This window comes from Ovis canadensis, chromosome 3 (genome assembly GCF_042477335.2).
Source record: "Ovis canadensis isolate MfBH-ARS-UI-01 breed Bighorn chromosome 3, ARS-UI_OviCan_v2, whole genome shotgun sequence".
Classification (NCBI taxonomy): Eukaryota; Metazoa; Chordata; class Mammalia; order Artiodactyla; family Bovidae; genus Ovis; species Ovis canadensis.
In genome coordinates this window covers 142,096,006-142,166,869 of record NC_091247.1, presented here as the reverse complement: position 1 = coordinate 142,166,869, position 70,864 = coordinate 142,096,006, and the positions used below count along the sequence as shown (strand labels likewise).

The 70,864-nt window shown below is 48.3% G+C and overlaps 2 protein-coding genes and 1 long non-coding RNA gene across 3 annotated transcripts; 1 reads left to right on the top strand and 2 right to left on the bottom strand.

Moving 5' to 3' along the window:
• Positions 1-6,646: 6,646 nt before the first annotated feature.
• BCDIN3D (BCDIN3 domain containing RNA methyltransferase) lies at positions 6,647-13,665 on the bottom strand. The gene is made up of 2 exons (XM_069584449.1): positions 13,379-13,665; positions 6,647-9,528 (listed from the first exon to the last, which is right to left on the bottom strand). Exons 1-2 carry the CDS (start codon positions 13,610-13,612, stop codon positions 8,884-8,886), a joined length of 879 nt encoding a protein of 292 aa, XP_069440550.1. The 5' UTR covers positions 13,613-13,665; the 3' UTR covers positions 6,647-8,883.
• LOC138437335 (uncharacterized) lies at positions 13,111-18,935 on the top strand. The gene is made up of 3 exons (XR_011255878.1): positions 13,111-13,796; positions 14,208-14,320; positions 15,467-18,935. It is a non-coding gene; the product is annotated as an uncharacterized lncRNA (long non-coding RNA).
• A 19,801-nt stretch (positions 18,936-38,736) lies between these two features.
• On the bottom strand, positions 38,737-69,537 carry FAIM2 (Fas apoptotic inhibitory molecule 2). Its single transcript, XM_069580795.1, has 12 exons — positions 69,119-69,537; positions 65,638-65,833; positions 62,451-62,554; positions 61,981-62,045; positions 61,495-61,548; positions 55,443-55,493; positions 55,110-55,149; positions 54,595-54,632; positions 53,978-54,065; positions 53,600-53,695; positions 51,903-51,956; positions 38,737-38,991 (listed from the first exon to the last, which is right to left on the bottom strand). The coding sequence occupies exons 1-12, from the start codon at positions 69,131-69,133 to the stop codon at positions 38,842-38,844; spliced, it is 951 nt and encodes a 316-aa protein (XP_069436896.1). The 5' UTR covers positions 69,134-69,537; the 3' UTR covers positions 38,737-38,841.
• Between the last annotated feature and the right edge of the window lie 1,327 nt (positions 69,538-70,864).

Genomic DNA, 70,864 nt, shown 5'->3' with positions numbered 1-70,864 from the left:
ACAAATTGCCTTTCAGATTGGTTATGCTAATTTATATTCCCACTAATAAGGTATGAAAATACTTTTCCAAATCCTCACCATCACTGTTTAAAAATTTTGTGAATATTGCTATAAGTGATGAAAATATTCTTTCAGTTTTTATTTGCAGTAGTTAACAAGGAGTGAGGTTAAACAAATTTTCAGGTGTTTATCTGCTGTTACCTTCTTCTGTGCATGTCTTTTTCTAATAGATGTATAAGAGTTGGTTGTATTATAATGAAATTTGCCCTTTGTCACATGTATTGCGAAGTTTTCCTAGTTGGGAGTTTGTCTTGTGACTTTATTGGATTTTTTTTCCCCCTTTGCCTTAGGTAGTCAAATTTATCAATCTTTTTCTCTATGACTTTTGGAGTCTTGTGTTTAGAAAGTACTCCAATTTTTTAAAATTACCTTTTTTCTCTAGTATGCTTATGGTTTCTTTTTACTTTAAATATTTCATCCAGAATCTACTTAAATGGCAAAGAGCATTGTTATTTCTCACTACTGCTCAGAATGACATCTCCATTCCAGACCAGCCAGTCTGTTCTCAGTGAATAAAACATCCATTTCTGTGTACCCTTTCAGAGAGATTAATTTACTTAGCTTATAGTGCATGCTCTTTGTCCTCTTGTTACCATTGCAAAAGCTACACAGTTCTGTCCCTTAGTAGCCCTGGGGGATTGGTTCCGAGACTCCAACTGATACCAAAATCCATGGATGCTCAAGTCCCTCATGTAAAATGTTGTAGTGTTTGCATGTAACCTATGTATATCCTCCATTATACTTTAAATCATCCCTAGATTACATGTCATACCTAATATGGTATAAATGCTAAAAAACAATTGTAAATATAATGTATATTCAAATTTCGCTTTTTGAAAATTTCTGTAGTTTTCCCCCCAGATACATTTAATCCGTGTTTGGTTAACTCTGTGGATGCAAAACTTACTGTTATGATGATTTTTCCTTTTCTGAAGCTCACCTGATCACATGCTACTGTGTATGAGCCTCTCTTTTATCTCCCTCAACTTTAACATAGTTGCTAAAAGAAATCTAATCTTTAGGAGCCTGGGTTTGTTTAACTCAGGAGTCTACAACCCCTGGGCCACAGACAAGGAACCTGTCAGAGATCTGTTAGGAACTGGGCTGCAGAGCAGGAAGTGAGCAGCAGGTGAGCAAGCCAAGCTTCATCTGTATTTACAGCTGCTCCTCATCACTCACATTACCATCTGAGCGCCACCTCCTGTCAGATCGCTGGCAATATTAGATTCTCATAGGAGCCTGAACCCTAAGCCTAGAGTCAAGGTGGAATATCCTGAGATTGCCACAAAATAGAAATAAAGTGCACAATGAATGTAATGCACTTAAATCATCCTGAAGCCATCACCCCACCCCCACCCTCATCCATGGAAAAATTGTCTTCCACAAAATCAGTTCCTGGTACCAAAAAAGTTGGGGACTGCTGGTTTAACTGATTTCCACCCCCCGCCCACCCTGCCATAGCAGCTAAAAGCATGCTGGGTATATGGAAGGAACTTGATAAATTACTTTTTGATTTGCCATAAATGTGTAGTATTAGCCACATGTGGCTAATAAGCATCTGAAATGTGGCTAGTCCAGACTGAGATGAGCTATAAGTATAAAATACACACTAGAGTTTGAAGGCAGTATTGAAAATAACACATATCATTAATAATGTTTATTTATATTGACTGCATGTTGAAATGCTAATTTTTGAATATACTGGATTACAGACACATATTTTTAAAGTCTGTCCAGGACCACTCTTCATTCTTATTCCTCAATTAGTCTCTTGTCATGTTTGGTCTTGGTTCCTAAATTAGGCTATTTTGAGGATAAATAAAGATGATCTTTTCTTGAAGCCAAAGATAATCTTACCATCTCCAAAGGCTCTCCTAGGCCATTACACAATCATTACCCTCTTGGTACTGGGACCTCATTATTATAAGCACTATTTACACATCTCTTTTGAAACTAACTGCTACAGATTTCAAACACATCAGTTCCTCCCCAGAGGTCAGGTAACTGCTGACCTATAGCCTATAGAAATGTTAGGAGGTCAGGTTCAGATGCTGAAGCATCTTCCAAAGCTTTCAGTGACTGGAGATTCCTCAGTTACCCATGTTGATGGAACCCCAGGCTGTTCCTTTGGTCACTGGGCCATTTCCTGCCATCAGGAATTATTTGGGACAGGTGCCGCTTGGCTTGTAGCCTAGTCTCACTAGTCAGAATCCCTGTATTAGTTTCCTGAAGTGAAGGGAAGTTGCTCAGTCGTGTCTGACTCTTTGTGACCCGTGGACTGTAGCCCACCAAGCTCCTCCGTCCATGGGATTCTCCAGGCAAGAATACTGGAGTGGGTTGCCATTTCCTTCTCCAGGGGATCTTCCCGATCCAGGGATTGAACCCAGGCCTCCCGCATTGCAGGCAGACGCTTTAACAAGTCATTGCAAACTCAGTGGTTTAGAACAACACAAATTTATTCTCTTACAGTTCTGGAGATCAGAAGTCTAAAATCAAGGTATTGGCAGGGCAGCATTCCTTCTGGAGGCTTCTGGGGAGAATCCACTTCCTTGCCTTTTCTAACTTCTTTTCTTGGCTCCCAGCCCTTCCTTATATCACCTGGACTTCTTGCTTCTGTCATTCCACCTACTGTGGTCAAATCTCCCTTTGCTTCCCTTGTATAAGGACACTTGTGATTACATTGAGGGCCAACTCTGATAATCAGGATTAATCTCTTGATCTCAAAATCCTTCATCAAGATTCTTACTCAGCACATCTGTACACATCTACAAAGTTCCTTTTGCTATGGAAGGTAGCATCCACAGGTCCCAGGGATTATGGGACATAATGTGGACATTTCAGAGGACCAACATGCAGCCTGCCACAGCCCCATATATATTTCTTCACCTTGCTTTGGTGAAGGGAGAGAGCATCAGCAGGGTCACAAGGTTGCAAAGTGTTCTTAAATTAAGATCAGCAGAGAAGTAGGTAAACTCACATCTGTAATCACTGCTATCACTCTGTGACCATCATAACAATCACTCCCTCCCAGCATTGCTTCCTATAAAATATTCTGTAAGCTGAAGCTATACTCCTATTATTCCTCATCTTAAAAAAAATATTATTCAAAGTAGTAAGATGCATGTTTTCTAGAGATGAGATGTTTTTCTCATAAGCCTTTGATCTAATAGGCATGGTTGTGATCCGTAGCATGCTTAGAAGGTAACAGCACTTTGGTTTAACCATAACCATATTCTGCCAATTACTTTCATATTGTTTAGCTCATCTGAGTATAGGAAAAAGGTCTTGTTATTTCAGTTGTACAGATGAGTAAACTGAGGCTCAGAGAGGTTAAATGAATTGAATAGGGTGGCCATACCATGAGTTACTGGCAGAGCCTCATTCCAAACCTGATGTTCTTTCTACTGCACTATTTCTAGGCCACACTCGATGCCAGATTGCTGAGAAGGATCTTACCTCGGGATTTTAATACATCCTGGAGTAAGCCTTGGAATCCTTACTTCCTGAGCATGAAGTCCACTTTTTGGAGGTCCTATCCAGAAGTCAAAGCTAGAGGGAAGATTGGGAGTTTCAGAAATTCAGGGAAAGGTTTTAGATGCTGGCAAGTCAAGAGTACAGTGAGGGTAGTTAGCACTTACGGAGACCTATCAGGGTGTCTATGTTTGCAAAATGCACTTATTTAACTGGAAGGCGGCAGCAGCAGGGCTGCTACTAGGTATTAAACATAGAATTAGGCCTGATTGATTTCTCTAAGGGAAATTCTAAGAACATCAGGCATAGCTAAGAGTGGCCTGGCTGGGTCTCTTATTCCCAGGTCTGAACACGTAATTTGAAGCAGCATAGTAATTCCAAAGCATATGCTTTTTTACACTGTTTTTTTTTAAATCTCTTTTCAGTCTTTTCTCTGACATTTCAAGGCATAGTAGCCAAGGCCCAGTCTCCACAACTACACTGCTGCTGCTGCTGCTAAGTCGCTTCAGTCATGTCCGACTCTGTGCGACCCCATAGACGGCAGCCCACCAGGCTCCCCCATCCCTGGGATTCTCCAGGCAAGAACACTGGAGTGGGTTGCCATTGCCTTCTCCACCGAAACTACACTGCCTAGGTTCAAAGTCCAGCTCTGCTGCTTACAAGGTGTGTGACCTTGGGAGTCACCTGTGTGACTTCAGTCAACCTGTGTGTGCTTCAGTTCCCACATCTGCAAAATGAGGATAATAATAGTATTTCTCCCATAGGGTTCAGGATTTTAAAAATTGTGTTGTCTGGCATATGGTGCTTATTATCTTTTCCTGTTTTCTCTTTTTTCCTGTTTCTAACCAGACCTCTTTTGGTTGTTCCTATTTTCCTCACTCAAAAACTATTAGCAGCCCTCAAACCTAGGATCTTATCCCCTATTACATCCACCTATTTTGGGAATTTACTACTCAAAATTAAAAGACGCTTACTCCTTGGAAGAAAAGTTATGACCAACCTAGATAGCATATTGAAAAGCAGAGACATGACTTTGCCAACAAAGGTCCATCTAATCAAGGCTATGGTTTTTCCAGTGGTCATGCATGGATGTGAGAGTTGGACTGTGAAGAAAGCTGAGCACCGAAGAATTGATGCTTTTGAACTGTGATGTTGGAGAAGACTCTTGAGAGTCCCTTGGACTGCAAGGAGATCCAACCAGTCCATTCTAAAGGAGATCAGTCCTGGGTTTTCTTTGGAAGGAATGATGCTAAAGCTGAAACTCCAGTACTTTGGCCACCTCATGCGAAGAATTGACTCACTGGAAAAGACTCTGATGCTGGGAGGGATTGGGGGCAGGAGGAGAAGGGGATGACAGAGGATGAGATGGCTGGATGGCATCACTGACTCAATGGTCATGAGTTTGAGTGAACTCTGGGAGTTGGTGATGGACAGGGAGGCCTGGTGTGCTGCAATTCATGGGGTCGCAAAGAGTCAGACACAACTGAGTGACTGAACTGAAATGAACTGAAATCTCAATAATTCTATGTGATTCTATGCTCCTCTCCTCCAAACTATCAATAAAGGCGTTGGAATGAACATCTTATCTCAAATATATATTTGGGAAACATTACCTAAAAATCCATGCCAAAGGCTAAGCATATTTTCCTCTCAACTTTCTAGTTTCCCCATTTTTACAGTATCCTGGATAGTCTTTTGCTCATTCATAGGTCTCCCTTTTCTTCTCAGTACTTGAATTCTGGTGTATTTCTCTTTTGTCCACTCATATCTTCATTCAACAAGTAATTCCTGGGTGCCTCCCATGTGTCAGACATTGAGTTAGGCCTAGATATACAAAAATAAGTTGAGCTTGAGGAGCTCAGTCTCCTGGTGGTGAGGAAGAGGCATCAAAACAATTATAGTATGATGAGGTAAACACTGTAATAGAGGCTTCCATGCAAAGTCCTCACTAGAATATAGTAACAAATGTAAGTACTATAGTAGTTGGGGAAGATTTGAGAAAATGTAACATCTGAGCCATCTTTTAAGACAAACTGTTGAACCACATTGCAAAGTGGAAGAGTGGGGACAGCAAAGGCAAGCAGGAGTTTGTGCTATGAAGTTCAGTTCAGTATGGCTGATGCGTGGAGGAAAGGCATGAAGACTAGCACTGTCCTATACAACTTCCTGCAACAATGGGAATGTTCTACATCTGTGCTGTCCAATAATCTAGTCACGAGTCACAGATGGCCACTGAACACCTGAAATGTGGCTAGCAGAACTCAGGAGCTGAACTTTAAATTTTATTTCATTTTATTTAATTTAAATAGCAAGCAGCTACCTTACTGAACAGTAGTCATTAGGCACTGGATAATGGACAAGACTCTAAGTACCTGGAAACCACTGAAGATGTACCTGGAAACCTTTGGTAGGCACCAGCCACATGGATGGAATTAGTGGGACTTACACATTATTGGTAGAATTTACTGGGCTGTATTTCAGTGTGGGAAGTATAAATGAGGAGAATTAACTGAAATTTGTAGCTTGAACAACGAGTGGATGCCAACAACTGAGATAGGATTAGGTTTGGAATAAGGGTATGAGTTTGCTTTGGGGATATGTTGGATTTGAGGTGCCAGGTAACTGTCTAGGGAAAAGTGTTAGTTACTCAGACATGTCCGACTCTTTGTTACCCCATGGACTGTAGCCTACCAGGCTCCTCTGTGGAATTCTCCAGGCAAGAATACTGAAGTGAGTTGCCATTCCCTTCTCCAGGGGATCTTCCTGACCCAGAGACTGAACCCAGGTCTCCTGCATTGCAGGCAGATTCTTTACTGTCAGAGCCATCAGGGGAATGTGACTACAAAACAGGGAAATATTAATCTGGAACTGTGGAGGTGGGGCTTATAACTATTGGGGGTTGTCAGCATGTAGGCAGTTGTTAAAGGTATTGGAACAGAGGAAATCACCCCAGGAAAAATGTGTAGAAGAGGCCTGGATGGACACTAAGGAACCCCAAGCATCACAGTATGGTCTGTGTCAACTTGCCTCAGAATCATATGGGGTACTTGTTAAAGTTTCCTCATTGTGGATGTATCTAATGCCACAGAATGCACACAGAATGTATAGCTAAAACTACATTTTATGTTACATTTATTTTACCACAGTAAAAAAATGCAGAAATAAAAAAAGTGCCCAAACCTCAAATCAAACCAAAATCTTAAGCCCCATTTCTGACCCAAATCACTGTTTCTGGAGATGAATCCAGGACTTTCTGGGTAATTTTTATACAAATTAAAATGTGAACCAATTGCTTAAGGGACAGAGAAAATTACCTAAGAGATTGGAAGAGAATAAAGGGGGAGAGGTATGACAGAAACCAGGGTGAGTGGTTCAACAAGGAAGGAGTCGATAGTGTTGAATGATTCCATGGCTCCGGAGGAAGACTGAAAAGAGGCCTCAGAATATGGTGTTCAGGTGGTCACTGATGAATGGGATGGAGCAGAGGCTGTGGCATCCTTTCTTTCAAGGGCTTTGCGTATGTTTGGTGGTGAGGAGATGGAGGGAAAGACTGCATAAGGTTGAGAGGGAGACAGGACAAAGGACATTTGGTGGTTTTGAAGATGAGAGAGAACTGAACATGTTGGTAGGTGGACAGGAAGGAGTCAATAAGGCCAAAGGACACCAAGAGGATCCTTAATAAAACACAATTTGGGAAGGGTAGTATAGGCTGGGATCAGGAACTTAGGCAGAGGTTATTTGGGTAAAAGATTATTGGGTAAGTTAGAAGTGAAAACAAGGGAAGAAGAAGGGTTCAAGACTGAGGGCAAGAAAAGACTTCCTGACACCGCAAACAAGAACGGCACTAGGTTATGGTTAGGGCACCTGCGTAGATTAATGGAGCACGAAGAGTCAAGAGCCTGCAGAGGGGAAAAGTCTGGAAGAGTCACGAGGGTAAAAGTGATCAGAAGAAGCAATATAAAAAGACTGAGAAGTAGTATTGGAGTCTAATTGAGATTGGAAATGGCACCAACCATACAATTATCCTGCACAAAATAGAAAAATTGGTTTTCCTAAATGAAGGTTTTGGTTCCATCCTCCTATTATTTAGGGACTGCTCTGGCTTCTGCTCCCTCATGCATAAAGTTCAAATTCCTTAGTAGGAACTTTTCCTAACTTCTCCTTCAAGAGGTCCAACCTCTAATTGGTGGTTCAGACTCTCTTGTTCCCTGCTCCTCCCTCTTATAACATCAACTCTGAAAACAGGATCTTAGGGATTCTTAAACTCATCAATCTAGTTTCCCTTCTTAGCTAGGTGTTTTGTTTTTCCATCTTCTCTCCACCAAATCTGTTTCTACCTTCCACTTTCCCTTGGAATAGACTCATGGGTGTTTTAAAAACGGACACCTGTCAGATATCAGTGACACCTGTTCCACAGCATAGATACTACAGCCATCCAACTGCAGGCTGCATTTTGTATGCGCTTCCCTGCGTATATTCCCATCCCCATGGTGGTATGTACCTCCATGCTGGTGTGCTTTGGCAGAGGTCCCTGACAAAAAAGACCCAAATTAACTTACTCACTGGCATGTTTTCTGCTTTGAGCTTGGGTGAGGTTCTTTTTCTTGAGCTGAAACCTCAAGGGGAAGAGTGGTTAAAAGCAGAAGTTTCTTTTCCACTCCAGATTCACAGGGTATTCTCAATCATACTTGTCACTTTTATTATATATAATTGTATATACTGTATACAATCCCACTTCACTCATTTCATTTGTACCAGTTGAATTTTGAGTTCATGATTTAAATCTTTTAAACACTTTGTAAATGCTAGTCAATGTATCTTGGCTAATACTGTATCTGTGACTGCCGTGCTCAGCCTGGACGTGCTGGAAACTTGATCTGCTCTGGAAAGTTATTTTTCCTACCAAAGCTCTCCTTTAGACAGGCCAGTGACTTTTTATTCCAGGCTGTATTGTGAGGTTTTGCCTCATAGAACAGGATAAGTCTAGAAGAAAGCCTGAAGAAGGCAGATCAGATTCAAGTAGCCCAGGGAACAGACATATTCTAAGGCTAACCTTGTCTAAGTTTTCCTAAATAATCACCAAAACTAGCCCCTTCTATATCCCAGAAACACTTTCTCCAGGTCACCTCCTGCCAGACAGCCCAGGTCATTGCCCCTCAGATATAGTCTCCTCAGGGATCATCCCCCCAAATGGGGAAAAGATAATGATTTGTTTAGTTCCATGTCCTGGACACTTACAAAACTTCTGCCAGGTTTGGAGGCTGCCTAACTACCAGGAGTTAAGGAGAATGAACTTAATTTTTATATAAAACTCTTTCAATATCTCCATCCTGGTCTTACTGTCCTCCCATCTCACTCTCTCTGGAATCTTATTTTGTTCCTTTCTTTTCCTTCTTCTATCAGTGACTCGGGGATCGGATGAGTCTCTGTGGCTTGTTTTGTCCTGAAGAGCAGAAGGCTTCGGTCCCAGTTGGTGTTGCCAAAGCAGCATACTAATTCCATGCCATGGTCCTGGGTCAAGATCTGCACAATCTGACTGGCCATATCACCTCGGATGGCCAGGGAGCGGAAGTGGTCAAAATCATGGAGGCCCAGCTTCCGGAGACGCCTTGCAGCTGCCCGGTAACACTTCCAGGGCTGCGGCTCCACAAGGAGGTAGCGGCATAGGGAAGAAAGGTGGGCCAGGAACTCCCACAGGCCTTGGTCCCCATGGTTCAGGTGAATCCACATGGTTACTGACATGCAGAAGCCAATATCAAAAACTGAGCGTCCAAACTGGCTCAAGAAAGAGCTCAGGAGAACTTTCCGGGTCCTTTGATTCATGAAGTCCAGGGTAATAAAAGTCAAACCATCAGGAAAAGGGCATTCTTTTTCAGCTCGTTCCACCAGGACTGGATCTATGTCGCAGCAGAGGAGATGGAGTTCTCTTGAGGCATCTAAGCAGGTCTCCCCATCATGTAGGGAAAGGAAATGTTTGTATAGAGCCACACTCAGATCCTAGAGGAATCCAAAAGAGCTTTGTCATTGCGGCTCTCAACCAGTGAATGGAAGAGAAACCTGTATCTCTTGGCTTCTCATTGAATCACCTACTCCTGGCTTTATGGGATGTAAGGTTCTTAAACTATAGCCTAAGGAGGTTGCCCCCTAAAGTTTTCCACAGAGCCCTCCAGGGGTCTCAGGCTGTAATGCATCATCTCTATACCTTCCTGACACTGATGGGTTGCATGGTTGAAAGTTATAGCCCAATGGATGCAGCAAAGGAGTCCAGAGCTGTATTTTCCAACTTAAGTAACATGCTATCTTTTTTTTTTTTTTTTGAGTATCTCATACCCCAGGGAAGAGCAAAATATTTAAGGGACATAATAACCATGCTCCCTGCCAGGAAGGTGAGGAAGAGAGCAAGCACCATCTCATAAAAATCTACTTCTCAGACTTGTGGTTGGGAAAGTCTGGATTCCAAAAAGTCCTCATTCAGCCTTCACTCTGCATCTTCAGTTTTACTACATGTCTTATACTGCACCGCCCTCTTTTGAGACTTACTCTGCTTTTGTATCCATTATCCCCAAAAGTCACTGTGGACCTCCTTCTAGCTAAATCCAATGATTTGTGATTTTTACCACCTTAGCACCTTTTTGACTCTTAAGTCACTATCTCCTTTCTCTAACTTTGACTTCTATAACCATTATAACTAACTCAAATTTGTGTTCTAATCTGTTTTTTCCAAGGCATTTTTCTATTCACTACCTCATTTGCTCTGTGCAACAATCCTGTGAGGATAATATATAAGCCCTTTGTACAGGTGAAGAAAGTGTATCTGGAAACAACCCAGATGTCCAATAATAGTAGCAGGGATTAAGATGGTATACCAGATAGCATTCAAAAATGAAGGAATTCAGCTCAGTGCAGCAACATGGATGACTCATGCAAACACATAATGCCGAATAAAAAAGCAGGACACAAAAAGAAACTACACGGCAAGCTTCCATTTATATGAAGTTTGAAAATGTATAAAATTAAACTACATTGTTTAGGGATACAAAAATAGTAAGCTATAAAAAAAGCAAGGAAACAATAATAATAAAAGTTGAGCTCTCTGGGTAGAGAGGGGGGTTTATGAGCAGGGAAAGGCATATGGGAGACTTCTTGGGTTGCTGACATTTTATTCTTGATACAGACATCAGTCATCAAAGTTTCTGCTTTATAATAATTCATAAAGTGTGAATTTATGTTTTGTGCACTGTTCTCTATGTGGCGTAGTTCACACACACACACAAAACCCCTGTATTTTAAAAATTATGGTTCAAAGGACAGTCCAATGTCACATGGTTAATACATGGCAAGATTTAGGCAACATTAAGGTCTTTACTCCATAACAGACATCTCATACTTTAATAGGCATTCACATCACCTAGGGATCTTACTAAAATAAAAATGTTGAATTAGTAGATCTGGGTTGGGAACTGAGATTCTGTATTTCTAATAAGCTTCCAAGTCATGCTGATGCTATAGTTCAAGGACCACATTTTAAGTAGGAAGACTCTCTAGTATTCTGCTTAAAAATTTCTTCCTCTCTCTATTTATTTGTTTCCCTCCTCCTAGCTGATCTTGGGTGTACCACATTAAAAAAAAATCTTTTGACCATGCATGCATGGCATGTCGGACCTTAGTTCCTTGACCAGGGATCAAACCTGTGCCCCCTGCATTGGTGACTCTTAAACCACTGGACCACCAGGGAAGTCCTGCGTGTATCCATGTTTGATCAGTCATTTTCATCACATCAGTCCCTCCTCTACCACATCTCTTAATACTCTCCATCCTTAATTCTTGAATCTTAGAGTCCCCAGGAAGCTTAGAAAAAACAAAAATAGACTCAAGGTCTCAATCCCCAAGTGTCTGATTCAGTAGGTCTAGAGTAAGGCCTAGTTATTAAGATTTAAACAAAGTACCCCCCAAATTATGGCACATCTATACAAAAAAATATTATGAAGCTACTAAAACAGAATGTAGTGACATGAAAGTGAAAAGTGAAGCCGCTCAGTCATGTCCGACTCTTCGCGACCCCAGGGACTGTAGCCTATCAGGCTCTTCTGTCCATGAATTTTCCAACCAAGAGTTCTGGAGTGGACTGCCATTTCCTTCTCCCGGGGATCTTCCCGACCCAGGAATTGAACCCGGGTCTCCCGCATTGCAGGCGACGCTTTACCATGGGAGCCATCAGGGAAGCCCGTAGTGACATGAGTGATCTCCAAATTACTAAATGAAGACCAAGGTGCAAAACAGTGTGCTATTATCTGTAAAACTAGAACTGGTGAGATATTTATACATACACAGATGTCTGTGCACACATAGGCCACATACTGGAGAAATTATAAATAGCAGTTGCCATTGTGTACAGGAAGAGGCTTTCCTGGTGCTCAGACATAAAGAATCTGCCTGCAGTGCAGGAGACCTGAGTTCAATCCCTGGGTCAGGAAGATCCCCTGCAGAAGGAAATGGCCACCCACTCCAGTAGTCCTGCCGGAAGAATTCCATGGACAGAGGATCCTGGCAGGCTACAGTCCACGGGTTGCTGAGTTGGACACAACTGAGTGACTATCATCATAGGAAGAGGAGGATTTAGGGTTAGGAGTAGAGACTTGCTATGTATCCCTTTGTATTTTGAATTGGGGGGGGGGTCTTAACAAGTATTAATACAAGAATCTTTTTTTAAGGGCAAAATAATAAACTCCCTAAATATATAGCCAAGTTTAGGAGCCACTGCCCTAGTTAACTGCAACTGTGTCTTGGCTCCTAAGGTGCACATATAGCACGTTCAACTTTAAAATCTATTGTGGTTTCCTAATGCCTTTCATGAAACCCCAAATCTTATATCCAGTTTCTCTTTTCCATTGCTTTTCCCCCTCTGATTTCATATATCATCACAGTAGAGAAATGTCTGCAAAGGATAGCCAGACACCCATCTCTACTCATTCCAGCCTTTAGCCTGTGTTCAAATGCAACCCTCCCTCCCATTTACCAGCTGTGTCCCTACAGCCCTCAACCTTCTACTAAGGTCTCTTCTGCCTAAGTCCAGAAACAGGGTAAAATTTTCCTTACCCCCTTCCCCTCCTGGTCTGGAAAGGAGTGACGGTACTAACTTTGTGAAGCATCTGTAATCATAGGGTCAGAATGCCTGCTCCTCTAGGATATCCTAGTTACTACAAATAGGTGTTAGAGAGACACTCCGCTGTTTTGCTTGTGGTCTGACTATAATCATTCTTATGCCTAAAAATACTTTGTGGTAAGAAAATGTGGCAAAGCCTTCCTCTAACAGGATGCTTTATTTTCTTTCTCGATCCTCTGCACTGCACTCAGCCAACTGATTGCTTTTAAACTATCCACTTGGCTCTGCACTGTTTCACACTTATCTTAATTTCACGCATGATTCTGTCACCCCGGCTCATCTCATCCAGTAAACCAATCCCAACTCCACGCTTCCAAACGTGGGTGTCAGGCAGCCCCCTCTCCTCCAGCAAGTCGCCAGCCACGCTGGACAGGAGGCAACAGCCGGAAGCCCAGACACTTTGGCCCTGCCCACCCGGGTTCAGCAGTGATGCTGCAAGTGCGGAGGCGGGGCGCAGGATTCCGAACGTATTTGAAAATGATTCCTCCCCCAGATTCCTAAAAGAGATGGTGTTAGGACCCCGGAGGTCCTGTAGCAGCAGCGAGGGGTAGAACGCTAAACCTTTAAACTCATTTTGGGAACGCTGTGAGGGTGTAATACCACGCCCAGGCCGAAAGCCCAGAAGACTTGAAGGCTGCCAACCTCTCGGCTCAACCGACGTCCGATCCCTCCCCCGGCACTCACCCCGGAGTTACACCCCACGTCGAGCCCCAGGATCGGCCTTGTCTCGGGACTCTGAGGAAAGAGCCGGCGAAGCAGCTCCGGGGGTAGGAGGCGGAGCCGTTGCTCTGGAGGGTGGAAGCGGGAATAATGAGGGAAATTTCCGAATGGGGCTGCCCCGGGTTCCAGAACGCGCGGTTTCTCTTCCGCCGCGGTCTTCTCAACGTCCCCCGTGGCCTGCTCCGTGGACGCCGCCATTAGTCTCAGTCTGGCCTCTGAGTCCCCTCGGAACCGGAAGTCTGGAACCTGCAGGCCGCTCGGGCTCCAGCGCGCCTGCGCTGAACGGCAAAGGGACTGAGTGTGAAAGCAGCCTCCCTGGAGCGAGCGCGGGAATAGGGAGGTTGCGTTGCCACGTGGCATCGTCGCCATAACCTAGAAGGTGGTTAGTAATATTATTCTGTTTTTTTGTGTGTGTGAGAAACAAGCGCAGAGAGGTTGAATGATTTGCTCAAGCCAACGGTCTACCCAGAACAAGGCATTTATTGGGATTTGGAAATCTATTTTGGTCCAACTTCCTTCCTTTACAAATGCATAAAGTTTCATCATTAGACAACTGGAGTTTTTGTTGGTTTTGTAACCTTCTAAAATGGATAGGCTATTGAACATTCCACATTCAAAGTTTTGTAGGGTGGTGGGGAAGGGGGGAATCTTCAATGTTTATTTTAAAATAAAAGTTCTTGACTTAAAAAAAAAAAATGCATAAAGTGAGACCCAGAGATTAGAAATTACTTGCTCAAGGTCGCAGGGGAATATGTGACCCAAGAACTTGCACCCGTTCATCCTGTGATTCCAGGACAGGATAGCTAGAAACTGTGGATCACTTGAGGTGCCAGAAGACCCAGATAGCCCAGCCTGCCACGTGGGCCAGGTGGACAGGGACAACTGGAGACTGTGAGCTCTTGAGAGGTAAGGACTGTGCCTTAAGAGCCAGTACATAAGAGTGCTTAACAAATGCCATTTTTCTGTAAACCTTTTACAGGTATTTGTTTAATCCTCACACCAACCCTGTGAAAAAAGAACCATAACTAATATCCTTTTTATATAAATGAGAATATTGAGGGACCACAAAGTTAGTAATTTGTAGAAATGATAGCACCAGGATTTGAACCCAGGTACTTTGGTTCTAGAGGTTGTATTTGCAACCATTATGTTGTTCTCAACCTGAATCCCCTTGTTGTTCAGTTGCTCACTCGTGTTGGACTCTTTGCAACCCTATGGACTGCAACATTCCAGGCTTCCCTGTCTTTCACTATCTCCCTGAGTTTGCTCAAACTCATGCCCATTGAGTGGATGATGCCATCCAACCATCTCATCCCCTGTTGCCTTCTTCTCCTGCTGCCTTCAATCTTCCCCAGCATCAAGGTCTTTTCCAGTGAGTTGGCTCTTTGCATCAGGTGGCCAAAATATTGGGGCTTCAGCTTCAGCCTCAGTCCTTCCAATGAATATTCAGGACTGATTTCCGTTAGGATTGACTGGTTTGATCTTGCTGTCCAAGGGACTCTCAAGAGTCTTCCCCAACACCACAGTTCAAAAGCATCAATTCTTCAGTGCTCAGCGTTCTTTATGGTCCAACTCTCACATCTGTGCATGACTACTGGAAAAACCATAGTTTTGAGTATATGGAACTTCATCAGCCAAATGATGTCTTTTTAATGTATTTAATGTCATTTTAATGTCTCTGCTTTTTAATGTATTGTCTACATTTGTCATAGCTTTTCTTTCAAGGAGCAAGCGTCTTTTAATTTCATAGCTGCAGTCACCATCTGCAGTGATTTTGGAGCCCAAGAAAATAGTCTGTCACTATTTCCATTGTTTCCCCACCTATTTGCCATGAAGTGATGGAACTAGATCCATGACCTTAGTGTTTTGTATGTTGAGTTTTAAGCCAGCTTTTTCACCTTTCATCAAAAGGCTCTTTAGTTCCTCTTTGTTTTCTGCCATTAGGGTGGTGTCATCTGCATATCTGAGGTTTTTGTTATTTCTCCAAGCAATCTTGATTCCAGCTTGTGATTCATCTAGCCTGGCATTTCATATGATGTACTCTCACTGCAGATGGTGATTGCAGCCGTGAAATTAAAAGACGCCTACTCCTTGGAAGAAAAGTTATGCCCAACCTAGAGAACATATTGAAAAGCAGAGACATTACTTTGCCAACAAAGGTCCGTCTAGTCAAGGCTATGGTTTTTCCAGTGGTCATGTATGGATGTGAGAGTTGGACTGTGAAGAAAGCTGAGCACCGAAGAATTGATGCTTTTGAACTGTGATGTTGGAGAAGACTCTTGAGAGTCCCTTGGACGGCAAGAGATCCAACCAGTCCATTCTAAAGGAGATCAGTCCTGGGTGTTCTTTGGAAGGACTGATGCTAAAGCTGAAACTCCAGTACTTTGGCCACCTCATGCGAAGAGCTGACTCATTGGAAAAGACTTTGATGCTGGGAGGGATTGGGGGCAGGAGGAGAAGGGGATGACAGAGGATGAGATGGCTGGATGGCATCACTGACTCAATGGTCGTGAGTTTGAGTGAACTCTGGGAGTTGGTAATGGACAGGGAGGCCTGGCATACTGCAGTTCATGGGGTTGCAGAGTTGGACATGACTGAGTGACTGAACCGAACTGAACTCTGCATATAAGTTAAATAATCAGGGTGGCAATATACAGCCTTGATGTACTCCTTTCCCAGTTTTGAAACAGTCTGTTTTTCCATGTCTGGTTCTAACTGTTGCCTCTTGACCTGCATACAGGTTTCTCAGGAGGCAGGTAAGGTGGTCTGGTATCCCCAACTCTTTAAGAATTTTTCACAGTTTGTCGTGATCCACACAGTCAAAGGCTTTAGTGTAGTCAATGAAGCAGAAGTAGATGTTTTTCTGGAATTCTCTTGCTTTTTCTGTGATCCAGTGGATGTTGGCAATTTGATCTCTGGTCCTTCTGCCTTTTCTAAATCCAGCTTGTGTATCTGTAAGTTCTTGGTTCATATATTGCTGAATCCTAGCTTGGAGGATTTTGAGCATAATCTTGCTAGCACATGAAATGAGTGCTATATGATGTTTTGAACATTCTTTGGCATTCCGCTTCTTTGGGATTAGAATAAAAACTGACCTTTTCCAGTCCTGTGGCCACTGCTTAGTTTTCCAAGTTTGCTGGCATACTGAGTGCAGCACTTTAACATGATTAAATCTTTTAGGATTTGAAATAGCTCAGCTGGGATTCCATCACCTCCACTAGCTTTGTTTGTAGTAATGCTTCTTAAGGCCCACTTGACTTCACACTTCAAGATGTCTGGCTCTAGGTGAGTGACTGCACCATTGTGCTTATCCAAGTCATTAAGACCTTTTTTTGGTACAGTTCTTCTGTGTATTCTTCCCACCACTTCTTAATCTCTTCTGCTTCTGTTAGGTCCTTACCATTTCTGTCCTTTATTGTGCCGATATTTGCATGAAATGTTCCCTTGTTATCTCTAATTTTCTTGAAGAGATCTCTAGTCTTTCCCATTCTGTTGTTTTCCTCTATATCTTTACATTGCTTACTTAAGAAGGCTTTCTTATCTGTCCTTGCTATTCTTTGGAACGGTGCATTCAGGTGGGTATATCTTTCCCTTTCTCCTATGCCTACCATAATGCCTGGCCCAAGATGCTTAATAAGTGTTGAATAAAAACTCAGTATCAATAAATGATAGTGGGAAAACTGGATATTCATATGCAAAAAGATGAAAGTGGATCCTTACACAAAAATCAACTCAAAATGGGTTAAGGACTTAAATGTAAAACCTGAAACTACAACAGCAAGAAAAAAAATCACAGGAGAAAGACTTCAAGACTGATTTTGGTAATGATTTCATAGATATGATGTCAAGAGCACAGACAACAAAAGCAAAAATAGACAAATGGAGCTATATCAAATTTAAAACTTCTACACAGCAACAGAATCCATTAACAGTGAAAAGGTAACCTATGGAGTGGGGGAAAATATTTCCCAAGCTATTTATCTGATAAGGGATTAACTTAAGGAACTCCTACAAATCAAACAAAGCTAGTGGAGGTGATGGAATTCCAGTTGACCTGTTTCAAATCCTGAAAGATGATGCTGTGAAAGTGCTACATTCAATATGCCAAAAATTTGGAAAACGCAGCAGTGGCCACAGGACTGGAAAAGGTCAGTTTTCATTCTAATCCCAAAGAAAGGCAATGCCAAAGAATGCTCAAACTACTGCACAGTTGCACTCATCTCACACGCTAGTAAAGTAATGCTCAAAATTCTCCAAGCCAGGCTTCAACTGTACGTGAACCAAGAACTTCCAGATGTTCAAGCTGGTTTTGGAGAAGACAGAGGAACCAGAGATCAAATTGCAACATCCCCTGGACCATCGAAAAAGCAAGAGAGTTCCAGAAAAACATCTATTTCTGCTTTATTGACTATGCCAAAGCCTTTGACTGTGTGGATCACCACAAACTCTAGAAAATTCCTAAAGAGATGGGAATACCAGTCCATCTGACCTGCCTCTTGAGAAATCTGTGTGCAGGTCAGGAAGCAACAGTTAGAACTGGACAAGGAACAACAGACTGGTTCCAAATCAGGAAAGGAGTACGTCAAGGCTGTATATTTTCATCATGCTTATTTAACTGATATGCAGAGTACATCATGAGAAATGCTGGACTGGATGACACACAGGCTGGAATCAAGATTGCCGGGAGAAATATCAATAACCTCAGATATGCAGATGATGTCACCCTTAGGGCAGAAAGCTAAGAAGAACTAAAGAGCCTTTTGATGAAAGTGAAAGAGGAGAGTGAAAATGTTGGCTTAAAGTTCAACATTCAGAAAACTAAGATTATGGCATCCAGTCCCATCACTCCATGGCAAACAGATGGAGAACAAATAGATGTTTCTAGTGGAAACATCTTTCTTTTGGAGGGCTCCAAAATCACTGCACATGATGACTGCAGCCATAAAATTAAAAGACGCTTACTCCTTGTAAGAAAAGTTATGAGACACCGAGACAACATATTAAAAAGCAGAGACATTGCTTTGCCAACAAAGGTCCATCTAGTCAAGGCTATGGTTTTTCCAGTAGTCATGTATGGATGTGAGAGTTGGACTATAAAGAAAGCTGAGCACCAGAGAATTGATGCTTTTGAACTGTAGTGTTGGAGAAGACTCTTGAGAGTCCCTTGGACAGCAAGGAGATCCAACAGGTCCATCCTAAAGGAAATCAGTCCTGAATGTTCATTGGAAGGACTGGTTGAAGCTGAAGCTCCAATACTTTGGCCACCTGATGTGAAGAACTGACTCATTTGAAAAGACCCTGATGCTGGGAAAGACTGAAGGCAGGAGGAGAAGGGGATGACAGAATATGAGATTGTTGGATGCCATCACCGACTCAATGAACATGAGTTTGAGTAAACTCTGGGAGTTGGTGATGGACAGGGAGGCCTGGCGTGCTGCAGTCCATGGGGTTGCAAAGAGTCGGACACGACTGAGCGATTGAACTGAACTGAACTGAATAAATCAAAACCAAAAAAAAAAAAGAAGAGTAACTTGATTCTTTAAGTGGGCAAAGGACTTGAACAGATATTTTTTCCAAAGGAGGACATACAAATGGCCAACAGACATATGAAAAGATGCTCAACTAGTCATTGGGGAAATGCATATCAAAACCACAATGAGATATCACCTCACAGCTATTTAGGGTGGCTATTATGAAAACAAAACCAAAAGACAGGGGCTATTGGCAAAGATGTGGAAAAAGTGGAATGCTTGTGCATCGTTGGTGGAAATGTAAAATGGTGCAGCCTCCATGAGAAACAGTATGGATGTTCCTCGAAAAATTAAAAATAAAACTACCACATGATGCCCACAATCCCATTTTTGGGTATTTATCCGAAAGAATTGAAATTAGGATCTTGGAGAGATATTAGTGCTCACATTCTCTCTGGACCACTTCCACTGTAGTGACACTATTCACAATAGCCAAGATGTGGAAATGACTTAAATGTCCATCTACAGATTAATAGATAAAAGAAATGTTAACATACATACAATAGAATATTATTGATCTTAAGGAAGCTCTACCATATGCGACAAAAGGGATGAACCTTGAGGACATTCTGTTGTTGAGTCGCTAAGTCGTGTCTGACTCTTTGAGACCCCCATGAACTGCAGCACACTGGGCTCCTCTGTCCTTCACTATCTCCTGGAGTTTGCTCAAATCATGTTTGCTGAGTCAGTAATGCTATATAACCATCTCATCCTTTGCCTCCCCCTTCTTCTTTTGCCTTCAATCTTTCCCAGCATCAGGGTCTTTTCTAATGAGTCAGTTCTTCACATGAGGCGACCAAACAATTGGCACTTCAGCTTCAGTCCTTCAAATGAATATTCAGGGTTGACTGCCTTTAGGATTGACTGGTTTGATCTCCTTGCAGTTCAAGGGACTCTCAAGAGGACATTATGCTAAGTGAAATAAGCCAGTCACAGAAGGACAATTACTGCATGATTCCATTTACATAAGGTATCCAAAATCAAACCCATAGAAAGAGAGAATAGTATGATAGTTGCCAGGGGCTGGGGTGAGGGAAAGAGGGAGTGGCTAGTCACTGGTATAAAGTTGGAGGTATGCAAAATGAATAAGTTCTAGAGATCTGTTGTACACCATTGTGCCTATAGATAACAGTACTGTACTGTACACTTAAACACCGGTTTCAGGAACCTCCCTGGTGGGTCCAGTGGTTAAGGCTCCATGCTTCCAGTACAGGGGGTGAGGTTTCAATCCCTGGTCAGAGAACTAAGATCCTACATGCCACGTGGTGTGGCCAAAAAATTAAAATAAAATTGAGTCTTAAAACCAAAAATGAAACAAAATATTTTAAAAAATCTGGTCTAATGGGGTGTGATGTGGGTTAGTCTCTCAGTCGTATTCCACTCTTTGCAACCTCATGGACTATAGTCTGCTAGGTTCTGCTTATGTTAAGTATTCTTTCTGCAATGAAATAAAATAGACCCAAGCTCCATAGAGGATGCAAGTAGGGAACAAGAGCCAGGTCTGTTTGGGGAAAACTGAAAAGGAAGAAAGAAAGGAACTGAACTGAAACAGACCTGTTGGAATGGAGCTAGGCAAAATGTGGGCTGAACCAAAGATAAGAAAAAAACAGAGCTGGTGAGAAACTGGGTGGGAGTGGGGCAAGATGAGGTGTTTGCCTAGGTAGCGGGTTCAAGTCAGCAGCCAGGATGGCCCAGAATGTACAACAGCTTCAGCCAGGGGTCTGCAAAGGTGGTGTGACTTCTGCCCATCTGGCCAGTCATCTGAAAGGGGTCTCCAGCTTCATGAAGCCGGTGATATGCTGAAATTCTTCCAAGGACTGAAGCATGACTTCTGCAGACAGTCCTGGAAAGTGCTATCAGAGATTAAAAATAGGCCCTGTCCCTTTTCCTCTCAATTTTTACTTCGCATTTTCATCTCTGTCTGATGTATCAGATAGAGAGGACATAAGTTAATGACCAAAAGTCATGGTGGAATTGCGTTAACCACAGTATTCTTCTAGAAAAAAGATGGCGTTGGAGGACAGCAGCACCGCCCTTTCTCTCCCCAGTGTTCCACAGATTTTGTTAAGCTGAGATTACCCCTTTTTGTCACTAGATGACGCTAGCACAAACTCTTGACAGTCCTTAATTTTCAAAGTGCAGGAATCACCTTTCTTCTGTAAGCACTTTTTCTGTTGTTTGCCTGTTTAAACACAGTGTATACATATTTGCCAGTAAAGAGCTTAATTTCATTAAGGACATGGGCATGGCTTTTGAGTCTTCAAAACATTGTTCACCTGAAAAGAAATAGGCAACAGTCCTAGGTGGTGAATGGGAGGCTCCCGGTAATCCCGGGAGCCTCAAGCAGCGAAGACAGAAGTGGCCTGGTAATGTTACTGGGGACCTGAAATGCCTCAGAAGTGAGCCCATGGACATTTGGATTGGACTCACTGTGGGCACTTTTTGAACCTATCCTCGCTTTTCAGAGCCCAGTCAGCCTAAGTGACCTGACAATACTTAACCCGCGCCTTAGTAATCAGCCCTCAAATAGCTGCTGTTGTTCAGTCACTAAGTTGTGTCCTACCCCATGGACTGCAGCACGCCAGGCTCCTCTGTCCTCCGCTATCTCCTGGAGTTTGCTCAGAATCACGTCCGTTGAGTCAGTGGTGCTATCTAACCATCTCATCCTCTGTCACTCCCTTCTCCTTCTGCCTTCAGTCTTTCCCAGCATCAGGGAAATAGCTGTGATAGCACCTAAGAGCCTGCTCTGTGCTGTAGTTGGCTAGATTTTGATGTTTACACAATTGTAGGGGTGGGTTTGGTGACATAATTCCCTGATGGCTCAGTGGTAAAGAATCTGCCACTGATTCTTTAGAATTCACAGATTCAAAGAATCTGCTGCAATGAGGAGATGAGGCTTTGCTTTCTGGGTCGGGAAGATTGCATGGAGGAGGAAATGGCAACCCACTCCAGTATTCTTGCCTGGAGAATCCCATAGATAGAAGACCCTCACAGTCTGTAGTCCATAGGGTCACAAAAAGTTGGACGCGACTGAGCTTGCACATGCACGCAAGCATGTAGTTTTTAAAGAAAAATTACAAACAGAAAGATAGATGTGAATGTGAATATTTATTTGCAATGAGAAAATAAGTCACAATAAATTATAACTTTTTTTATAAATGTAAGATAGCATATTTTATTTTTTTATTTTTTTTTCATTTTCTGAATGCTGAGATTTTTTTTTTTAGTTTTTTATTTTTTAAATTTTAAAATCTTTAATTCTTACATGCGTTCCCAAACATTTATAATTTTTAAAAATCTGAAAAGTGCTACAAACATCACAAAAATCCCCATAATAGTTGGATGAATCAAATGCTAGTCACACTTGAATATTACTTTTTTTTCTTACACTTTTTGGCTGTATATGCTTTGATTGCTTCTTCATATGATAATTTGAAAAGGAAATGGTAACCCACTCCAGAATTCTTGCCTGGGAAATACCATGGAGAGAGGAATCCGGTGGTCTACAGTCCATGGGGTCGCAAAGAGTTGGACACGACTGAGCGACCAACACTTTCATATGGTAATGATTTGATAATAGCATTTTACTAAGAGGAATAGAAAGATAATTTAGTCTTTTCTTAGCTTGGCAGATAAAAAATGTCTTTTTGATCATTTAGAAAAATTTCTTTCAAGCTTATGATTCATGATCGGCAATGTCATGTAAATGTTTAGGTTTGTTATCAAATTGGGAAAAAAAACTTGATCAAGTTTCTTTCATCTAGGAGCTATATGATTTCAGAGCTTTTCAAATTTTCTTGTGCAGGGATTAATTATAGATATATTCTTCAAATTGACTACGCTTACAGGCCAGTTCACCTTTGAAAACCTCGTTACAAATGGTGTATTAGAGTTCTTTTATTATCTGTATTGGTATTAGTAATTTGTGTCATCAAAAACTGTAAAGATAGGAGTTTTGATAAATCATATTTTGAACAGTTCCTATGAAAGAGAGAAAAGAATCCGTGGTACATTTATAATACTATGTGCTGTGTTATTGCGTATACTGATGACATAACAAAACTTGTTTTGACTGAAATCAATAAGGACAGAGTCTTCTGCTTGTATTTTTATATAGATGAGAAATAGAGTTTTCTTCAGACTAGCTTCTGGCTTCATACATTTTCTTTTTTTTCTTTTTTTTTAATGTGTTTATTTTTCCAGTATATAGTCTTTTAAATTAATTTTTATTGGAGTATAGTTGATTTATAATGTGCTAGTTTCTGCTGAACAGTGAATTAAATCAGTTATACATATATCCACTATTTTTTAGATTATTTTTCCATATAAGTCATTACAAAGTATTGAGTAAGTTCCCTGCGCTATATAGTAGTTCTTATTAGTTATATATTTTATATGTACTGGTGTGTATATGTCAACCCCAGTCTCCCAATTTATCCCTCCCTCCCTCTCCCTTGGTAACCACAAATTTGTTTTCTGTATCTGTGACTCACTGGGTCGGGAAGATCCTCTGGAGAAGGAAATGGCACTCCATTCCAGTACTCTTGCCTGGAAAATCCCATGGTCGGAGGAGCCTGGTGGGCTACAGTCCATGGGGTCGCAAAGAGTTGGAGACAGCTGAGCAACTTCACCTTCACCTTCTGTGACTCTATTTCTGTTTTGTAAATAGGTTCATTTGTAACATTTTTTTTAAATTCCAGATGTAAGCAATATCATAAGATATTTGTCTTTCTCTGTCTGACTTTGACGTCATACATTGTCAAAACTTGATTTTCTTCTACTCCCACACACTTCCGGTACCAAGTGCAGTAGGTCACGTTTAGATCTTGATTTGACCTCTCGTCTTGCACCCTCAGGTCACAACTTCAGGTGAGTCAGAGTTATGGGTGGATAAGAGATTCCTGGAACTACTCCTTCATCTGGGCAGCAGGAAATAGCAATAATAGGTCAACTATAAATAGAAGTGACTGTAAATTATGTGAATAGATCCCAAATGGAGTGTATCCCTAGCTAAACTTCTCTTAGCTGGATTCCAGGAAAGTCTGTGGCCATTCCGGTGTTGTCTAACACAAGAAGAAGTGTGAAGGAGGGGAAGTCAAAGTGGAGATAGCTGTCGTAATCAACTGAAATTAATAAACTACAATAGTAACTGTTTCAAATTTTGTAAAATCAAATGATCTTGTGAATGTACAAGGGCCTTGGAAGGGTCCTGGGTATGAGTGAGGACCCTGAAGGTTGGGTTTCATTAGTTCCATAGTAAATCCATCTTTGCCCTGCACAGAATATGTACCCAAGCACATATTAACATCCAAGTTAAAATGAAGCAGTATATGTAGAACTGGAAATATCCAAGTTAAGAATCATTCACATGTATAACGGCATCTATGGCCTCCCAAAGAAGCTTGTGCTCCTGACATCCTGGCCCATGGTCCAGCCCATCCTACCCACCCATCCTGTCCCTCTCTAATCATGCCCCAGAGCCTCTGCTCAGTCCCTGCTCTCCCACCTCACTCACTGCCTCAGAAGTGAGGGTTAAGCAGGAATCTACACATATTTTAAAATATTGAATCTGTTTTACGACAGAAACCACGTTCCAAAAAGGGACTCATACCTGAACTTCTGGAACACAATCTATAAATGGAGAATTTGCTTTTTATTTTAGTTAAGAAATTCTGCAATTAATCCTTGTGGAGTTTTAAACCCCTTGGGAATAATGGCCATACAATTTATAAATGGATTTATAAATCATACTCCTGGGCATTTATCCTAGAGAAATGAAAGCTTATATCCACGCAAAACCTCTACATGAATGTTCATAGTGGCTTTATTTGTCATAGCTAAAAATGGAAAAGAACCAAACGCCCTTCAGTGAGTGAATGGTTAAACAATCGGTGGTACATCTACAGCATGGACTATTACTCATCAATGAAAAGGAGCGAACGGCTGATATGTGCAACAATTTGGGTGGACGTTAAAGCTTTATGTTGAGTGGGGAAAAAAAAATCTCAAAAAAGTAAAAACTGTACAATTCCATTTATATAACATTTTAAAATGGAAAAATTATAGAAAATGCAAGTAGGGGTTTGCTAGGGTTAGGGATGATAGCCGCGCGGATGTGAGTATCACATGGTAGCTTAATGGAGGTGTTTATGATGGTGGAAGGGTTCTGTATCTTGATTATCGTGGTGGCTACACGAAGCTATGTGATAACATGCTACAGAACTGTATACACACTTCGCACCCATGTTGATTTCCCAGTTTGGGTAGTGTCGTGTCATTATATAAGATGTCATGGAGGGAAACAATGAAGAGTAGGAGGGAACCTCCTTTTTGTGACTTTGGTACATCTATAAATGTTTCAAATAAAAAGTTTTTAAAATATGAGGAATTATTACGGAATCAATATAATTTCCTGAAAGTCTTGTTGGGAGTATAATAGATACAAATAGTTCCACAATGAGACATAACATGGTACATTTTCAAAACATTGAGGACAAAGAGGAAATCCTACATGTTTCCAGAAAGATTAAAAATAAAAGAAGCAGGCAAAGGGTCAAGGATCATAATAGCACTGGATTTCTCAACAGCCATACTGGCAGCCTAGAAGACAGTGAAACAATGCCTTGAATATTCTGAAGGAAAGGTTATTTCCAATCTTTATACTCAGTCTAGTGATTGATGAAGTGTGAAGACAGAATGAAGACATTTCCAGACTTGCAGGAAGCCAAAACTGTTACCCTCAATGAACTGCTTCTCAGGACACTACTGGAAAATGTTTTCCACCGAAATGAGATAGGAAACCAAGAGAGAGAAATTCATGGAATCTAGATGGCAAGTTTCTAACAGAGGAGAGTGATGAAGGCAATCCTCAGAATGGGGATGAAGGAAGATTCCTGGATAATAGTTGTACAGTGGGTCTTTAGAGTAACCAATGCAAGTTAGAGGATTCAGGATATTACAGGAGAGAAGAGGGGCTCAACAAGATGAAACTGATATTATATCTAGTGGATTTGGACATACTGAGAGAATGTTTACCCACTTAGGAGAGAGTTAAGAAATAAGTTGTTAATGGGGATATAAAAACTAAGCACGTGGAAACTTCCCTGGTAATCTAGTGGTTATGAATCTGCCTTGCAGTGTAGGGGAGCTGGGTTGGATCCCTGGTTGTGAAACTAAGACTCTACATGCTGTGGAGCAACTAATCACTTGAAATACAACAAAAGATCCCGCTTGATGAAATGGAGATCCTGAATGGCATAACTGAGACATGTTGCAGAAAAAAAAAAAAAAAACCCTGTTAAAAAAATTAAGCAAATGAAGAACAACTAACAACTGTGATTAACCTCCAGAAAAACAAAATATGCAAGAAAGGAAAATAATCATTGTATACTACGTAGCTCAGTGGTCACCAGGGGTTTTGAGTCTTAAAAGTGGAAACATTAAATATTGATCAATCCATAATTATCCAAATCAGAAGAACCTGGGGTGGGGTGGGGAGGAGGAAGACTGTGTCACGAGTACAGGCACACAGGCACTTGATTTCCTTCTTTAATTCTTTCTGTTTCTTGCTCTGACTGCCCTTTTCTCTTTTCAAACTAATGTATTTCCCAAGCTTTCTATAATGAATATGTATTAATTTTGTAGTCATAAAAAAATAAAGATTATTACAAATAAAAAATTAGGAACTGTGTCTATAAGCAGCCTCAGATCCTCTTCTAATTCACCTGGACTTAGCATCTGTGACTTTTTCTAAATGCTGTTTGAGCCTACTTACATTTTTAGCGTGTCCCACTGCTTGAATATAATGAGTTCCACAAGGGCACCCTGCTGTGCAAAGTGTTCTTTCATAAAATCTTGCATTTTCCTTTATCATCTTTCAAATCCAAGGGACTCCTTGCATTCAAGAATTTCCTAAGGTGTATTCAGAATAATGTGACTGAGGCAAGATCTGTGAAGGGAAGCAGTGGGAAAAGATATTTGCCAATGATATATCCAGTAGGGGTTGATATCCAAAATACATAAAGAACTCATACAACTCAGCAACAAAAAACCAAATGACCTGATTAAAGAATGGCCAGAGGAGCTAAATAGACATTTTTCCAAAGAAGACATACAGATGACTAATTGACACATGAAGAGATGTTCATTATCACTAACTGTTAGGGACATGCAAATCAAAACCACAATGAGATATTACCTCATGCTTGTTAGAATAAATAACAAGGGAAGACCTAAGTGTTGGCAAGGATGAGAAAAGGAAGCCCTTGTGCAGTGTTGGTGGGAATGTAAATTGGTGCAGCCAAATATACTGAACTCAGTATATTTTCAAAATACTAAAACTAGAAATGATCCAGAAATCCCAGTTCTGGGTATTCATCCAAAGAATATGAAAATGCTAACTTGAAAAGATATAAGCACTCTTATGTTGATCACAGCATTATCTACAGTAGCCAAGATATTGAACCTAAGCACCCATCAGTGGATGAATGGATAAAGAAGATAACACAATGGAATAGTACTCAGCCATAAAAGGGTAAAATCTTGCCGATTGTGACAACATGGGTGAACCTGGAGTGTGTTATGCTGAGTGAAACAAATCAAAGAAAAAAAAGTGAACTACCACATGATTTCATTCATATGTGTAACATAAAAACCAAATAAAAGCAAAATAAATGAGCAAACCAAACAAAAATAAACTTGTAGAGAAAAAAATAGTAGTTACTAGAGGGGAGGGGGTAGTTCAATTCAGTTCAATCGCTCAGTCGTGTCCGAGTCTTTGCGACCCCATGAATTGCAGCACACCAGGCCTCCCTGTCCATCACCAACTCCTGGAGTTCACCCAAACCCACATCCATCGAGTCCATGATGCCATCCAGCCATCTCATCTTCTGTCATCCCCTTCTCCCCCGGCCCCCAATCCCTCCCAGCATCAGAGTCTTTTCCAATGAGTCAACTCTTCGCATGAGGTGGCCAAAGTACTGGAGTTTTAGCTTTAGCATCATTCCTTCCAAAGAACACCCAGGACTGATCTCCTGTAGAATGGACTGGTTGGATCTCCTTACAGTCCATGGGACTCTCAAGAGTCTTCTCCAACACCACAGTTCAAAAGCATTAATTCTTCGGTGCTCAGCCTTCTTCACAGTCCACCTCTCACATCCATACACAACCACTGGAAAAACCATAGCCTTGACTAGACGGACCTTTGTTGGGGTGGTAGTGGGGGCCAATTGGGTAAAGAGGATCAATTGTATGGTGATGCATGGAAACAAATTTTGGTAGTGAGCATGCTGTATGGTATACAGAAGCAAAAATGTGGGGATGTACATATGAAACTTATAGTACACGTGAAGCTTATAGTTTATAATGTTATAAACTGTTACCTCAAAAAATCTTTAAAAAAATAAAAGAGGGAAGTAATTTGTGTGGAGATCAGGTGAAACTATGTAAATATTCTGTCCTAGTGAAACTTTCACCTAAAAGTTTAGCATTTTCATTTGATGATTCTTTCCTGAATCAATTATTCAGTTCAGTTCAGTTGCTCAGTCATGTCTGACTCTTTGTGACCCCATGGACTGCAGCACGCCAGGCTTCCCTGTCCATCACCAACTCCCAGAGCTTGCTCAAACTCATGTCCATTGAGTCAGTGATGCCATCCAACCATCTCATCCTCTGCCATCCCCTTCTCCTCCTGCCTTCAATCTTTCCCAGCATCAGGGTCTTTTCCAGTGAGTCAGTTCTTCGCATCAGATGACCAAAGTATTGGAGTTTCAGCATCAGTCCTTCTAATGGATATTCGGGATTGATTTCCTTTAGGATTGTCTGGTTGGATCTCCTTGCAGTCCAAGAGACTCTCAAGAGTCTTTTCCAACACCACAGTTCAAAAGCATCCATTCTTTAGCGTTCAGCCTTCTTTATGGTACAACTCTCACATCCATACATGACTACTGAAAAAACCATAGCTTTGACTAGATGGACATTTGTTGGCAAAGTAATGTCTCTGCTTTTTAATATACTGTCTAGATTGGTCATAGCTTTTCTTCCAAGGAGCAAGCATCTTTTAATTTCATGACTGCAGTCACCATCTGCAGTGATTTTGGAGCCCAAGTATGTCAGTGAATCAATTATTACTTTATTACAAAATGTAAATTTTCTGATTATCTCATTCCATCTGTATTTATTTGTGGGCAGTTTACCATAAGGAAAAGCCACAAAATATATTTTAAAAAATAAAAATGGGGATTATACTCAATATTTTTCAATATTATTTTTCATTTAATGTTATGCAATATTGTGATTCTGTGTAAATATTTACCCAGATTATCATTCTTAATGACTGCTTAGTAGTTCATAGAACAAGTGTATCACAATTTGTCAGTCTCTTATTATTTAATATTTATGTTTCCAAATTTTCACTGGCATTTGTCCAGTTGTTTTCTTAGGATAAACATCTAAAAATATGATTCCTGGGACACAAGGCATACACTTCTAAAAGTCACTTGATAAAGATGGCTAAATTCTCATCCAGACTTGTTTCCCAAACACAGATCTAATCTTGTCAGTTAATCTTGTCTAATCTTGTTAATTAATCTACTTAACTGTCTACAGTATTCTCACTGTCTACAGAATCTAGGTCCATCTCCTTAGCAGAGTGTCACTGTGTCCCTCATATCCCAATTCCTCTCCAAGTTTTAGCATCTCTTCTTTCTATGCTCTTCTGATCTCCTGTGTTCTAGTTATACCCGACAATTGCAATCCTCTACATATTGTAACATTCCATGCCACCAGGCTTTTCAGTCATTCCCTTAGTCTGAAATACCCTCTTCTCCCTTTCTTCTTGACCAAAGTGTGATCATTCTCTAAGTTTAAAGTCCTCTGAGAAGCCTTTTCTAGCTCCCTATATAACTATATATATAACTTTCAAATTGTGGAGCTGGAGAAGACCCTTGAGATTCCCTTGGACAGCAAGGAAATCAAACCAGTTGATCTTAAAGGAAATCAACTCTGAATATTCACTGGAAGGACTGATGCTGAAGCTGAAGCTCCAATACTTCAGCCACCGGATACAAAGAGGTGACTCACTAGAAAAGACCCTGATGCTGGGAAAGATTGAAGGCAGGAAGAGAAGAGGGCGACAGAGGATGGGATGGTTGGATAGCATCACCGACTCAATGGACATGAACTTGGGCAAGCTCCAGGAGATCGTGAGGGACAGGGAGGTCTGGCATGCTGTAGTCCATGGGGTTGCAAAGACAGCAACTAAACAACAACATATAACTATAATAGAAGGGCACGTAATACATTAGTTACCTCCCTAACATTGCCACACCACTCTGCTGAGTCCCTTGAGGACAAGGTCTCTTTCCTCTGCTGGTGGACACTTGTTCTTTCTGCCTGCTTAGCATTCGACTTTCTCCTGGGAACCATATTCTGATTTTCCTTTGGGGTAGATATCCCTTATCTCCCTGATTCCCATCAATGAATGTGGCTCCAAGGATAAAGATATGACCTAGGTCCATTCTGTCAGAGCATTCCACCCTAGTGCCACAATGATTGGTCCAGCAGAGAACTTCTGAACCAAGGACGACTAATTAGAATCATTTAGGACTTCTGCTTGAATTCCTGGGCTAGAGAGCTCTTGGAGCTCCCTCGGAAATATTTTTATCAATTCTGTTGGCCAAAAAACTTGTGGTCTTTGTTTTAAACTGCTCCATTCTATCCTCAAGCCTCATGCAAAATATACCCAACATTTCCCAAGACCCTGACGTCTCATCCCATTACAGCATCAGGCTGAAGCCTGAGGTCCAGAATCACATCTAAGCCAAGTCTATGTGCACTTGAGGCTCTTCAGGTTTGGTCCCCAGGTAGGGCTGCTGTCAATCTGAAGACTTCAGAAGAAGAGAGACATCTCCCACCCCTCACTCCCCACCCACCACCATAGCATACTATAGGGGAACAGGGATGGGACAACCATAATAGTTGCTCTGGTTCAAAAGTGAGGCAATGAAAGGTATACAGAAGACGTTGTTTATGAACTCCATCTGGGCACATATTGCCCATTCCGTAACTAGGGCCCAGTATATCCCTCTGGTCATGATTCTCTGCGGCTCTTCGCTGCACCTTCAGTCTGGCTTCTTGGTTTTGCCTCTGAGTCACTTTCTTTTCCATAGAAAGTAGTCCATATTACCTCTGAATTGTTTTCTCAGCCTGCTTCCTGTCCATAGATGTTCGGGAGTTCAAAGTTTTCTTCATTTTGCACTGTTTCTGTCCCTTGGCAATTGAACTGGTGGTGCTACTACAAATACAGCTGTCTCAAAAACTGTGTTTTTTCTATGACTTATTGAGGATCTGACCAATAGGTGACAAGAATCACACTCATAAGTCTCTTTAAGACAAGGCTGTCTCTCTCTGTCTTGGGCCCCCAGTGAGGCTGCTGAGGGATAATATTTTTAAGATCCTTCCATGCTCAATCACTCTGTCATGTCCAAATTTTTGCAGTCCCATGGACTGCAACCAGCCAGGCTCTTCTGCCCAAGGGATTTTCCAGGCACGAATAGTGCAAGTGGATTGCTACTTCCTTCTCCAGGTGATCCTCCCAACCCAGGGGTCTAACCGGTATCTCTTCATCTCTTTTGTCTCCTGCATTGACAGGCAGATGGGAAGCCCATTTAAGATCCTTAGAGGCCCTGTTGTTTAGCAGAGTGGGTCCTCCCCCGACCCTGCTCCCTGGCTGCCAGGCAGCATGTGGGATCTTAGTTCCCTGACCAGGTATTGAAAAATATGCCCCAAGCGTAGGAAGCATGAAATTTTAACCACTGGACCTCCAGGGAAGTCCCAACAGAGTGGGTTTGCAACAAATGCCTTTGAGATTCTTAGGAGTGCTTTTGTCTTTTGGAAAGATTCTATGAGGCACCAGCTTAGAATGTCCTAAGGTCTTTAATAAAGTATTCTTTGCTGGCTCGATAGACTGTCCCAAGCTTTTTATATCTACTCCAAGTTTTGTTTAACAGAATAATTCCTTCTTTAGCTCTTCTCTCACTATCTGTTTCTTATGAAAACAACAAAACAAGCCAACTGACATTTCAACATTCTGCCTGGAAATAGTCTTAGCAAGATCCATCAGTTCATCAGGTATTTTTTCTAGTTTTCACATTAAAAAGTTTTGACATAAAAAGGGTCTGTGTTCCTCTGGGTTTCAATTATATTTTCCTCAATTTTCCTTTGAACCTTTATATGCAGTCTCCTGGTCGTCCTTCAAGTTTCCTTAACAGTCTCATTGAGACTTGTCAGGAATCTTCTACCGCCTCGTCCCCAAACCAATGCTGTACTTTTGAAGTTTTTTTACAGCAGTGTCTCACTTCCAAGGACCAGATTCTGTTCCAGTTACCTGTTGTTGTTCAGTCACTAAGTCGTGCCCTACTCTTTGCTACCCAAAGGACTGTGGCATGCCAGGCTTCCCTGTCCTTTGCTATCTCCTGGAGTCTGCTCAAACTCACCTCCATTGAGTCGATGAGTCATCCAACCATCTCATCCTCTGTCATCCCCTTTTCCTCCTGCCCTCAGTTTTTCCCTGGTGGCTCAGATGGTAAAGCGTCTGCCTACAGTGGGGGAGACCCAGGTTCAATCCCTGGATCGGGAAGATTCCCCTGGAGAAAGCAATAGCAACCCACTCCAGTATTCTTGCCTGGAAAATCCCATGGACGGAGGAGCCTGGTAGGCTACAGTCAGTCCCTGGGGTCGCAAAGAGTCGGACACGACTGAGCGACTTACTTTCACTTCAATTTTTCCCAGCATCAGGGTCTTATCCAATGAGTCAGCTCTTTGCATCAGGTGGCCAAAGTATTGAAGCTTCTTCAGCTTCAGCATCAGTCCTTCCAATGAATATTCAGGGTTGATATACTTTAGGATTGACTGGTTTGATTTCCTTGCTGTCCAAGGGACTCTCAAAAGTTTTCTCCAGCACCACAGTTCAAAAGCATTAATTCTTTGGCACTCAGCCTTCTTTATGGTCCAACCCTCATATCTGTACATGACTACTGGAAAAAAAAAACAAAAAACATAGCTTTGACTCAACAGATTTTGCAGTGGTCACAGGACTGGAAAAGACCAGTTTTCATTCCAGTTCCAAGAAGGACAATGCCAACGAATGTTTAAACTACCGTACAATTATGCTCATTTCACATGGAAGCAAGGGACTGCTCAAAATCCTTCAATCTAGGCTTCAACAGTGCGTGAACTGAGAATTTCCTAGATTTAAGGTAGGCCCTAAATCTGATGACAAGTATCTTTATAAGTGAAAAGAGAGAGAAATTCAAGACTCAGAGACACAGAGGAAGAGGCCAGGGAAAGACAGAGGCAAAGACTGGAGCGCAGCCACCAGCCAAGAAACACCAAGGATTGTCTGCAACCACCAGACGCTGGGAGAGAGACACAGAGTAAATTCTCCCTCAGAGTGTCCACAAGGAACCAACCCTCCCGACACCTGGATTTCAGGCTTCAAGCCTCCGCAACTGTGGGAGAATAACTTAGTTCTGTTGTTTTGAGCCACCCAGTTTGCAGTAGTTTGTTATGGCAGCCCTAGCAACATGTACAGATGTGAGAGTTGGACCATAAAGAAGGCTGAGTGCTGAAGAATTGATGCTTTTGAACTGTGGTGTGGAGAAGACTCTTGAGAGTCCCTTGGACTGCAAGAAGATCAAACCAGTCAATTGTAAAGGAAATTAGTCCTGAATATTCATTGGAAGGACTGATGCTGAAACTGAAGCTCCAGTACTTTGGCCACCTGATGTGAAGAACTGACTCACTGGAGAAGACCCTGATGCTGGGAAAGATTGAAAGGAAGAAGAGAAGGGGGCAACAGAGGATGAGATGGTTGGATGGCATCACTGACTTGATGGTATGAGTTTGAGCAAGCTCTGGGAGTTGGTGATGGACAGGGAAGCCTGGCGTGCTGCAGTCCATGGGGTCACAGTCAGACATGACTGAGTGACTGAACAACATTGGCAACTAATGAAGACAGAATGGGTAAATAGAGACAGTGAGACTGAAGGGCTGGTTGGAGGCAGGAGGTGGTAAGGGAGCCCAGTGTTGCCAACTTGGGCTGCCATCCTTCTGGTTTTTAAAAATATTTATTATTTATTTGGCTGCCACGGGTCTTAGTTGCAGCACGCAGGATCTTTGATCTTCCTTGAGGCATGCAAACTCTTGGTTGCAGCATGTGGGATCTCGTTCTCCAACCAGGGATTGAACCCAGGCTCCTTGCATCGGGAGCACAGAGTCTTAGCCACTTGGACACTGGATGGCAGCCATCTGTCTGTTTTTGCCAGTCCAGGCCTCTCAGCCTTCATTCACTTCCAGCCCCAATTCAGGCCTCCTTTTGCCCCTGCTCCGCATCTCCTCAGCGCTTGCTTTCCTGCCGCGGTTGCTGTAAGGCACACTTATTTGGGACTCTCAGCTAAATGGTCTGGAGCTGTTGGGTATGTTTTCTCTCCTGCAGCACCAGTGGAGATTTCTCCTCCTATCTCCTGCCAGCTGTGGAAGTGCTTTGTATGCAGTAGGTGCTTAATAAATGTTATTCTTTCTTCAGAGTCCTCTAAGTATTGCCCTGTTCCTTTCCCTGCTCCAATTGAATCGATGCCAAAACCTTGTCAGAGGTGAGATAAGGTCTCCCTTTGCTCCAGTGTGACGTGTCCCTCCCATGTGCCAGTAGCCCCAAGTTCCACAAAGGAATCTGGTAACGTCATCATCACCCCACGTGTCCTGTAAAACCATCGCCACTCACTCACTCGTGTGTAAACTGGACAAGTCACTACAACCTCTGCTCTGCAGTGTCTTGTTAGGTAAAATAGAAGGGTTGGAAGGGCTTCGTGCATTCCCTCCTCCATTTATTCGAAAGCTATTTATCGACACCATTTGCCGCAAGACCTATGAATTCAGGGGTGAACAAGACCTGGTTCACGCCTTCATGCATCTCAGATTTTATAGGAGGAGACAGAAGGAGTGGTTAAAATGCATCTAGAGTGGTACAGGGCAGAGGGGTTCCGAGGAAGGAGCAGCCAGGGCACCTGGAGGGAGGAGGGGGAAAGGTTTCATAGGAGAGAGGACTCTTACCACATGGGCTTCTAGGGAAACAGATTTGGGGTCAAAATAAGGCAGATTCTTCTAACAGAATTGCGCACAACAGAACAGGCTTTCATGGAAGGGCCCCTGTCGGGAGGAGGCCCTCGCAGAGCTGTGACAGGTGCGAGGATCAAAGAGCCTCCACCGAGGGTCTATTATGTATCGACACAGGGGCCAACGTGGGCCGTGGAGATTTCACTCTCACTTAGCTACGCTGGGGGCATCAGCTCTGGTGTGAATCGCTCCCACTGAATCTGAGTTAACCCTTACATGCACACACACACACACACACACTCCCCAAGCCAGAGCCATCTGAGGCGACAAGCAAAAGGTAAGAAAGGAGACGTTTCTGTATCATTATTACTTTTATTCTTATCTCCTGTCACACACGGACCAGGAAGGTGAGGCCAGGGAAGGAAACAGTGCGGACCCCGGGAAACTTGAAGGAGCTGAGGCCTGAAAGACTTGTCTGGGAGTGTTCTCTGCCCTCAGGCATCCGAGAGAAAGCTCTGGGGCTGGGGGCCACAGGGGTGGTTTCCAGCAGACAGGTAAACAGTGTCTGAGACGTGACAGTGATTGGACTAAAGGGGACAGCAGGAGAGTGGTCTGGGGTGATCTGAGAAGAGCCGGGCATGAGGGCCAACGGCCAGATCCCGCCTGCAAACCCCAGGCTCCGCCTGCTTCTCCTCAGCACAATCAGGCCCTGCTTTTCCTCAGGCAGCCACAGGGGGACAGCAAAGTGCTTGTGTGCAATCCCAGATGGGTCAGGGAGGGAGAGGTGGAGCCTTTTGGAACGAGAGTCTGGGTCATCCTGACTCCCCTGGGAGGTAAAGCTGAGGCTGGGAGAACCACGATTCCTCGGGCTTCCCCATGTGATACAGGAGCCACACCTGAGCCTGGCGATTGGTGCTGGAGGCCAGGGATTTGTGTGTGCCTCCCTAGCCCCCGCTCATCTACCATCCCCAGGAGAGGCTCCTTTGATTTGTCTTCCCCTTAGTGAGAGATCTCCCACCCGCATCACAGATGGTCAGGTTCCTGGCTACCTCCAGCTTTATCAAATCAACCTGTCCCTTCCCAGGCCCAGCCCCACCCCTGCCAAAAATGTGAGGGGCCAACAGGTTCCCCTCCTCCTTGGCAGCTTGTGGCACCTGCCCAGCTTCGGTTTCTCTGTTTCTCGTAATCCTGCATTCCTGGTCCCCGCCCTTCCTCCTTCCAAGATCCATTCAGGTGTCCCCAGGCTCCTCGTGCTTCAGTGCAGGTGGAACGGAGGGGCCTCAGCCCTGGCTCTGCTGCCGGCCCAGCAGGTCACCCTCTCAGGACCCAGAACAGGGGCCTCTGCAGCATACTCTGCTTTGAGGGGCCCTGAATGGCCCCCTCACCATCGTTTAAGGCTGAGTGGAGTGCTTGCCTCCCGCTCCCCGTGCTTTCAGAGCTCAGCCTCAGAAAAGCTTCTCAATCCCCAGTGTCGTGAACTGTCCTATGAAGAGGAGGGCTTGGATCAGTGGATTCTGAGAAGTATGACCAAGGGCCAAGCTGAAAATTACAGGGCAAGGTGTGGAGGAGATAACCCCTCTAGAGCTCAAACTAGAAATCAGAAGAGGAATCAAGGGGACCTCAGAGGAGAGGTGATTAAAAAAAGTCAGTGCAAATATGTGTCCGGTGTCTCCCTGTGGCACTCTGGCCACGGTCTTCCCTTTTGCTGATAGAAAAACTGAATCAGAGTTAGCAAGAATCACTTGCTTAATACCATGAGCCCCTTGGCAATGAGGCACCAGAATCCTTCCCAGCTTGTGTCTAGAAGTTGGAAACTACAGAGTGCAAATCCGGTGGTGGTAGTGGGGGAGGGGGGAGATGGAAGGCCAGGGGTGGTACTCAGGACCACAGACTCCCCCGAGCTGTCTGGGCCTGACCACTCAGTCTCATTCCGGCCGGCATCCAGTCTGTTAGCTGTAGGATCTTGGATCAGGTCTCTCCATCACCTCAGCTCTCCTCTGTGCCACTTCCTTTGCAGGATTGCTGTAACGGGTTAATTTAGACAGCACACAGGGAGCACCCCACCCATGCTCTGTTATCTCTGTTTCACATACCAGCACCACCACCATCCATTCTTGATTCCCTCTCTCCTCAAATCCAAGATGGAACAAAGCTTCAAATGCTTCTACAACATTTCTTACAAGTTGGAGATAGGAAGGATGGAGAGGGAGGGGTTGGGAACACGTAGATAACATACCTAGTTACCCTCCCCGGGGCAAAGAGAGCCACTGGCATGTGGGGAGAGAGGCAACCCTGGAGGGGGCAGTCAAGGAAGGGTTCAGGTATCCACTCTGAACCTCCTTGACTCCACCCAGTAACTTTCCACTGGCTGAGTTAGCCACCAGCCAAGGCAGCTTGCACACTTCCCCCAAGCGTGGCCCCCTGGTCCACTCTCCAGCAGACCTGCAGGGGGCTGGTGGCTGACGCACACAGTCTGCCTGAGATCTCAGCTGCCTGGAGGCTGATAAGGAGACCCGATCCCATCACATGAGACCAGCCGGAGGGACTTGCCCTGGTTGTTAACATCAGCTGGACGGTTTCCAAATTGGAGAGATGAGGAGATAGGAGTGGAATGGCCTGGACCTCTGAACTGAGTGGTCAGAGAAGCTAGGAGTAGACACACGGGCACTGCCAGTGGAGGCCTCAGGAGGCCTGGCTGAGGATAAGTCAGAACTGGCAGTGGATGAGGGAGGTTTTGGAGGTAAGATGGGCAGAAAGGCCTTGGGGAAGGGCTGGAGGCAGGGCCCAATTTCCTTCTGGGTCAGGTGGGGTTGGGGGGCCGCTGCCGCAGGCTCAAGCAGCCAGAATAAATCTCCTTTTCCCAGAACACCCAGTCTTCCAGAGCCCAAGCCCTTACTCAGCCTCAGGGTGTGTGAGCAGGCTGGGGATTTAAGAGAAGACAGTGAGAGGACGTCAGTCTCAGTCCTGCCACATCTCCCAGGAGGACGCAAGTCTGGGAGAGTCAGCGATGCTGAGAGCCCAGTTGGGTGGCTTGGAATCTCAGGACAGGTCTCCACTTAGGAGCAGGGCCCCCCTACACCCACCTCCTGCCCTAGCAGTGCTGTGTTGTGACCCATAAGTGTAGAACAAGGCAAACACAGATGTTACTGGCTTCCTGCCCCTCTCTTCTGCCCCAGGGCCCAAGTGCCCAAAACAAGCCCCTGGTCCCAGAGCTGAGGGAAGCTGGGCAGCCTGGGACAGCCATACTGTTTACCCAGTACCCTTGCCTCTCTGTGGAGCAGGCACATCTTGTCTCCCAGTTGTCCTCCCCACCACTTCCTTATGAATGTCAAAGCCTAAACTGGAAGGAGGGAGAGGAGGCAGGGGTTGGGCACAGGACAGTGTGCCCCGGGGTCTCACACTGTGGGTGGCCCTAGGAGGAATCATGGTAGGGTTGCAGGCTTCAGCTGGGCTTCCTGGGGCCTCTTTCCCACATCTGAAATCCTGCTGGGCTTCTCCCATGCATCTTGGGTCTTCAAACCCAGAGGGGCCTCCAGCCTCGATGGTCCCAGTTTGGGAGAGGTAACCGGGGGGAAGGGGCGGCACAGGGGACAGTATGACTGGGTTCCGCAGGGCCCCTGGCGGCATGGGTACAAGCTGCAGAGGGCGGGGTTGAGGACAGTGAGCGGGTTGGCCGAAGGCTGGGCTGGCAGCTAGCTTTATATCTCGGCTTGCAGGAGCACAGGGAGGGTCAGGGGACCAGCAAGGGGGCATTCTCTGAAGGAAGGAGGGGGTGGGAAGGGCTCCTCATTCCCGGTTGGTGCCAAAAAGCTGCAGGAAGAAGGTGAAGATATAGATGATGTCTAGATAAATGTTGAGGGCTCCAAAAATATACTCTTCAGGGCTCAGCGAGTGGCGTCGGCTACCCATCAGCAACTGGGTGTCAAATGCCAGGAACTGAGGGAAAGAGGAGGAGAGACAGAGAGGTCAGAAAGTCTGGTCGCTGACACTGACCACTGAGAAACCAGGCCCACCCCCGATACTGTGATTACCTGCGGCCTGGCTGCCCAGTGATCCTCCTGAGAACTTTCCCAACACCTTCCATCCCTAATTCGACACCTATTTACTGAGCACCTACTGTGTGCCAGGCACCGATGTGGCACAGAACAAGACAGACAAGATCCCTGACCTCACAGAGCTCAGAGTCTAGTGGGTAAAGTAATTGTTAGTATGATGAGTAACCAAAGAGAAACCCAAAGTGCCACCAGGGGCTGATAACAGGAAGCTGACCCCTGTGAGTGTGTCAGGTGTCAAGGAAGGCTTCCTGGAGGAGGGGGCCTTCAAGCTGAAGCACAGTCTTCTTGCCATTCCCCTCAGGGCCCTACGCTTGGAGGACCAATAAATCCTCCGTGTAACAGCGAGCAGGGAACAGGCACTTGTTCTGTGCTTTACAGACATTACCTACTTCATCCTAATAACATCAGCATCCAGTAATGATTCTCCCTTTCCTAGAGGAAACCAAGGCCCAGAGATGTTCAGTACATACCCAAGGTTACATAGCTGGCAAGTAGCAAAGCCAGGATCAGAACCCAAGCAGGCTGACTCCAGAGCCCCCTCCTTGAACTGTTCTGCTCTGTGGTTTACGGGCCCTACCCAGGGTTACTGTGTCTTCTGCCAGGAATCAGTCTCCCCCGAGAGCCCCAGCAACCTGCTCAGAACTGCAGAGGCCACGAGGAACACCATGCCATGTCTGCTTTCAGGGTCTCACCACTTAGTGGTGGGCACTTACGGATGATTACCATATAACCTCGGAAATGCCATAATTAGGGCTGATTGGGCAGGAGGAAGGTGGCCCAGGAGAGGTGACTCTACCTGGGGCTTGCAGGATGAGGAGGGGTTTGCTAGGTGAAGCGGGCCTGGGGAAGCCCTGGAGGTGAGGGTGGTGGTGTGAAGAATGAGGAATTCACCATGGGGATAAGTGGGGCAAAGGGAGACGGAGAGAGGCCGGAGCCCAGGGGCCAGAGGCTCCAACAGGGAGCAGCTCCAGCCTGTGGGACATCAAAGCATGTCACCCTTGAGGGCAGGGAGGTGGGAGTGACTGCAAGTATGGGCTTGAGAGTCAGGCCGGCTTGAATTCCAGTCTCAGTTTCGCCACTCACTCACTCTGGGACTCTGGGCTAGGCTATTCAGTCGCTCTGAGCCATTGAGTCCAACTCGGCAGAAGGGAGATGAGTGTGCTCACCTCCTGAGGTGGTTGTGAGAGTGAGATAATGCTTGCAAGGCACCTGGCGAGGTGTCTAACACCTGGTAAGCACTTAATGAATGTGGCTGTTAGTGTGGATTTACTGTTATTGTCTGCAGAAGGAGAGGTGCCCTCTTGAGGACATGTGTGCGGGGTGCTGAGATGCAGGTGTCTCCTGCCACTCATCAAAGAGGCAGAACTGTCGCCAGGGGAAGCTGGGTGGCCTTCGCAGCAGGCAAACAGAACCACAGCCAGGGCTGAGGGGGCCGTGTTCAAGGCACAAGAACACAGGACTGACTGGAGTCGGAACACCTAGGTTTGGGCTTTAATACCTCGGAGCCATCCCCCACTTGACCTCAGTGTTCTCATCTGCAAAATGGGACGGTAATGATGACCACACCATGGTGTGGTTTTGAGGGTTGATGTCTGACAGTGAATGTGGCATCAACTTATTATTCTTTAGTGTCATTTCACTCCATTCTGCTCTGCTCCTTCTCTTTTCGATTTGGACTCCCAGGTAAAGAAAGCTTCCTTGCGTAGGGAGAACAAGCAAGGAGAGTGGCTGACCCAAATGCTCCTGGCTGCTCAGTGGTCACGACTGCCAGCACAAGTTAATAAACTGCCGATCTGGCTTACCAATCATTGCTTGCTTGGTTGATTTCCCAGAGCCTGGTCACCCCTGGGTGAGCTAATGAAATCAAATCTCTCAACCTAGAAGGCTTGAACCTGACCCTGTTGGAGGGGTGGTGGGGGGCTGCTCTCCAAGGAGCCTCCTAGAACAGCCAGCTGGCTTTTCTCTTGGAGAAAAGTGTTAGTCACTCAGTCGTGTCCTACTCTTTGTGACCCCATAGACTGTAGCCCACCAGTCTCCTCTATCTCATGGAGTCGGTTGCCACTCCCTGCTCTAGGGATCTTCCTGACCCAAGGATCGAATCCAGGTCTCCTGCACTGTGGGCAGACTCTTTACTGTCTGAGCCACCGGGAAGCCCTTCTCTTCAAGAAAAGAGGGATGAAATGGATGCTGTCCCTGCCTTTGGCGCAAGGCCATGGATGCTGATCTCCATGGGCTATGTGGGAGAGTTTGCTCCAAATTTCCACTCCACAGCCCAGTACCACCCACCACTGCAACTTCATGCCTGTTGAGCCAGCTGAAGGGTTTCCATTCATTTATTCCCAACAATATTTAAACTGAGCATCTACTATGCTACAGGGAATTGCCTTCAGAGCACTGTCTAATGAGAGCAAAAAACATGATCAGAGATTATACTATGAGCATGGACGCACACAGGGGAAAGTAACTTGATAATTTCCCTGGGTGATGAGCACTGTTAACTAACATCTTGGCTGAGAGCAGGTATCTTGGTTATAGTTAGCACCTTAGTTGGCAGCCAAGATCTCAGTTGAGAGCTAACAACTCAGTTGCCCGCTAACACCTAAAATGACAGCAGGTGCTTAAGTTGCGAGCCAGCTGGATATAAGACCCTTCAAGAGGGGCATGGTGGTCAGGGGTAGGAGCAGGATGGGGGTGCTATTAACTTACATCTGAGCAGTCTTCACATACTAGTCCTTTATCTCACTTGCCCAGTTCACCCTAGGGGGTGGATAGTATCATCACTATTTTACACAGGAGGAAGGGAGGCTCAGAGCAGGTGAGTGACTTGCTGATGGCCACTTATCCAGCTGGAACCAGATTACCTGTCTCCTACATCCTGAAAGAGACAGTGGGGCTGGGGTGGGCTTGCAGGGAGGGAGAAGGCATGTGCAGATGGCACAGAAGACAAAGGCAGACTCTCCTGGGTCACCCTACTGGTCAGGGCTGGACCTGGCCAGGACCCCCCAGGCCACGCAGTTGGCCTGATCCTGTGGTGCCCAGGCTTGTGTCTGCTGCCCTCCCAGGGGTGAGCTGGAGAGGCTCTGAGGGAGCCATGCCATGGAAAGGGCAGCTCAGAGCCACCAATGAACAGGCACCGGATACAAAAAGGTGGGGTTATAATGGGTTGAATCGGCATAAAAAATAATACATGGACCATGTCTATCCCACAGAAATGCCAGCAGCACACCCAAAGCTGTTCAAGGCAGCGTTGCTTCTAACAGAGAAACCCTGGAAACAACCCCAAACTTGATCAATTGTGCTGAGGCAGAAATATCTCTCATAACATCTATTATGAGAAATGAACAACTGACAGAAAAATCCATATCACATTAGCCCCCTTACTTAACAAAAAACCTATGACATAGAAGCTACCTAGCATATATCCATAAAATGCATATAGAAAGGTCTGGAAGGAAAGACAATTAACCACAGCAATTACCACTGGGAAGGCAGGGAAGGATATGGCCTGATGACATTTGCTTTATATATATTATTTAAGGTTCAAAAAATGAAATATATGAATAAATGTATTCAATCCCCGGGTTTGAAAAATCCCCTGGAGAAGGGCATGGCAACCCACTTAGTTTTCTTGCCTGCAGAATCCCAGGGACAGAGGAGCCTGGTGGGTTATAGTCCATGAGGTTGCAAAGCGTTGGACATGATTTAGTGACTAAGCATGCATGCACATGCTATATATTAGAATTTTTAAAAGAAGGGTTAAAGTAACACAAAAGGAGAGTTCATGAACCCTTTCATTTAATTCTCACCACCAGCCCCTGGGGCAGATATTGCATAATCATCTCTCTCTTGGAACTGAGGAGACTGAGGCCCTGAGAATGCAAGTGCCTCACCCAGTTCACACAGCTGAGAGGACAGTCAATTCCATTCTCTTTCCATTATGTGACATCACTTTGGGGCATGGGGTGTGTGGTGTGTGTGTGTGTGTGTGTATAAGGATGGAAGAGGTGGGAAGAAAAGTGTACCCAAAGTTCATGGCTAAGAGCCCAGTGGGCTACCTGAGGGGATGCAGGGAGCACTGGGCCCACCTGCTCCTCACTTTCTAGGCTAAAGGGTGAGACTGGGCTCTGAGGATTCCAGAGAAAAAAGACTAACTGCCAGCTTTAAGCCCTTATGCCCTCGGTTGGGATGTAGGACAGAGAGAGGGCAGCTGAGTGGAGATCTGCTTCAGTTTCATAGAAGATACTTCTCTTGTCTTCAGTGGCTTGGGTGTTAAGAGTTTAAACAGCACAGGGGACTTCCCTCGTGGTGCAGTGGCTAAGACTTTGAGCTCCCAAGGCAGGGGCCAGGGTTCAATCCCTGGTCAGGAAACTAGATTCCACATGCTGCAACTAAGAGTTCACATGCCATACCTAAGGCGCAGTGCAGCCGAAGAAATAAATTAATATTTAAATAAAAGAGCAGTTCTGCTTTTTTTTTTTAAAGTTTAAACAGCACAGATGACCTCTGCATGCTGCAGTCCTGGGGAGCACCTTCAGGTGGGCCACCACTACCTAAGGAACAGGGTCTGACAGGGTCTGGACAAGAGGGGAGCAGTGTGAGAAGGCAAGTAAAAAAGGAAGGGTGTGCATGTAACAGACCTCAAGAACATGGACTGGGCAGTCCCATAGACCTGGGTTCAAAGCTTGCCTCTGACCTTGGGCAACTGACAACTGCTGCTGCTGCTGCTAAGTTGCTTCAGTCGTGACCGACTCTTAGTGACCCCATGGACTGCAGCCCACCAGGCTCCTCCGCCCATGGGATTTTCCAGGCAAGAGTACTGGAGTGGGGTGCCATTGCCTTCTCCAACTGACAGCTACTAACAGGTAATATTATTGTTCACTGATGACATGCCAGGCACTTTCTCAGTGCTTTGTATATACTGATTCACTTACAAGTTACAAGCTATGAGGTGGGAACTATTATCTGAATTTTATGGATAAGGAAACAGAAATACAGAGAGTGACATGACTTAATCAATCCACCCAGCTTAAATGTTGCAGAGAATGGATTTGAACCCATCTACTCTGCTCCAAGGGTTTCCCAAGGAGCGATAGTGGTAAAGAGCCTGCTTGCCAACGTAGGAGACTTAAGAGACAAAGGTTCGGTCCCTGAGTTGGGAAGATCCCCAGGAGGAGGGCATGGCAACCCACTCCAGTATTCTAGCCTGGGAAATCCCAAGGACAGAGGAGCCTGGCAGGCTATAGTCCATGCAGTCGCAAAGAGTTGGACACGACTGAAGCAATTTAGTATGCACACACACACTGTGCTCCAAAATCTGGGCTCTGAACTACAAGGTTAACATGTACGATAAGAGTGAAAGCTCCCAGGGCAGCTGAGAAACTACCACATTCCAGGTGCTCAGCTGTTTTCTTTTTTCCATTTATATATTATTAAGCATTACCACAGCCTTGTGAAACAGTTAATATTAGCCCCATTTTAAAAACCAGGCATAGAGATCAAGTAACTTGCCCAAAGGTCACAGCGGTAAGAGGATGAGTGAGGCCTTGACTGTGGTTTGGGTGGGATGCCCATGGTCACTTGGAGAGCTCCCGGGAAGGCCTCCTGCAAGCACCTCCCCCACTCAGGCCTGTGTACATGTGTCCTGCCCTGAGCCCTACTGGGACTCTTAATCACCCCTCCTTCAGTCCACAAGCCCTGGGGCAGGGGGCTTCCTTCACCTTCTCCAAGTTAGGGTGTTGGTTTGAAGGGCTTGGTTTGAGCAGGGCGTTGGTTTCGAGGATTAGTGTCTCAGGAAGTGAGACTGAGGTGAGGCGCAGGAGTGGGGCACGAGTGTACTTTCCCCCTGAAGGAACAATTACTGGTCAATCCACCCTCCCTCCTCCTGCCCTCTGAGGAATTCATCTGGCCTCCATGGTTCAGATGAGGCCTCAGGTGGGGTATCAGGGCTGCTGTGGTGGCAGACGGTGGGCTGCCAAACAGAGAAGCTTCTCTCACTGGATCCCTTAAGGTCATGGAAACCAGTGAGGCAAAGGAGTCGCCAAATTCTAAATGAAATAAAGTCTGAAAGAAAATCATATCCCTGCCTCAGGTCTGTGTGGCCATTTTTACTTTTCAAAGTGTTTCTCCAACTGTGAAGAAGGCAGGGCATCTACCATAGCCCCCACGAGAAAAGCAGGGCAAGTGGTGGGGTGGGGCAGACTGGGTCTCTTCCCTGAGCCTCTCAAAGACTGGGGAAGATTCCCAGGACTTGCGGATTCCCAGGTGGACCTGGAAGAAGAGACTGCCTGAAGCCCAGCCTCCGGATGACAGAGGCTGAGAAGGCCTCTCTGGACCCTTCTCATGTGAGGGGACAGACCTCTCCAGGCCTCCATCTTTCCATCTGTGAAATGGAAAGGGAGACAGAATAGAAAGAGTGCTGAGCTGAGAATCAGAAAAAGGGGCGTTTCTTCCAGCCTGGCAGCCAACACTGCATGCGTGTGGTGTGTCTGTGTGTCTGTGGTGTGTGTGCTATATGTTGTGTAAGTGATGTGTGGTGTGTATGTGTGATGTGTGTATGGTGTGCATGTGTGTGTGGTGTGTGTATGTGATTGTGTGGTGTGTGTGTGTGGTGTGCATATGGTATGTGTGGTGTATGTATATATATGACATGTGTAAAGTGTGCATGGGTGTGTGGCATGTATGTGTGTAGTGTGTATGTGTGATGTGTGTAGGTGTGTATGTAGTACACATGGTATAGATGTATGATGTATATATGGTGTGTGTGTGTGGTTGTATATATGTGTGGTGTATATGCGTGATGTGTGCAGGTGTGTATGTGGTATGTGTGGTGTACATGTGTGATGTGTGTATGGTGTGCATGTGTGTGTGGTAAGTGTATATGTGTGGTATGTGTAGGTATCTATGTGGTATATGTGTGGTGCATGTGCATGATGTGTATATGCTGTGCATGTGGTGTGTGTATGTGTGTGCATGTGGCATATGTGGTGTATATATGTGATGTGTGTATGGTGTCTGTGTGTTTGTGAGTGGTGTGTGTGTGTGATGTGTGTAGGTGTGTATGTGGTATATGTGGTGCGTATGTGTGACGTGTGTATGGTGTGCGTGTTTGTGTGCGGTGTGTGTGTATGTGAGAGGTGTGGTGTGTATGTGGTATACGTGGTATATGTGTGTGACGTGCGTATGGTGTGCGTGTGTGTTTGTGAGTGTGTGGTGTGTGTATATGTGAGAGGTGTGTGTGTGTGTGATGTGTGTAGGTGTGTATGTGGTATATGTGGTGCATATGTGTGACGTGTGTATGGTGTGCGTGTTTGTGTGCGGTGTGTGTGTATGTGAGAGGTGTGGTGTGTATGTGGTATACGTGGTATATGTGTGTGACGTGCGTATGGTGTGCGTGTGTGTTTGTGAGTGTGTGGTGTGTGTATATGTGAGAGGTGTGTGTGTGTGTGATGTGTGTAGGTGTGTATGTGGTATATGTGGTGTATGTGTGTGATGTGTGTGGTGTGTGTATATGTGAGTGGTGTGTGTGTGTGATGTGTGTAGGTGTGTATGTGGTATATGTGGTGCGTATGTGTGATGTGTGTATGGTGTGCGTGTTTGTGTGCGGTGTGTGTGTATGTGAGTGATGTGTGTGTGTATGTGGTATATGTGGTGTATGTGTGTGATGTGCGTATGGTGTGCGTGTGTGTGGTATGCAGGCATGTGGTGTGTAAGTCTGCTTATGCTCTCTCTGGGTCTCAGCACAGGAAGGTCCCTGCCAGCTCTGAACGCTCACGGTCCTTCCCAGGGACTGAGGACAGATGGCTATGAATGCCCCCTCAATGGCCAGGAGTCAATACCCAGAACTGGAGGCCCAGCCCCTCTACAGAAAGAGCATCTTCCCATCCAAGCTGCGCTCACCCAGACACCATCAGACCCTGACGCATCCTGTACTGACCACACAAGTGCTCCGGGCTGCCCTGTCCTTGACTCTGGGACACTGCAGCGGCCCCCTAACTAATCTCCCAGCCTCTGTCCTACTCATGAATCCAGCTTCTCACTCATCTTCCTTAAAGCCCAGGAATGAATGTTGCCAGAGGTCCTGAAACTGGCCGGGTGGGACAGGCAGAAGAGAGTTCTCTTCCCACCAGGCCTGTCACCTAAAGTCCTGGTTTCTCCCCAGGTATCAAGGCTTGGCTTCATGCTTTCAGGGACTGGGAGACTTCACTTCCCCAGAGAAGGATCAGCTCTGAGGTAGAGCGCCTGCCCACAGTCATGTAGGTACAGAGGTGCTGCCACAGCAGGAAGGCAGCTGGCCAGGCCCTGCATGCTCGCTCCCTCTCTCTTTCCCCCTGCCTCAACTGTCCTGCTCTGTCCCAGCCCCTGCACCTTGCCTCACCACCCCAGCCCACCCATCATGCTCCCCTGCCTCACTTTCCATCAGCTTCTACAAAAATGCACTCAAGGAGGGGGCAATAGAAGGGAGAGGAGAACGGGGCCACCCTGAGGCCAGAAACTTCCGACTGACTCACCACTTCCACTGGCATTTGAGTCTGGTGCCCAGAGCGGGGTTACAGGGTAGGGCGACAGAGAAAAACCGAAGCCTCTCGAGAATGTGCCAAGGCCAGTCAGGGTGAGGCCTCGGAGGGGTGATCCCTGCCAGCAGGACCACGGCCCTACGAGACCCTGGCTCCCCATCTCCCCAGTCTCCCCCTAGTCCAGCTGGGAGGCCTGCTGTCCAAGAAGGCAGTCTTTCAGGGGCAAGAAAGGCCCTTTGCTTCTCACAGCCCTTCCAAGTCCCAGGCTGGTGGGGTTGGGGCGGTTCTCACCGGGGGCTGGGCCCTCCTCTAACACGTCTCGTCCCTCTTTTCTCACACGTCCTCCCCGAGGCAGCAAGAGGGGCAGGGATCGCGGAGTGACATCCTTGCCTAGCTGCAGCGCTTGGAGCGCCCTTCACAGTGACGAGACTTCGCCAAAGGCTAGGGTAGGAGAAGGCAGGATGGACAGATAGAGAGACCAGGGGTGCTGGGCACTGGTTCTGGGGATAGGTTGGACTACAGGTTCCAAAGGACAGAAGTGATGCTGGAAGCAGGATCAGATTGAGGTCAAGGGCCTTCTGAGTTGAGGTTAGTGGAAAGGCACGGGAACCTTAGTTCTTATGGGGCTGGGCCTCTGTGGGCCTCCATCCACGTGAAACTGAGAGGGAGGGAGGGGAATGAGTCCAGTGGCCCCTCCTCAACCCTCCCCACACCACGGATGGGCTGCACATCTTCCTTCCTTTGACCCAGGTGACAGAGGGCAGGGGATGGGGCCGGGGGACTGACGCCACTGCTCCTGACCACTGTTTACATGACTCGAAGGATGAGCCTCACCGAGGAGAGTCAGAGTGTTGCTCTCCTAATGAAACATTAATGGGTAATTAGGTGCAAAGGTTCCTCCTCCCCTGTGACTCACGGGAGACGGATGCCTAAGTCAGCTGTGCAGTCATGCTTTCTGTGCCTCAGTCTGACAGTGCCTCAGCTGGACCTGGCCTCTCCAGAGTCCGTTCATCTTGAAAACATCTAGGGGTGCCTGCTGTGAGCCCCTAGGCTGTGGGTAGAACAGCTACCCACTATTCTAGACACTGTGGATGCAGCGACAAGCCAGCCAGACCCAAATCCCTGCCTTCAAGGAACTTAAATTCTGCTGGACAGAGACAATAAATAAACAAACCAGAAAAACATACAGTATGTCAAAGGAAGAGATGTGCGATGGAGAGAAATAAAGGGAGTGACCTGCAGGCATGCCTATGTGTGTGTGTGTGTGTGTATAAACACACTCAGCACACAAGACTGTAAACAAAGCAAACACGTGAAGGAGAGGAGATGGGGAGTGGTGAGAAGATCAGAAAGAATCGACAGAGGCAACTATGGGAGCAGGGGCCTGGGGCTGGGAGTGAGCCTGCCATCCTAGGGAGCAGCAAGGATGCTTGTGGCTGCAGCAGGAGCGGGAGGCCATGAGGTCAGGAGGGCCTGCGGGCAGTGGGCAGCAACTGCTGGAGGCCAAGTGCAGAAATGTTGCTGCTGCTGCTAAGTCGCTTCAGTCGTGTCCGACTCTGTGCGACCCCATAGACGGCAGCCCACCAGGCTCCTCTGTCCCTGGGATTCTCCAGGCAAGAACACTGGAGTGGGCTGCCATTTCCTTCTCCAAGTGCAGAAATGATCTGACCTCATTTAACAATGAACAGGATCCCTCCCACCGCTGTGGTACTGGTACAGATTGCATCCACCACGGGGGGCCATGTCAAGAATCCAGGTGGGACATGATGGCGACACGGACCAGGGGGGAGCCATGAAAGCAGAGGCAGATGCTGGTGCTTGGATCCCAAGCGAAGAAGAGGCTTCTGAGGGGAGGGCATGAGCAACTGTACCAAATGCTGCTGAGAGTAGAGCAAGGTGAGGACTGAGAAATGACCACCGGGTTCAGTCACAGGGAGCCCACCGGGGACCCTGATGAGAACATTTAAAGAGGATTCAGTCTTCCCTGGTAGCTCAGCTGGTAAAGAATCTGCCTGCAACACAGGAGACCCCGGTTCAATTCCTGGGTCAGGAAGCTCCACTGGAGAAGGGATAGGCTACCCACTCCAGTATTCATGGGCTTTCCTGGTGTCTCAGATGGTAAAGAATCCATCTGCAATGTGGGAGACTGGGGTTCGATCCCTGGGTTGGGAAGATCTCCTGGAAGAGGGCATGGCAACCCACTCCAGTATTCTTGCCTGGAGAATCCCCATGGACAAAGGAGCCGGGCGGGCTACAGTCCATGAGGTCGCAAAGAGTCAGACACGACTGAGCGACTAAGCACACACAGGAACGATGGAGTGGAGAGAAGGGAGGGAGGGAGGGAGAAGGACTGGAGACAGCGCAGGCTCCCCTGTAAGAAGCTCTGCTCTAAACAGGGCACTAGAGGCAAATGCGAGTTAGGGGTTTTTTGTATTGCTATTTTTTTCAGTTGGGAGAAATTAAAGCCTGCTTTTATGCTGATGGAAAAAATCCAGTAGAAAGGGCAATACAGATGGTGCAAGAGAAAGAGGGGAACATTGCCAGAGAGATCGCCCCAGCCTCTCCCCACTTCAAGCCAATAGAAGTTCTCTTTGAGGGGGATGATGGGGGTTCTGGAAATGGCAGCAGGCTGGGCCCAGGACAACTGGGTCCTGCCCTAAATCTGCCCTTTACTGGCAGTGGGACTCTGTGCCAGCCCCTTAACACCCGTGACCTCGGGTATATCTAGAAAGCAGGTCTTCTAACAGAAGCACTGCCGCCCTCTCTGGGATGTGATGGAGATCCCACGAGATAATATGTGTGAAAGTGCCTTGTAAAATGGAAAGGGTGGAACCGATAGTTGGGATTGTTTTTATTATTTCTAATAACAAATGATTATTAAACAAATTTAAGGGATTACTGTTCATCCAACCCTACTTGTCTGCACAGTCTCCCCGCACAGCTGACGCACTTGCAGCAGCAAGAAGCCAAGCACACTTCCTGACCCTCCCTCAGTGATTGCCCTCCTCCCACTTTGCCCTGCCTGGACCCCTCTTCTTCCATTTGTCCCTGCAAACACTGTTCTCTTCGGCCTCCCCAGTCTCACTCCCCTCAGTCTGACCCTCCTGCTTCCTTTCCTCCTAGGCTGACTCCCCTGACCCATCCTTTTCATTGAGATTTGTCTTCAGCAGGTACTATCTGCAGGAAGGGCTTCCCTGATGGCTCAGCAGGTAAAAAAAATGCCTGCAATGCAGGAGATATATGAGATGTGGGTTTGATCCCTGGGTCAGAAAGATCCCCTGGAGAAGGACATGGCAACTCAGTCAACTAGTATTCTTGCCTGGAGAATCCCCACAGACAGAGGAGCCTGGCAAGCTCCAGTCCATGGGGCTGCAAAGAGTCGGATGTCTCTGAACGACTAAACACACACACACACACCTCTGTAAGAAAGACTGCTGGTCCGGAACCAAGAGCAATTAGTGCCATAGGATAATCAACCATCCTGGTTTGTCCAAGCTTGCAGTTCCCAGGGGGTTTCCCCTCAAGAAGGAGGACTTTCAGTGCTGAGACTAGTAAAGTTCTGGGTCAACCAGGATGAGTTGGTGCCCTAGTCTTGATCAAGGCCACACTAGTTGATTTACCATTCATTGGTTTATGTCTCCTGCATTGGCAGGCAGGTTCTTTCCCACTAGTGCCACCTGGGGAGGGATTTAGTCTCTGAGCTCAAGCTCCTCATCTTAATTTGAGAACAACAGAAACTATTTTGTAGAGCTACGGTGAGGAGTTAGTGCATGTGAAGAGCTTGCTGCGAGAGAAGTAAGTGCTCAATAAAATATTAACTATCATCGTTATCGTTATCATCATCAACACTCTCAGCTTGGTGAGGCAGCCAAGGACAAGTTCGGTCTAAATGCATCTGTCACCGAGTACTTGGAATCTCCTTTACTCCAAGAAGTCTTCCCAGATTACCTCCAGGAGACAGCCAGGGCTAACTTAGTCCATGTGGTGGGGACACCCTCACTTTCCTGCTCCCACAAGCGACACTCAACCTCTCCCCAGGAACCAGGGGTATCCCTTCCCAGCTCTGTTTAAAGTGTCAGTTCTGCTGTTACAACCTTCCATGCCCGTGCATGGGTCAGCTGATCTGTCTTGGAGACCTGAGCAGCACTGAGTCCCGCCCCTGCCCACTGACGCTCCATGGGGGTTCAGAGGAGTGGACTATGAGGAAGATAGGGACGGAAGAGGGGCCTGAGGAGGTGGTGGGGGGCTGAGAAGGCGGGGCCCCGGGGGGTACACTCACCAATGTAAACACGCCTGCTCCCAGCACGGCATACACTGCGTGGAGCCAGGGCACCTGCAAGGCAGACAAAAATATGGACTCAGGGAGGGTGAGGGTGGGCGGCGGGGGTGAGGGGCAGCGGGGAGGGGAGAAGGGGTCAGTCCTGAGAATGGAGGGCGCAGGACAGACCTCCCCGGGGGGCCCCTCTCTCTCACCACCCCCCTAACCCAGCCCCAGACCGAGAGGTCCTTAACCCTCTGGGCTAGGGGAGCCCCAGAATAACAGTGATCGTGAGGGGCTGGCAGGGGAGCTCCCGACTGGCCAGCACTTCTTCGCTCCACACACAGCCCCAGGCTGAGGCTGGCCCAGGGTGACTCATCCTATGGGGCCCTGTCATCCTCCCAGCCTGAGTCTGGCCGGAGGCTGCGCCCTCCTCCCAGCGTGCACTCATTCCTGTGCTTTCGGTCCCCCTGTCGGGACTCCCTGGCTCTGCCTGTGGAGGTGAGGGTCTCAGGGGAAAGCGGATAGACTTTAGTCGGGGAGGAGGGGCACCCGGAGTCCTTGTCGCTGAACTTGATGGGATTGTCTGCCCCCGCTTCCCAACCTCCGCTCCCCCGGGGAGACTCAATGGCACCTGGCTGTGTGTGGAAACCTTGCAAGAGGTGCCAAACCAGCCATGCCCTCTGTAGGGCCTTCCCCCAGAAGATTCCTGGAAACACAGGCATCCTATGAGCCTGACCTGGGTCAATAAAGGGTTCTTTGACGCTCTGGGCCCCTTCCTGTACCCCCTCCCCCATCCTAGATACACAGAGGGCCCCTAGGCCAGCTCCGGTTCCTCCCTTCGTCAACAGGATCCTGGGAAGAGCCAAGGAAATGCCAGAACCAATCCTGATGTCCTGGACTGGGAGCCAATACCCGGGGGCTGGGCAGGATGGGGTAGGGGAGGGGCAGGGAAGAAGGCTGCTCTTGGCCTGGAAGAAAAGGGGTGGTGGGGACCAAGAGGAGCCTGGGGGCAGGCACAGCACTGGGTTTTCAGCAGGGGTCCAGTAGCTGCTCTCTTGGGTTCCCAGGACTCAAACCCCGTCCTGTGATGCCCTCGGTCTGCCCCTTCTCCACCTGCAGCAGCCCGAGTGCCTGGGCCTCAGCCGAGGTCACTGAGCCCCGAGCAGTCCTAGCTGGGTTTCCCGGGCAGGCCAGACACTTAAAGAGCCGAGATTCGACTGTTCCCATGGACCCCCTCATGACGTGAGGGTGTGCTTAAAGCCCTGTCGTCTCACTTTCCACCTGCCTGGCCAGCCAGATCCTGGCTCTCTGGACTTGACTGATCCCCCCAGAGTCCCAGGAGGCCTGTCCTCAGGGCCCCTCTGGGCTTCGTAGCCCCATGGAGCTCCAGAGCCCCTCGCCTGCCTAGGGTTTACAAACGCTCCTAGCCCTCCGCCTCAGCCTCACCTCCACCCTAGCGGGGAGGATGGGAAAGGTGAAGCCGGATGTGGCTTGTGGAGCAGGCAGGTGCCCAGACCTGCCAAGAAAAGCCTGTGTTTGCTTACGCTGCCAACAAGCCCACGGAAGGTGCCAGGAGGGGCAGGACTGAATGGCAGGCTGTGAGGCCTTGGCTCCGGGCCTTCCCTGGAGGGCGCAGGAGGAAGCGGCGGCCTCGGGCCAGCAATCCCACCCCCTTTATCCCCAGGGGCGGCAGGCAGGCAGAGCCACAGACTCACATATTGGAAGGGCAGGAGGATGGCCAGGATGAGCCCACTGAAGAAGAGGGTCATGAGCAGCACGAAGAGCACACCTTGGCAGGATGTGAAGTCGAACTGCAGGGACGGGCTGAGCGTCAGCTGCCGGGCCCCTCAGGCCTGCACAGGGCGGCCTGGCGTTCCTGGGGGCCCTGGCCAGGCAGCACGCTGGCCAGAAGGCCTTGGCCTCGGCAGCAGGCTGTCTTCCAGTGCTCACCCCAGAATCTGGCGTTCCTCCCCATCCACTCCAGGTGCCGTCCCCACATGCTTCTCATCCTTGTGACGTCTCCCCAGCCAGGGATCCAAGCTCAGAGCCTGCACCCCACCTGCCTTCCCGGGCCCACGGGCCCCAGAGCTGACCTTGGTCTGGAAGCTGAAGACGGTGACCGAGAGGCAGACGAGGGCCGTGATGCTCAGGCACAGCAGCACAGATGTGGTGTTGTAGTAACTGCAGGACCCGCGGGCAGGGGCTCAGCTTAGGGGCAGGGCTTCTGGTCTCCCCCAGCCCTCTTCCCAGGCCCACCCGCTTCTGCAAGGACCTGATCCCACCACCGTGGGGGCCCCACCTTCCCTCCTTTCCCATGATCCTCCCTCTCCTGCCTCCCCTTCCTTTCTACTAGAACCCAACCTCCCAACATGCTTAAGACTCGAAATCCTGTTAGAAGGATCCTGGAGAGGTGGTGGTGGTGGTGGGGTTTGTGCTGGTATATAGAGGTGGCTTTCAGGGAACTGCATGAGCATGAGTCTGGGGTCCTTTCAGCTGCAGTTTGAGAGGTGTCACCTTGCTCTCCTCCATCTCCCACCCCAACCCCGCCAGCCTGGCCAGGTCTTGGAGGCACTGTCCCGTAGAGTGCAGGAGGAGTGGGCTTGAAGCCAGCATTTCCTACCTGCCTGCCCCTCCCCAACACCTGCCTAGCCAGCGCTCCCAGGAGGGATAGTGTTTGGGGCAACTCCCCCATTCTGCCTATCCGCTTTACCTGGACAACATTCCAGTGAGGTAGGCCATGGACAGGGTCTGAAAGGAGAACAGCGTGAGGGAATGGTGGGGCCCAGACACCTTCAAGGGCCTCCCCTTGCGTGCACCCCTCAACTCTGAGTCTGCTTTGTGCATATGCGCTTACCTCCAGGACTTCATCTGGGGAAGGAGGTCCCAACGGGCCTTGAGCCAGCTGTGCCTTTGTTCTTTTGCAGCCCTTCTCTTCCCCTTTCCTACGACCATCCCCATTGTCACCCACAGCTCTAGGATTTCCCACACAAACCTCTTAAAAACACAATCATAGTGGAAAGAGAGAGTGGATGGAGTGGAGAGAGAAAGCTCATTTGGAAAGAGAGGGTGAACTGTCTTCGAAGAAAAAGTGGGGTGAAAATACCCCTGCCTCCCTCAGTGACCTCATCTTGGCTGTCCCCAACTCCTGGCCCTCGAAATTCACCCTGCATCCCTGCTCCCTCCATCACTACAGCATCTGTCCCCAGATACCCCCGCGTCACTTACAAAGATGGTCAGGAGGATCAGGTTCCAGGGGAAATGCCTCCTGTAAGGCAAGCCGCGGAGTTCAGAGGAGAGTGGGGGTGTGGGCAGCACAGACTGGGGCTCCGCAAGCTCACCCCCGCTCCTGGGGCACATCCCCACGGGCCCCCATCTGTCCACTCACCCTCCCCCTACCTTTGAGGTGCCAAGGAAACGGGGGAAGGCAGGCCTGCTTAACAGAGCTCAGAAAATGGGGCTCTCTTAGGGGTGCACAGCACTGGTGGCAGGCGGGACTGGGGCCAGAACTTCCAAGACCCTGTTCATGTTCCCACAAGCTTCCCCCGCCACCATCTTTACCTGGGTCCAGAACAGCAGGCCAGGGTCAGGTAGGTCGCAAAGAACACAGCGCTGCGAGAGACAGACGGGGGAGTCAGCTGGTCTTTCCTGAAGCCTTTCCACTCCGTCGCCTGCTCAACCCACTCTCTGCCCACAGGACACCAAGCAGGGTGCTGCAGGGCAGGGGCAGGGATTGGTTAAGCCCACAAGCATCCTAGAACCTTGCAACGGACAGGGTGATAGTCCAGTTCCAAAAGAGAGGAAAGATGAGCCTACTTCTAGAAATCATGAATCTTGGGTGCCATAGAATAGCTAACCACCCAATCCAAAGTGGTTTTCCTCCAGATAATATAACGTGTGTGTGTGTGTGTGTGTGTGTGTGTGTGTGTATACACAAACGTGGACTTCCCAGGTGGCCTGGTGGTGAAGAATCCACCTGTCAATGCAGGAGACACAAGAGATGCAAGTTTGATCCCTGGGTCGGGAAGATCCCCTGGAATAGGGAATGGCAACTCACTCCAGTATTCTTGCCTGGAAGATTCCATGGACAGAGGAGCCTGGCAGGCTGCAGTCCACGGAGTTGCAAAGCATGAGACATGACTGAACACACACACGTGCGCGCATAGATACAGGTGTATATGTGTAGTTTCATATGTGGAGTTCACATAGTGTTCTCTATGTGCCAGCCAGAGAACTACATGCTTTATGACTATTAACTAATATAATCCTCACATCGTCTCTGTGAGGCTCACTGGGGCCAGCCGACTTGTCCAAGGTCACACAACTACCACAACAGCAGAGGCAGGGTTAGAACCCAGGCATTCTGGCCCCAGAGTCCTCGCTTATAACCACTACCCCACACTGCCTCCTTCAGGCCTTTCCCTGGACCTGTTGCTACTTGTAACGATCTTGTTTTTCCTGCCAGCACCTGGCACAGTGAGAAGTACCTATGGCATGAATTTCTGGATCAGGTGGCCATGTCCACCAGGAGACTGGCAAGAAGCTCAAGTGAAACCCAGAGACAAGGATTCAGGGTTGAGGATTTTCTGGAGAGCAGTGGAAGTGGAGGCCAGTCCAGGAGGTGGGAGATGAGGGCTGAGGACCCAAGGGTAGGGCATGCCCATGCCTACCTAGATTGGTGCCAACACCAGTGCATGGTCTCCAGTGCCCAATGTGCCCTCAGACATGACACCTGTCATCCCTCCCCATCTCTCTCCTCAGTTCTCTCATCCATCCCCTATGGCAGCAATGCCAACCATCCTCCTCCAGCTTCAAACCTCCCAGGCTGCCTCACTCTCCTGCCTGGTCTGCCCTGATGTGTCCCAGAAAGATCTGGGATGAGGTGGGGCGCCCTGGCTCCCTGTCTGCCACCTGAAAACATCACGTCACGGATCTCTGTGTGCTTCCTCCTGTGCCTCCTCTCATTGCAGACTAATCCCCAAGCCTCTGGGTCCCACACCCTCCCCTGTCCTACCACTGACCACCACCACTTCTCCCTCACACACCTCCTCAGCTGTTCCCCATCTTTAAACAACACCTTCCATGGTTCTAGCTACTGCTACTTTATCCACCCACCCTTACAGCCAAGCTTCTTGAAAAAGTTGTTGCTGTTCAAGGCATTTTCTCCATCTCATTACTCCTCAACAAACCAGCCTGAGCCCCAGCTTAATGAGAGCTATCTTTGCAACATCACTATGACCTTGTTGAGTCCAGCTGACGCTCGTCCATCCTTGTCTTTCCTGGCTTCTCAATATCTGGTCTCTCACTTGCTGCCCTGGTTCCACAGTGACATAGCCTTGGGTTCCCGCCTGACTCCCTCGGTCACTCCTTCTCCACCCGCTTCAGCACCGGTCTCTTCCGTCAGGCTCCTCCTTTCATGCTCCCCTTGGGTGGGTTCACGCATTCCTAGGACTCCCTTTATAAGGCAGATGCTCGGGACTTGCACGCCCATATTTCTGATCTAGAATCTCCTTCTCAACCTCAGACCTGAATAACCAACTGCCTACTGGGCAGACACGTTCAGAAATATGCCCAATGCAGAAGGTTAGAGTCGAACTTGTCCTCTGCCTTGCTCCTTCTTGGGCACCCCCCATTGCAGCCTTGGAGGCACCCACCCAGCAGCTCCGTCAGCTGTGACACCCAGCCTGCTACACCCAGCTAATCACTTGGACCTGTAAGTCCTCTACCTAGGCAGCTCTCAAATCTGTTCCCTTTTCTCCATTCCTGCAACCACCCTTTTAGGTTGAGCCACCTCTGTCTATCTGGTCCTTCTGCCTCCAACCCTACCTGCCACTCTCCAAGCTACAGGCAGATTCCATCATGTGACTCTTCTGTTTAAAATTCCAAAGACCTGGCAATGTCTTCTGTGATCCACTCCCCGCCTACCTCTCCAGCCCATCCTGCACCATGCTCCACCCCTCCATCTACCCTCTCATCGCCCTCCGCATCCTCACGGGGTGACCACCTCCCTCTGCCCCTGCTGGGAAGGACTGACTGGCGAGGATGCCTGTGGCCGGGGTTGGAAGGGCTTGCTCTGTGCACCGCAGGCAGAACTCAGCTGAAGCCTGCACCTCATACCCCACAGGCCTGCTCATCGGATCTGCACCCAGGCGTAGCATCTGGAAGGACCTATTGTCTAATCCTCAGCGTAGCACGGGTTAGGCTATCTTTAAACATTCCTGGATGAAAAACTCAGGGAATGCAGGGGTTGAGACAAGCCCACTGGATTTCGTGAACAGGAGCCCTCTGTCTTCACCCTTCCCTGCTCTTCAGCGGCTCGCAAATGCTGCGTCACTGTTGCCACGGTGATGGAGGGGTTCTCAGTGCCATGACCAGGGCTGCTGCAAGACATCCTGCTCTGTGAGGGACTGTGGCATCACCCTGCCCTTGGAGTTGTTAAGAAACACTCCGGCACTTGCTCTCTTTGGGTCCCCCTTGAGTCACCGGTCAGTCACTTCAGCAATAATGATAATAATAATACCACAGTCTATGTGTATCCTGCGTGTGGGGCCTATCTCCCTGGCCAGTCTAGAAGCTTCCTGAGGGCAGAGCTCAACCTCCTTCTCTCTCCGGTCCAGAGCTCCCCAACCCTCCAAATGAGTGGTTGGGAGGAAGGGCAGAGGGACGGGTGGCCTGGGGGCAGCTTAGGAGCCTGACCCTCACATTTCCCATCCCAGCTCTGGCCCCACTGTCATGTGACCTTGAACAAGCTGCTGAATTGCAGAGCCCCAGCTTCCTGCTTTGTCAAATAGGAATACTGGTACCAGCTCACTGGGCTGTAGCGAGAGTTGGATGGAAGCACCCAGTACAGCCTTGAGCACCAAGGCCTGGTGAAGGGTAGGGACTTGAGGATGAGAGCTGTTATTATTATGACTAGATCCTGGCCGACTGACAGCTTCCTGGAGAGACTGGGACCCACCCCGCCCCCCGGCCCAGCTCTGGACTCACATTTGTCCTCCTCTGTCTGGCTCCCCCCACCTCTATACCACAGGCCTTACTCCCCCCACTGCAGGGAGGCATGCAGTTCCTGCTGCTGCGGCTCAGAGGAAGCAATCAGACAGTAAGGCAAGAGCCCACTGAGGGAGGTAATTGGGGCCTGGAGAAAGCGAGGGCTGGGGGTGGGGGTGCTGGGAGGCGGCCGTCCAGGGAGTGGAGAACGAGTCACAGGAGTGAGAGAGACAGACTCGTCAGATCCAGGGCCCCAGGGCCTGAGCTGGAGCCATGGTCTATTTACAGAATGTCAACACAGAGGCACGAGGCTCAGGTGGAGGCCAGCGTCCAAACCCAGCGTCCTCTCCCAACTTACGCTGCTCTGGAACCAGTTTCTGGCTGTTGGGGAGGCTGCCGGGCACGGAGGGGATGTGTAACAGCTTTGCGGTCAGAAAGACAGGCTTCAATCCTGGCTCTGCTGCTTAGGAAGCAACATCTTCACTCTGACCTTCATTTTTTTTTAATGTATAAAATGGTACTAATAACAGTATTTGCCTGGGAGGTTTATTGTTAGGGATCGAATGAGGAATATCTGCAAATCCCACGGCACAGTGCCTCATACAGAGAAAAAGACCTATTTCATTCTTATTGCTATTAAGGACTTGGTACTTGGAGGGGGTGAGACCCATTAGATGTCAGCCCTGCTAGGTGTCCGACCCAGAGGCAGACTCAGGACCAAGGTGAGGTGGGGAGGGGGCTGGAAGGACAGAGCCACAGGCTGGCTTTTTGCAGGACAGCACAGCATCTAGGTGATGAATTCATCAGCACCATTAAGGCTTTGCCATCCTCCACGGAAAGCTCAGGGCCCAGGCCCAGTTCCGGCTTATCTCCACCCCCATCCATCCCTGAGCCCAGCACAGCATCTCTGTTTTCTGCCTGGAGATGCTGAGGAGGAAGGAGGATGCTAAGTCTCGGCATTCGGAGGTCAGAGTCTCACACCCGCCCTCCGTGGGTCGACTCTGCCTCCACTTCCTGAGCTGCTTATTCTTGGATTGTTCCCCTGCTCCATCTGCTCAGGGCACAGAGTCCTGAAGACTCCCCCACAGAAGGCCTGACGAGGGGCCTGGCAACTCTACTCTCGAGGTCTCGGGGCTCAGAGGCTGCCAGGAGGTGCTGACGTGCTGGGAGTCATGCCAACCCGCCACGTGGGCTGATTGGGGTGGCGGTCCCTGGGGCCTCATTAGCTTTACCCTCATTAGCGTGCCCAGATCCCCTAGACGCTTGCCTCCCTGCCTGGTCTGCAGACAGGCCCTCTGTCCTGCACCCTAAGAAAGGCTTTGGGTGTGAACGTCTCCTCCCCTGGGACCCCCAGCTTGGGGCTCTTAAAGAGCCCCAGAGGCCAAGATGTCTCCTTCCTGTCAGTCTCTGGGCTGGCTTATGTTATCTCAAGGCCCACTGTGGGACTGTTCTGGGCTTGGGTGATCCAAGAAGCTCTGGGCTGAGCCTACATTTTCCACCAGATTCCTTTTCAATAACAGGCCTGGGACAGCTGTTGTGCACAAGCTCCTTGGGTGGACACTCGGGGCCTCCATCCCAGAAGGCCCACTGCTCTGTGGGGTGTCCTAGATTCCACTCCACGGAACCTTGCAGTACTCTGCCAGCCTGGTCCCTAACTCAACAGATGTACCCCCATGCACTCCCACTCCAGCTCCCACACACGCTTTTGCTTAAGCCACTCCGGTCCCCAGTCCTCGTGGCCCCTCCTCTGAGGCACGCGGCCCCTGACGGGGACTGAGGGCTGCCCCTCCTCTTTCACAGGCCGCCTGGCCCTGCAGAGGCCGCCTTCCCAGCAGCCCCATCCCGGCCTGGGCTCGCAATGGGTGCCGAAGGAGACTTTGCTGACAGTGGTTCTGCTCTGAGCCCATGGTGGTCCGGCCTGGTGTTATCCAGAACAATTTCTTAATTGCCCACCTGGGAGGGTCAGAATAGCCTCTCAAGTTACTTTCCATGTTCCTTGCAGAGTTTAGGATAGGCGGGAGCTGACTGCTCGAGGCGAAGGGAGTCTGCCAAGCAGAGGGATTAAGAGTGCAAGCCTCAACTTGAATCCTGGGTTTGAACCCCAGCTCCACCACTGTCTGCCTGTGTGACCTTGGGCAAACTCAACCTCTCCGAGACTGAGTTTTCTGAGGTAATTATACCCAGTAGACCTGAGCGAATGCAATACTGTATATCAAGCACAGTGAACAATGCCCAGCCCTTATTAGGCACTTTATAAGTGGCAGCTATTATGATTAATAATTCATAAGCACTAATAACAACTATGTTAATAAGAGTAGCAACATTATTATTAGTGTAGGCCAAGGTGTCCCAGCCCCTCTCTGCTCAGGGTCAAGGTCTGGGTCTCTCTAGCTATGACCCCAGCGCCACCCTTCCCACCTTATGCAGGCTCCAGAACCAACACCCCTCCTCTCCCCTCCCTTTCAGACCTAAACACCTCAGAAGGGCCCTTCTGGCCATGCTCCTGTGAGGACAGTCCCCATGGTGTGGGGAGAGGCCATGGGCTGGGACTTGTCAGCAGAGACCTTCCACCCTGGGCCGCCATGGGTGCTTCTGGTGAGGGGGGTGGGTGGCGTGGAATACTCACTAGGATGCCCAGTACCAGCCTGGGTTGGCCTGGACATAGTCCTTAACGGGGTCACTGCAGAGAAGGGAGGAAGAGAGAATCTGAATTGACCCTCTGTCTCCATTTCTGGTTCTGTATCTGCACCTGCCCCCCGCCCCCAGTTCACAGGGCTGGAGAGGAAGAAAGGAGACTGCACCCCACTGGGGCAGGGGACCCCAGCTACAGTCTTGGGCTGAGACGTGGACATGCCTGGATGTAGGGCTGGTGTGTCTGAGAGGAACGACTGCTTCACAGACACTTGCTGGCCCAGAAGCATGGGGCCACCCCCACTGGATGGAGGACCCCTCCACGTGCCCAGGCTAAGGTTCTTCCCAGCACGAGGGGGGCCACTGCCCTGAACAAATATCCCCAGGCAAACATTTCCAGACCTGTCTGATGCTGGATGCCCCCAACCCCAGGCCTGGCCCCACCGCTCCTGGAGCATGCTGGTCCACATGGTCAACTCACCAGAAGGTAAAGAGAGCCACGACACCCAGGGTCACCAGCAGCTGAATCAGCAGAATAGTATAGACCTGGGGACAGGAAGGGGTTCCTCTCAGCTTAGGGGAAGGCCCGGGGGCTCAGGCCCCCAGCCAAGATCAGGAGGGCCCAGCTTCCTGGTGACTCGATCTACCCTCCAGACCCGCATCCCAGGCCCTCCACCCTCCATTTTCAGAGTCACTGGGAGGAATCCAGGCCAAGAAGAAAAGAGAGCAATGACGCTCCACAGCTTACACCCATGGGATCTGGAGAGAAGAGAGCAGGTGTTCAGGCATAGCAGGGGGTGGTGGATGCCCCCACTTAGAGCAGGTACTATCAGCTGGGATCACAGCGATGGGGAGAAGGGTGGCCTCTGGGCAGAGGGTTGGGCCAGGGGTTTCTCAAGAGGATTTTTCCTCCCACCCTCCTAGTCTGGGAGAGTTGGGGGAGGCAGTTACCTTTCTGATGAAGACTCGGCGAACCTTCTGGTCGTCCCAACTGAAGGTGGTGAAGAACTCATGGTCTCCAGTGGGGAAGCCACTCTCATAGCTGGAGTTGCTGTCTGGGTGGCAGGGGGAGGGCCATGAGTGCCCCCCACACACATATGAACACCGCCCCCGCTGGCCACCCGCTCAGAGCATTTGTCAGACTGGCTCCCGGGACCAGGCGAAGCCTCTCTCTCTAGCCCCATTCTCAAACCTCCAGCCCCACCGCATCTCTTCCCACAGAGGTCCCAGACCTCTCCCAGGGTGCCTCTCACCTGTCCTATTATGAGTCCTGAGAAAGAACTGTCTCCTCCCCTTCTTCCTGCCCCCACCCCCAGCTGGGGCTCCCTGGGGGCCATGCTCTTTCATAGAAATGTGGCCTTTCCCTCTTGTGCCCCCCATCCCCCTCCCTGGACACTCTAGCTCCCTCTCGGCTGAGAATCAGAGAGGGGACAGCCACTCCCCCAGGGCCACTTCACACATCCCCAGGGTCATTGGTCCAACCCCAGGTTGCTCTGAGGCCTTTGGGGTGGGAAGTGGAGACTCCTGGGGAGATCAGACCTGCTGGTGCTCTAGCTGGGAACCAGGGAAAGGCAGTGACTGGAGGGGAAATAAAGTCAGGTGAAGTTTGGGAGCCTGGTCCTAGAACTTAGACTTTCAGAAAAGCATGGGCTCCACAGGAAAACATGTGGATCGGTCCTCAAGACTGGCTAGCTGCGGGCCCTTAAGGGAGTCACCAGCCTTCTCTGAGTCTCTTCTATGATAGAGGTCGGTGATACCCACCCACTGGGGATGAAACAAGATAAAAGTGAAAACTTTGCACCTGATGCTGACCACACCAACCTCTTAATTCTGCATCTGAATCATTCCTAAGGCCTTAAATATGTCCACTCTATTCTCCCCTACTATCCCTACCAGCTCTCCCCGACCTTTCCCTCCACCACAATAGCCTCTATCTTGGTCTTTCAAAGCTGATGTTGGCACTGCCCTTGCTTCAAGTTCTTTGACAGCTCCCCACTGCCTTTTGGGCTTCCCCAGTGGCTCAGATGGTAAAGAATTTGCCTGAAGTCCATGCAGCTGGGGTTCCAACCCTGGGCTGGAAAGATCCCCTATAAAAGGGAATAGCTACCCACTCTAGTATTTTGGCCTGAAGAATTACATGGACAGAGGAGCCTGGTGGGCTACAGTCCACGGGGTCACAGAGAGTCAGACAGGACTTAATGACTAACACACTGCCTTTTACTCAAGTCCGAGTTCCCTAATAAAGCCTCCTCAGCCTCCCATGAGCCCTCCAGCTCCAGTGCACACTGCTCCCTGCTACTCTTCTCCAGCGTGACTATATTTTTTTCAGTGATATGTTCTCATGCCTCTGAGCCTCTGCATATTCTTTCTTTCAACCTCAGACACTCCTTTTCCCACCTCTTCACCAAGCTAACACATGCCATCCTTCAGGACTCCATGTGGATACCCCTTCCTCCAGGAAGTCCTCCCTGACTGTCCGGCAGGTGAAAGGCTGAGGCCTCCATCACCGCACCTGTTTCCCTATGTGGTGGTTGTCCATTTATTGTCTACACAGTCACTTCTGTGAATGTAAGTCTTAAAAATCGGTGCATCCCTAGAAACCAGCTTAGTGCCAGACACAGTGCCTGGTGCAGGCTTAGGAAATGTTTGTCATCTGCCGACTGAAATGAGCTGCTTTCCTCTGCCCTGACAGTTCTGTGAAAACATTCCTTACGGCAGCCATTCCTGGCAACCAGGACACAGGAAATGAGGAAGTGGGGAGGGAGGTGGACCAATTGCCAGCCTGGGGCTTGAAGACCCTAAACCTCTCATCCTTCACTACTCTGTGTACTGTCTACATTGCCTGCCAAAGCCCAAATGGCCAGGCCACAGAAAGGGAGGAAAGGAGAGAAAAAGCAGTCCTGTGGGTGTCAGGGGCAGTAGGAAGGGCTCCCATGAACACCAAACCTTTGTAGGCCCTCCAGTAGGTCACGGTGGGGTGGGTCTTCTTGGCCCGAGGAGCTTTGTGGTGGGAGGTGCGAACCATGGTGGCCACTCCTTGTGAGTAAAGACTCTGTCTGAGGCATTGTTCTTGGGGCCGCTTCTAGAATTCTGTTGGGGTTGGGGGTGGGGACTCAGTAAGGTGGGGGAGGGGATCGAGGGGCTGTTGCGGGAGGTTGAAGGGGCTGAGGAAGACTTCATTACAGCTCATGGGGGGTTGTATGTTCCCAGCCCTGAGGCAAAGTTTCCCCAGGCTGCTCAGCCTAATAGAGGGGTCCCTACCAGCCATGATTCTTAGTCTGCAAAGAGCTAGCTAGCATCAGCCTGCCTGGGTCTGCTTAGGAACTGTACCTGACTGTGAGAGATGCTAAGGCTGGTGTGGGTTAGTTGCTCCATCGTGTCTGACTCTTTGCAACCCCATGGACTGTAGCCCACCAGGCTCTTCTGTCCATGGGATTCTCCAGGCAAGAATACTGGAGTGGGTTGCTATGCCCTCCTTCAAGGGGATCTTCCAGACCCAGGGATCGAACCTGGGTCTCCTGCATTGCAGGTGGGTTCTCTACCATCTGACCCACCAGGGAATCCCACTACGGCTGATATTTGCTTCCAGTTAAGGCCTGGGGGAGGAAAAGAGTCAAGGAGAATGATGGATGAAGGGGATCCTCAGGCTGGGGCCCCCAACAACCCTGGGGCCTCCATGCACAAGGTTTCAGATCAGCCAGCATGTAAGCAGACTGCATCCCATTCACAGGGAGCCAGTCCCAGTTGAGGCCACGGCCAACTGTGGTCTTGCACTGTTCCTTCCTGTGTCCACTCTAACTTTGCCCACTCCTACTCTGCATCCCTTCCTTCTAGACCAACTCCTGGTACTTCTCCCCCATCTGTCCCCTCTTCTTGTCCTAGCTCAATAACTTGGAAAAAACCCCTCTTCCCTACTGGAGAGAACTCTGACTGCAGAAACTGTATCTCTCTTTTCTCATGGAGTTCTCCTTGACCTATCCCTAGAACAGTCCTCCAAATCCCAAACCTTTGACATCACAGCCTCATCTGACAACCACACAGTGCATCTATTTCTGGGCAACTTCTTCCTACACAAGTTTTTTCATACGGGCCCACCACTTCCCCTGAGGCTCCTGCCTCCAGGAACTGAGAGACTTACTAGGGTCCACATAGGCCCAGCTGGGGTGGAGAGGCATAGCCGAGGGGGCTGGGGGGAAGGCTCCTGCCTTGAGCCCCTCCCCAGAGGTGGCCTCCTCATAGGAGGGCGGGGCCGAGGGCACTGCCGGAGTCTCCTTCTTCTCACCATTCGCCTGCTGCTGCCCCTCTGTCCCGGGGGCCTTGTTAGCCACGGAGAGCTGTGGAGGAGAGGCAGAGAAAGACAGTCACTGGGGACAGGGCGCCACCCAAGTCCTCCGCACCAGCCCCTCCACTTCTGGGATTCCCCCAGGTACTTTTTCCCCTTACTAGAATGACAGGGGTGCAGACAAGAGTTTCCCTATTTTACGTGAGGTATATATACAACGGAATATTATTCAGCCTTAAAAAAGAAGGAATTCCTGTCATTTGCAACAGCATGAATGAACCAGGAGGACATTATGCTAAGTGAAATAAGCCAGACCCAGAAAGAAAAAACTGGAGGATCTCACTTATACATGGACTCTAAAATCGTCAAACTCACAGGAGCACAGAGTAGAACGGTGGCTGCCAGGGTCAGGGGGTGGTGGGGGGAGTGGGGAGATACTGGTCAAAGGGTACAAAGGTTCAGTTATGCACGATGAATAAGTTGTGGAAATCTACTGCACAGCACGGTGGCTAGAGTTAACAATACTGTATTGTGTCCTTGAAATCTGCTGAAAGGGTAGATCATAAGTGTTCTCGCCACCAAAAAACAAAGAGAAAGTAACTCTGTGAAGTGATGGATGTGTTAACTGGCTTGATTGGGGTGATCATTTTGCAAGTTACATGTACATCAAAATATCATACACCTTAGATACAATTTGTTTTTTCGTTTTTGGCTGTGCCGTGCAGCATGTGGGATCTTAGTTCTCCTACGGGGATCGAACCTACACTCCCTGAATGGAAGCGTGGAGTCTTAACCATTGGACCACCAGGGAAGTCCCTATATACAATTTCTATTTGTCAATTCTACCCCCAATAAAGCTGGAAAAAAGAATCTTATTTTATGGATGGGAGAACTGAGCTCTAGGAGGCTTGGAGCTGGCCAGAGGCATACACACTGGAACAGGGTTAAGAATTGAGGAAGCTGGAAATTCTTAGGAGAGCCCACCATTGGGGGTCACTGTCCTTGGGGCAGTGCCCAGCTCTATACAATTTCACCTTCTTCCTGGGGTCCAGAGAAGGGCCTCGCACAGAGTAGGCACTTAAAAAATATTACTCAATGAAAGGTTCTCTCACTCAATCTCGCTGTTACCTTGCTAACTATATTTTGACCCCTGTTTTTAAATGAGGGAACTGAGGCTCAGAGAGGAAGAATGACTCAAAGCCCGCCATGGCCCACTGGGCTGCAGAGTCCAGACACCATCCACTGGGACTGGCCTTCTTCTCCTGGGCTGGAGACGACCAAGGAGGGCAGGGATTTGGAAATCAGGGAAACAGAAAGAGGAGACGAGAGGGGGAAGGAGGAAGAGGAATACGGACTGCAGGGGAGTGAAGGGGCAAGAAGCCCTTCGCTGAGTCCATTTTGGAAATCTCGTGGCCTTCCCTAGTGGCTCAGTTGGTAAAGAATCTGCCTGCAATGCAGAAGACCCAGGTTCAATCCCTGGGTTGGCAAGGTCCACTGGAGGAGGGAATGGCAACCCACTCCAGTATTCTTGCCTGGAGAATTCCAAGGACAGAGGAGCTGGCAGGCTACAGTCCATGGGGTCACAAAAAGTCGGACACGACTGAGTGACTTTCTTTCTTATTGGAAATCTCAGCCTCTCTCCCTTAAATCAGAACAGAATCAGACTGTTACTAATGGAAGGGAAAGCGCCTTGTTCAGCCCCTTCCATCATCTTACAGACAAGGAAACTGAGGCCCAGTGGGAAATGTCCCATGGCAGGATGACAAGCCCCCACAATGTACAAGTTCAGCTTCGGTGAGAGGATATGGGCTTTGAGGGCCCGAATGAGGCCACCAGGGAAGAGATGACTTGGGAGGCAGGGGTGGTATGAAAAAGGAAACCACACCAGGATATTCTGCTTCCGTCCAGCCCTGAGGACTACTGAACTGGAGGGGCCTTTTCCATCATCAGAAAGCCTGGGAGCAAGCTGGGGGGTGGGGGGCGGAGGAGGCCGGGGCAATACATTCACCCCAGGACAGGAAGCAGCGTCAGCAAAGTGACTGATGGAGGCAGGGGTGGGAAGTGGAGGGAGAGAATCCGCAGAGGTGGGAGCGCTTCATTTTGCCATGGTGAACCCCCACCCCCTCAATCCTCAAAGAAGGGCCTCAGAACCCAGGCCTGTGGGAATGGGGCCCTGGCTCATCTGCTTCCCTCCTACTCGCCAATCCCCTTCATCACCCAGATCGGAAGGGTCATGCCCAGGAAAATCCACTTCAGCCCACCAGAACTAAGGTCCTCTGAGCCCAGACCCAGGGCTCGCACCTGGGAAAGGATTATCACCTCTGACTTCAGCCCTGTCCACACTGGTCCTCCGCACCAGGAACCACCCTGCTGACCAGACCTCCAGAGCCTTCTTGGGCCTGCCCTCTCCATATCCAGCACTCCCAAGTGAAGCCTGCCTGAATGGCAGGAGATGGTATCACCCAATGACATCATTTTTTGGCCTGAAGAGCTTGCAAACAAGGAAAAGAGGGTCTAAGAGCCCAGAAAAGATGCCATTGGCTCTGAGAAAAAAAAAAGTGGGAGCAGAAGGGAAGCCCTTCTTCTGTTTTCTCTACCCAATCCTTAGCACCACCCCAGAGGACCCTCTTCCTTTGCCCAAGGCCCTGGTGGTTGTATAATTCCACAGGCTGTCAATGTTACATAACCCTACTAGGCCAGCCAAGTCTCTGCCCCAGTCCCCCTCCTCTACATTTCAGGCCTAAAACAGGAACAAAAAGAGAAGACTGTTTTATCCGGTCCCATTCAGTCCCATGCCTGGCCAAAACCAAAACAAAAATTAGAACATCTTGAAGCAGGGTTGCCATAGTAACTCCTCAGCCACAGGGGCTGTATCCAGAAATGGAAAGATGACAGGGAGTTGGGGGGGGGGGTTCTGTGGAGGGTGTAAAAGATGAGTATAACATGGTTGGGGTTGGGATTGGACAAAAGAGGGGGGTGCCACATAAAGACTGCCTCTCAGGGCTCATCCTGGGGACACACACACACACACACACACACACACGACTCCTAAGCTGACTCCTTAAGAAGACCTGGGCATCTGTGAAGGGTCCTGTGATGCCAAAGCATGGGTGGAATGTAGATGGAGGAGAGGAGAGCCTGGTGGGCAGGAAGAGGCCACAGCCCATTCCTTGAAACGGGCCTTTGGGTCCTCTGACTTCAGCAAGGACCGCCCAGGACCTTCGCACAAGAGCCAAGCACAAGGTGCTTGCAGTGGTCCAGAGGGCTTGCTTAGGATGACGGGGAGATGGGGGAACCTGAGGATGGAGGATGGTGCGGGCGGGGGAGATGCCGGTACCTTTCCCTGTGTCATGGTGCCGTCTCTCGGGGAAGGGGTCCCTGAGGCAGAGGCGGCCGCTCGGGTGACCGCAGCCTGCCTGCGTCTCTTCCTTTCTCCGCGTGGGTTCTAGCAACATCCACTGCAGTCGGGCCAGGCGGACCGGAGCGTACCATCCAGGCACGGGGGGTGGGGGGAAGAGGGGGCGGGCCAGGAGGCTGCCGCGGAGGCCTCTGCGGAGCTGCAGGCGGCGGAGGCGGCGGCGGAGGCGGGAGGAGCACCGCCCCCTCCTCCCGCCCCCTCCACCCTGGTACCCTCACCCCCGGGGACCAGGGAGCCCAGCCCTGCAGCACTGCCCGAGTGGATGTGTCCGCGCGGGCGGGAGGAGGCTCGGGGGCTCCGTGACACCCGACCAGCTGATGCTGCCTGCCTGTAACTGCAGCTGGGTGACAGGGCCTTATCTCTGCACCATCTCTGCCGCTGACGGGCTCCATCGTACCTATGACTTTCCCCCCTCCCTCTTTGGATGCCGCCCTGGTTTCTATCTCCATCTCCACCCCCACTCTCATCGTCTCTGTTTCGTCATTGAAGCTGGAGTGGGAGAAGTCTCCGATGTCTTCTCTACCCTACTGTCCCCCTGGGCCCTAAGTCCCTGTCGGCCTTTAGGCAAACCATGTGTGGGCCTCTCTCCTTGCCTCCCTTTTCTCACCTTTGAAATGGGAGCCTTGTCACAGAGACCTTGTCACAGAGACATGGGCAAGTAGTAGGATGGGAGGATGCAGCTTCTATTTTTCTCGACCCTGCTGGGACATTTTACCAGATCTTTCTGGAGAGGCCTCTAGTTCTGTCTCAAAACCTTTTCACCTCCCTACATTTGCCCCCTTTTGCCTTCAATCTCAGCCTCCACTGCCCCTGTTACCCATCTCCTCCCCCTTCCAGAGCTGGTCCCACCCCACTCCCCAGTCTTGTCCTTGGGACTCAGCCATCACTGGGCCCTGTTTTCTGCAGTTGCTGCAGTGTTGGTCTGGGATTTGCAACCTCAAGAGCTGGGCTCGAGTCCCAGTGTAGTCACCCACTGGCTGTGTGACTTTGACAAAGCTTTAACCTCTCTGAGTTGCAGCATCTCCTGTGGGAAGGAGGCTGACAGTGGAGCTCTGTCCATCCTGGATGTACTATGATACACAGGGGTTATGGTGGCAGAAGTATACTGAAGACCACAAAGGGCTGTGAATTTTTGAGTTATTATTATTTGAAGAATCTCCTTTGAGAGTGTCTTGAACTGCCCCAGGGTGAGGGCTCAGAGATCCGCCTAAAGAAGGATATGAACCTTGAAGGATGGGAGGAGAAACCAAGATTTGGTGCAGGTGGGGGTAGGCCCCTGTCTTCTGCTTCCTTGTCGTCTCCGAGTTTGACCCACCTAGTGACTAGAGACAAAGCAGGGCCCTGGATGCTGCTGCTGCTGCTGCTGCTGCTGCTAAGTTGCTTCAGTCATGTGGGACTCTGTGCGACACCATAGACGGCAGCCTTCCAGGCTCCTCCGTCCTTGGGATTCTCCAGGCAAGAACGCTGGAGTGGGTTGCCCCGGGTTGGCAGGTAAATTGTTGATGTCTTTTTGCCACCTCCACTCATCCGCTATCTCCCACTCCATAACCACCAACTTCCCACACACTTAACTTAAACCTGGGCCTCCCTGTCCAGAGGCTTTGTCAGCAGCCCCCACTCCCACCACTAACACACACATGGAGTCTCCTCCGCATGCCCCTCCCT

Excerpts from the sequence above, each read along its gene's own strand:
- FAIM2 (XM_069580795.1), bottom strand. Across the intron at positions 55,494-61,494 it reads GGCTGGTACTGGGCATCCTA|CGCTGTGTTCTTTGCGACCT; the intron begins GTGAGTATTCCA and ends TGTCTCTCGCAG. Across the intron at positions 53,696-53,977 it reads TCTTCAGCTTCCAGACCAAG|TTCGACTTCACATCCTGCCA; the intron begins GTCAGCTCTGGG and ends CCGTCCCTGCAG.
- BCDIN3D (XM_069584449.1), bottom strand. The coding sequence starts at position 13,612 with ATGGCGGCGTCCACGGAGCAGGCCACGGGGGACGTTGAGAAGACCGCG. Across the intron at positions 9,529-13,378 it reads ACGTGGGGTGTAACTCCGGG|GATCTGAGTGTGGCTCTATA; the intron begins GTGAGTGCCGGG and ends GGATTCCTCTAG.